General features: G+C 43.4%; 2 protein-coding genes and 1 long non-coding RNA gene across 3 annotated transcripts; 2 read left to right on the top strand and 1 right to left on the bottom strand.

Moving 5' to 3' along the window:
• Nucleotides 1-1397: 1397 nt before the first annotated feature.
• Nucleotides 1398-10188, bottom strand: Cst7 (cystatin F). The gene is made up of 4 exons (XM_052183852.1): nt 9981-10188; nt 5315-5487; nt 2523-2639; nt 1398-1897 (listed from the first exon to the last, which is right to left on the bottom strand). The coding sequence occupies exons 1-4, from the start codon at nt 10045-10047 to the stop codon at nt 1820-1822; spliced, it is 435 nt and encodes a 144-aa protein (XP_052039812.1). The 5' UTR covers nt 10048-10188; the 3' UTR covers nt 1398-1819.
• LOC127686038 (sperm motility kinase 4A-like) lies at nt 7893-38528 on the top strand. Its single transcript, XM_052183851.1, has 4 exons — nt 7893-8221; nt 35548-35650; nt 36286-36433; nt 36712-38528. Exons 3-4 carry the CDS (start codon nt 36421-36423, stop codon nt 38502-38504), a joined length of 1806 nt encoding a protein of 601 aa, XP_052039811.1. The 5' UTR covers nt 7893-8221; nt 35548-35650; nt 36286-36420; the 3' UTR covers nt 38505-38528.
• A 259-nt stretch (nt 38529-38787) lies between these two features.
• On the top strand, nt 38788-41866 carry LOC127684622 (uncharacterized). Its single transcript, XR_007977758.1, has 7 exons — nt 38788-39239; nt 39337-39402; nt 39940-40505; nt 40603-40668; nt 41097-41234; nt 41329-41551; nt 41737-41866. It is a non-coding gene; the product is annotated as an uncharacterized LOC127684622 (long non-coding RNA).
• Nucleotides 41867-52930: the final 11064 nt, after the last annotated feature.

Below are 52930 nucleotides of genomic sequence, written 5' to 3'. Positions count from 1 at the left end.
GAGGAATGTTCTGTAAGGCTGGACAGGAGGTAAATGGCCACCCTAAGGCTGGCTTTTGAGGCAGTGGCTGAAGCAGTTTGCAGGTCACAGACTTGGGCACAGCAGAATTCTTTTAAGATTCCTTAGAGGGTATATGGCGGCCTGGATAGCAGTGGTGAGAGCGATGTTTTATGGAGCGGTAATTGTAGCCAGCTTACTTGCTACCTGCAAGGGTTGCTAAACTGAACAGAAGCAGATATTTGAAGCATGTTGTCATGGACCTGGCCCAGTGTATCTGGCGAGGAATGTGTGGCAGTGGTATGACTGGAGGAAGCTCTAGAACATCAGAGTTGAGCTGTCAGGATCCTTGATGGCTAAGGGGAGGCAGGTAGACCAGATGACCTGGATGTGTTCTCATTGATATTTAACAAAACCAGGACATGGGACCCTTTATCTATCTATCTGTCCTGAGGGCTCTGGCTGTGCACCCTGCGACTTGTTTATGTGTGGTTAGATCAAGTGCCTTTCTCAAGAAATGGCTTTATTGGCTCCACAAATTGCCAAGTGAAGTCTGTCTTGTGTCATTGCTGCTATCACTGTCCCTGAATTAAAGTAGCCAGGGAGTCAAGACAAAAATAAAGGGGAATTTGAAGGACACCAAGGCAGAAGATCACTGTGCTGTTCCGTAGTTAGGGCAACCGCAGTTACACTGCCATGCATATCGGATGCAGATTTACTTTCCTACTTGTTGTCAAGTCTGTATTGCTTCCAGGTGCCTGACTGCATCTTTCTGCTTTGCAGTTACTTTGAGGAGAGCCTGGAGAAGTCCAGTGAGCAGCCCCTCTGTCCACCCTGGGCTTTCTCAGTACTCAGCTACAGTTCCCTCAGAGTGAAGGCTCTGAGACATGGCTGCCAGCCCATTCTGGGTTTACCCTCTGCTCAGCCCTGTGCATCTTCCAGCTTAAGCCCCACTGCTGTCGTTCCCAAGTTTCCTGTTCCCTGCAGCTCTTCATTCTTCCAGGGCCCCACACAGCCTGTCTGTCCCATCCCAGCCCCCTCATCCAGGCTCCATCTATGCTGTCTCCCAGTGACTGACTTGGAGGGGGTTGGCCCCATCATTTACCCTACCCTGTGCTGAGCTTGCTCCCCATGTGTTGAGTACTCCTAAAGTATTAGCCTTCATGATTGCGGAGAACTTGGGTGCAGGCACTCTTCCTTCAGAATGCTCCCGGAGTTCCTCTGTTCTCTGAGGGTGTTGCTCTCCTGTTGATGCCAAGGTCTGGGCCAGCTACTTAGATCATCAGCACACTTGGGCTTACAGCTTCTCACTGCATGAAGCCTCTTAGGTTTTATGGAAATAAACAAAATTCACCAGGACACCCACTTTCCTGGGTTCCTGTAAAGGATGACACACAGTATTGCTTTTAGATGATCAGCTTTTTATTTATGATAAACCATCCCCACTAATAATAGTCTGACGGCAGTAGAAAAGATGGATACAGAATCTGCTCATGCAATCAGGCCCGCACTACCACCTTGTTGACTATCTGCTTTGCTCTACCCGGGCTTCAGTAAGTCATCAAAGGAGTCTCTGTATGCCCACATCCTGAATCTAGTGTAGTACCAGAAGAAATAATGTTAGAAGAAAGTGTGAAGATGGTTAATCTGGTGAGGAGGGCACTATTCTCCCATCCCAGCCCCCTTGTGACACACTGGCATGTCAGTCTGCTCACTGGTAAGCAGGGCGATCTGAGAGGACCAGGCTGGGGTGGAAAGTAAGGAGTGGGGGGCATATGAGTGTCTATTTATCCCAGCTGTAGTCTTGCTGAAGAGGCAGAAGTCATTGGCAGGAGAGAACAAGCACCTCGAAACTGTGGAGCCAGGGGATGACCCAGACTTCAGAGTAGCAGTGTAGAGTCTGAAACAAACAGAGAAACGGCTCATCTTAGGACCCCAGCCGCTGCTGAGACCCTGCCTACCTGGGCAGCTAGCTGCCTTAGTACCCCTTGTGTATGCTGGGCAACTGGAAACTAACTGTGTGAATGCGTATGCATTTGTGTGTATTCTGTGCTGAGTCAGTCTCCCCTCACCCACCTCCAGTTTTTATTTTGAAAAATTTCAAACCTAAATGTTGGAATGATTCAAGAGTATATACTTCTTAGCTATAATTATGTTAAAGTTTACCAGATAGCTTTTGCTTTTTCTCTTTAGAGAGATCGTATGTAGTAAATACAGCACTTAGATTTTATAACATACCCTATATCTATAGGTGTTATATATGCTTTCTGAATCATTTGAAAAGTTTTTCTGCTGAACTCTACCTACTCCACATTCAGAGCATTGCTCTGCAGAGACTTCTGGAAAGTCACGTGGTGTAGGCCATGCGAGGACTGGGAGGATACTGCTTTTCGACCCTGTGTCCCTTGAGAGTGTGCCTGCTGCTGCTGTCATGTGTTCATGGTCGGGAGGGAAGATCTCGGGTTTGAAGTGTGGAAGTATGCTGCCAGTGGAGGGCATACACTCGGTAGGCAGGTTCTTCTTACCCGCTTCAAGGCAGGACTGGTTTGGAAGTCACAGTTGTCCAGCTGGCGGTGCATGGTCTTCCTGCATGTAGTCCGGCCGATTTCCACCTCCAGCATATATTTCAGGCCTTTCACCACCTGAAGAAACCAAAAGCCCAAGACCTCCATTACTTGGCATAGGATGCAAAGCAGTCATCGCCTCCCCAGCTGACGAGGCTTGTCTTAAAGCAGAGTACCGGGGTAAGGAGGGTACTGGGGAGGCAAGCGCAGGACTTGGCCAGGAGAGCTGCAGCCAGTGACCAGGCCCAGACTCCAGCCATCCTTCTTCCTTTCCTGTTGGTGGTGTCTTACGGCTCCTTTTAGGTTTTTGCCTCGAACTGTGCATTCTAGAGAAATACAGAGTGAGGTGGCCACAGTCACAGGTAAAGACCTACTCCTCCCACTTATCTGTCATCTCATTTTAGCCTACCCAACAACCCCCATTCCCCATTTTAACCCTCAGTGGTTGCTGGGAGTTGAACTCAAGACCTCTGGAAGAGCAGTCAGTGCTCTTAACTGTGGAGCCATCTCTCCATCTCCAGCCCCAGCATCCTTTCTTTCTTTTTTTTTTTTTTTTTTAATTTTTAGAAAATGTAAAACTTTTAATGCAAGATAATGAGAGTCAACAATCTTTTTTTTTTATTTGATATATGTTTTATTTACATTTCAAATGATTTCCCCTTTTCTGGCCCCCCACTCCCCGAAAGTCACATAGGCCCCCTTCCCTCCCCCTGTTCTCCCATCCACCCCTTCCCACTTCCCTGTTCTGGTTTTGCCCTATACTGCTACACTGAGTCTTTTCTCCTCAGGGGCCACTCCTCCGTTCTTCTTGAACCTCATTTGATGTGAGGATTATGTCTTGGGTATTCCAAGTTTCTAGGCTAATATCCACTTATTAGTGAGTGCATACCATGATTGAGCTTTTGAGACTAGGTTACTTCACTTAGTATGATGTTCTCCAGCTCCATCCATTTGTCTAAGAATTTCATGAATTCATTGTTTCTAATGGCTGAATAGTACTCCATTGTGTAAATATACCACATGTTTGCATCCATTCTTCTGTTTAGGGATACCTGAGTTCTTTCCAGCATCTGGCTTTTATAAATAGGGCTGCTATGAACATAGTGGAGCACATATCCTTATTACATGCTAGGGAATCCTCTGGGTATATGCCCAGGAGTGGTATAGCAGGATTCTCCAGAAGTGATGTGCCCAGTTTTCTGAGGAACCCGCCAGACTGATTTCCAGAGTGGTTGTACCAATTTGCAACCCCACCAGCAGTGGAGGAGTGTTCCTCTTTCTCTACATCCTTGCCAACACCTGCTGTCTCCTGATTTTTTTTTTTTTTTTTGTGTCTCCTGAATTTTTAATCTTAGCTATACTGACTGGTGTAAGGTGAAATCTCAGGGTTGTTTTGATTTGCATTTCCCTAATGACTAATGAAGTTGAGCATTTTTTAAGATGCTCTCAGCTATTTGAAGTTCTTCAGGTAAAAATTATTTGTTTAGCTCGGTACCTCATTTTTTAATAGGGTTATTTGGTTTTCTGGGGGTCTAACTTCTTGAGTTCTTTGTATATATTGGATATTAGCCCTCTATCAGATGTAGGGTTGGTGAAGATCTTTTCCCAATTTGTTGGTTGTCGATTTGTCCTTTTGATGGTGTCCTTTGCCTTACAGAAACTTTGTAATTTTATGAGGTCCCATTTGTCAATTCTTGATCTTAGAGCATAAGCTATTGGTGTTCTGTTCAGGAACTTTCCCCCTGTACCGATGTCCTCAAGGGTTTTCCCTAGTTTCTTTTCTATTAGATTCAGTGTGTCTGGCTTTATGTGGAGGTCCTTGATCCATTTGGAGTTGAACTTAGTACGAGGAGACAAGGATGGATCAATTCGTATTCTTCTGCGTGCTGACCTCCAGTTGAACCAGCACCATTTGTTGAAAATGCTATCTTTTTTTTCCATTGGATGTTTTCAGCTCCTTAGAACATTACACTCTTAAAGAGTATATATACTTGCCAAAAGAAGACTGTAGAAGTCACCATAGCCCCGTGGCCCAGAACAAACATGACTGCTGTAAAGCCACCATCCTCAGAGCAGGGCCTTTCACTAGCCTTTTCCCTTTAGGCTCCAGCACACAGTGTGTGTCTTCTGAAGCCAGCTTCACATCAGCAGAGCGCTGCCAGGGCCTCTGTGTACAGCAAATGAGAGGCTGCCAAGACTCTCCCTCCTGTCGTGTTAACACATGTTCTTGGAACACAAAGATTAGCAAGGCTGGCTGTACCCGTAGGGTTCCCTGGGCAGGAAAGTTCTGAATGGATATACTCAATTACCAAGAAGGCTGGCTTTGAATGGTGACACTTGGGCAGGCTGGGGGAAGAATGGACGTGTAGGTCTGAGAAGGGAGTAGGCCCAGTTCTAGGAGGAAAGTGAATGGAGGCCATGGAAATAGTGCAGTGGCTTTGTGGACTGTGGATGAGGGATAGTGACAGGAGATGATCTGGCCCCTGGCCCCTGGCAGGGCAGCCCTCACTGGTACTGTTCTGTACCCCCTGCCAGGCTGTCAGCCTCAGCACACCCCTCTAGGACCCTGCCATTTCTTACTGCTACTGATGGTCTCTGGCCTGAGGTTTGGTGGTTTTACTAAAAAAAGATTCGAGGCTATTAGGCTCAGCTCGGGGTCACACTGGTCGGCTCCAGTGCTGTAGGTAAAGGGTTATGTGGCCCAGCTTCCCAGAGCTGTCCTGAGGTGATAGCTATTGGTCCTAGCTCCTCACCTGTACCAGGGCCTTGCTGACACGGGACTCCTTGAACAAAAAGATGTCATTTGTGCAGTTGTTGAACTTCTCCACACTGTGCCTGGCGGCCTTAAGCACTCCTGGGTTATTGGTCTGTATTGTTTCGGGGAATCCTGGCTTCACACTGGAGTTCAAATCTTTGGAACAAAAATCTGAAAGAAACAAAAGAACCAGACAAAAACATTGATGTCAGGGGAATACTGAGTCAAAGGGTCAGGCCTCATCCCCTGGTGGTACCCAGTTCACAGCTGTGTGGTCCTAGCAAACTCCAGACAGGAAATGTGTCAGAATTTGCCCAGACTGGTCCTTGAGGCTGGCTATCTTCCCTTTGGTGTCCATTCTGCAGTCTCACACCTTGTCAGAGCAGCTTAAATCCAGCCTAAGTCAGGTACACCTTAAACCCAGCCCATGACTCCACCATCTCGTGTGGACTGGCTCCTGCGGTACTGGTGTACAGCTCCTCTCTCTCCTGTTGAGTGAATGTTACCCCTGGAGTTTTGGGTCCAGAGTCTGGTATGCTGTGGGTATGAGAGGGTAGTCAGCTGTTTTTTTTTTATTTATTTATTTTTTTTTTCCTGGACCTAGTTTCCTGTACCAAGGAGTCCATACTTAAAAAAAAAAAAAAAAAAAAAAATGAGGGAACAGTATGAGAGGTTTCTTACAGCTTGGAATTCTAGCTTTTCTTCTTGGGATTCTCTGCTCCCAGAGGCATCGGTGTGACTGGGCCTAAAGACCCATCTCACTGGAGACCCTGATCAGTCAGTCCTTTGCTCAACTTATTCATAGGATAGTTTCCAGTATCCCAGGGACCAGAGTGGTGAAGCGAGGAGGGCAGGGCTTGGCCAGGTGTATGTTTGGCCACTCGGCTTCAGGGTCCGGACTTTCATCATTAGGAAGACAGACGAATCAGTGGACTAACTAGTTGGTTCCCTGTGTCAGAAAGTGGCTGTGGTTCTTAATGCTCTGAATTTGTGTTGAGTTTATTTTTAACTGTTTCCCCCCTAATGGCCAGGGATGAGTTGCATATGAAAATAAAGGACAGATGAGATGGCTCAGGGGGTAAAGGCGCTTGTTGTTGAGCTTCATGACCTAAGTTTGATCCTGGTGGAAGGACAGAACCAACTCTCAGGTTGTTCTCTGACCTCCACAGTTGACAAAATGTGGCCATACAAAATATGTGTAATAAAAATTAAAATGCAATGAAAATAAAAAGCTCAAGGCTAGTGAGGGGATGGAGTCAGGCTTTTATTAAACATGGTCTTTAAAGCAGGCTGTCTGTCCATGTGGCTGCAAGAATCATGATACCCAAGGTGTGGTGGTCAGGCCTGCTGGACAGTGTTCAGCACGGGAACCTGTCACACCAGATTTGAGAAGTAAGGGTATCTCATGTGAACAGGGAGGTCCTTCCTGGATATCCGTGGTCTATCAGAGAACCTCGGGTGAGATACTAGAGAAGGCTGTTCTCATTGCTTATTTGAACCTGAGTGAGGAGAGCCAGGACAGCCCGACAAGCATCATCTGGAGTCCACTGTCTGCTGCCTGCTACAGTCTTTTGTGGTCTTTTGTGGACCCAGGGGAGAGAGGTATAATAGGGAAGCTGTGATCACTCACTGGAACACATGACTTTGAGGCATCCCACCTTCTCTTAGTAAAGGGAGGTCAGCAGTGCTTGACCAAGTAGGCTTCCTGGCAAGGGGCTTCCAAGCTAGAGACCAAGATTCAGTTACAGCTTATAGTTGTTTCCAGGCTTTCTGGGCATGGGCCCCTAAAGCTGTTTATCCCAAGTAAGTAGCATGCTGCCAGTGGTCTTGTCCAGCAGGGCTTTGGGGTCTGGTCTGGTCTGTAGATCTCTCATAGCTGAGTCCTGTAAGTTTCCTCTGGACTGTTCCAGTTTGCTCTCAAGCCCTTTAGGATGTTCTCATAGAAGCTGAAGGAAGTCTGAGGACTGGAATGGTGCTAAGGCAAATGCCAAGCTCTCTGCCCAGCTGCAGGTGAGCCACCCGAACCCTGTACCTCTTAGGGCCTCTCACCTATACCATCAAAGTCCATTGAGTCTCTGTCTTTCCCATAAGTTCTGTGAGTGATACTTAATGCTTTGAGGTCCTGAGTTGTGAGGGTGGGATGGGCTTCTTTGAGGCAGCATTGTCTCATCTGCTGGATGCTGCTATTTTTTTTCTAGGATTAACTCTGTCTTTACCGACTGGGACACACCCAGTGTTAGAATCTTAGCTGTTCTCATTGGCTGTGCTAGCTTGGGCAAACTACATAACCTTTTGGAGCCTCCATGTTCCATATGTAAATGAGGATGATGATGACATTGACCTCGCAGAGTAAGATTAGACAAGAGAGTTTGCACGAAGCAGTAGAGTCAGTATTATCCAGTACCATATAAGGTACAGTGTGACCGTGGCAAGGGTCTCCGAGGACTAACATGTTTACGGGAAATCTTAGCGCAAAGGCTAGGTCACTGGTCCATTCAGGCCCAGAGCCAACCTGCACCAGCTTTTAGAACTTTCTGTGAGAATCCATTATACCCAGGCCTAGTTATGCCCCTAACCCTTGCTATGGGGAGCCGGTGGCTACATGGCTGCAGGTTTCCTGCCTAAGCAAACAAGCGTCCTCTGCAAGTCCTACTGGAAAGGGGCAGAGGATGAGGCAGGGAACCTTTGTGGAAGAAGTGATGCATTGGGAAAGAAGGCTCCCCATTCTCACCAACAGTTAAGAGGCAGAGACAATGAATGTGGCAATTTCCTAAATTCTGAAGATCGGCGATACTGCTCTGGGCAGTTTAACTCCTAGGCTCAGAGATACCATATACTCAGACACATTTAGTATCCTTGTCACCTTGCCTTGCTTGGCACACAGGATTCCAGGATTCCACAGGAAGTAGGTAAAGGAGGGAATGAGGAAGAGGGAGGGAGGGAGGGAGGGAGGGAGGGAGGGAGGGAGAGAGAGAGAGAGAGAGAGAGAGAGAGAGAGAGAGAGAGAGAGAGAGAGAGAGAATGAATATGAATATGATGAATGAATATAAAGGATTAGAGGTCCAGGTTCCCAGCTGTTTGAGAGGAGTTTGAGAGTACCCCATTTTGTGGCCTTACTGGAAGCATCAGGGAGGGTGGTATCCCAGTGGGTAGAGATGGGGTTCATTAGCACAGCAGAGCAAAGGCCTGGCCACTGACGTGCAGGCAAGGATGGGCACTGCTGGGAGTACCCCAGGCCTCCAAGCACTTTGACACTTTCAGGTCAGGACCAGTTACTGGCATCTCAAAGGGCAGGCTGAAGAAGGTTCAATACTTTTCAGCTGGTTGTATTCCCAGGTTCCCATGTGAGGGTGGTGTTTATTTGGGTCTGGGAAGAGAGGTCTGAAGCGGGTGGCTCAGAGGAGCTGCTGAGGGCAGGAGGACCGGTGAGGACCCCTTTCAGCTCACAAACTAGGGGGAAGTTAACATGGTAGAGACAGGGAACTGGCAGTCCTCCAATGTCTCCCCCAGCAGCTGTCCTGTGGTGTTAACTCTAATGTGGTGGATGTGGTCAGTCAGTTGAATTAGGCCTCAGAGGAGGCAAACAACGAACCCTCCAGGACTGGTGAGACAGCCAGCACCAATGTCTTCCTCAGATCTCTCACATAGGCTAAGAGGGCTTTGGAGCACGGACACCCAGCTTCTGCCCAGGTTTCTCTCTGGACAACTGGGGCAAAGGAACGAAGGGAGGCCAGGGAGGGCCTCCTAGTGAGCACTAAGGCCACAGGGAGCAGGGCGTGGCAAGGCAAGGTCCGTGTCCTGACCTGTGCTTAGTGCTGTCTTCTCTTTTACCATCAGTTAACTATTTGCCAATGACCCCCTGAGCTGCCGGCTCTTCCTTTCCTCAGAGCGGAAGCTCCCTCCTCCCCATTATTGTCCTATCTCAATAGTGCCCATTTCTCAGCATCTACTGGGTCTTGGATTTGGAGGCTATGCCCTACTGTGCTCTACACTTACTTCTTGCCACCTGAATTGCTGTGAAGGGGGGATCCATGTCCTTGGAGGTCTCTTCCATATTCCCTTTCACTGCCTCCCAGTGCCCAGCCCCAGCCTGCTTTAAGGAGGAAGAATGACAAAAGCCTTATGCATAAGCACTGTCCTCATCTGCTGGGAGGTGGTCAGTTATCAGCATTTTTTGTCAGAGGCAGGGCCCTCAAACTTTATCTGTGTGCTGAATCTGCTCGCTGGGGCAGACATCTTCCAGCTCTCTATAGGGAAACACACATTCATGGCTGGCGGTTAGCAAGTTAGCTAGCCTGGCCGTATCTCAGCTTTCCAACACAGGCGGTCTCCACCCCTTGAGGGCCACTAACATGCCGATTTGCATAATATGTATCGGGGTCTCTGCAGTAAAAGCCAGTTAGAAAAGTTAAAGCTGTCAGACACAGACTGTGAGGCCCTTGAACAGAAGACAACAGAAGTTGCTCTCTATCCCTGTGGCTGCTGTGATGCTTGATCCCTGATGTCTATTCTGCTAGGAAGTAGCTGCTGCCAGGGGCTTTCTCAGGCTTCCAAGAGTGTCCTGGGAAAGGTGCAAGGCCAGCAGGCCAGGGTCCCCATACTTCTACTGCTACAAAGTGGTCAGAACAGTACTCTGGGCCGGGGCCAGAGGACCCTTCTCTTACCTGCGGGGTGTGCCCCATGGGTGTCAGAAGTTAGGCAGCAGAGGGCAAGCAGAATGGCCAGCCACATGCTGGGTGAACGAAGGGTGGCATGTAGTGGGGCCCAGGCTGGGTAGAAGCGCTCGGCAAGTCACGCCAGGACCAGGGCAGGGTGGGATAGCTTTGGTGGGGCGTGGTTTCTTGCTGAATCATTTTAACCAGAAGCGCTTCATCTTCAGGACTTGGGGCCACAAGAGCAACCACTTCCTTTAAAGAAGTTTCCAAGCTGTGATCATTTGCAGGGGGAGGAGAGGGGAGAGAAGCGAGACCCACGAGCAAAGCACCCTCTCTCCTACCCAGGGTGGGAGGAGGCAGTTCTCTACCATTCACCACACACAGGAGATGCTCATGTGAAGAAACCAAGGGACTTTCTAAAGCAGTCACTTGACTGTCCTCCTACATTTACAGCCTCTCTCCCCTCCTGCATTCTAGCATTCAGAATCGCCCCCTTCAAGAGACAAAAAACTATGCTGTCCGGGTATGAGGGGTTATCTTAAAGCTATTCCTATTTCCCCAAGTTCTTGGGAAGGAGCCTTGGCGTGTGGCTTCTGCACCTCAAACAGGAGCCCAGCACCATATGAACTGAGTTACTGATCATGGCCCACGCGGGACTCAAAGCCATCTAAGGAGAGGAAATTATGTGGACAGAGGTCTGATACTGCCTGTGCCTCTGCCTTCTGCCCAGTCCATGGTTTGGAGTGGGTACCTATACCCAGCTATCTGAATCTGAATCTAGGCTTTGCTGATTCTGCACCTCAGTTACCTCCAGGGCAATTGTGAAGCATTGGAGTTTCTTTCGTATAAAGGCTCAGAGCAGGAGCAGAGCAAGCTCTAATTAGCTTCAGTGTGGAGAGGTGTATTCATCTCTCAGAACTAGGCTAGACCTGGGTCTTGCTTGCCCCCGAGGAGACACATGGGCCTTCCAGGCTGCCTGACATTCAAATATCAGATCCTGGGTACTCAGGGTGGGATCTGATCCAGGTGAGTTCTGCTGGGTCCTACTAAATTCCAAACAGGGTAGATAGAGTCTGTGGTACATGGCCAAACTATGTAATCTGAGGCCCCAGTAGATTTTTGGGTGCTTCGAGATTTATTGTTTGAATAGTTTGATATTTAGGTCTATGCATGGCAGAGAGTAGTATCCAGTAAGTGGTGGCTGCTATGACAACCCCCATGGTCCTTCCCCGTGGTCTTGGGATCCTGATTTTTGGCTGCTAGGGTCTGGGACACAGAGTCTTTAGTATATATGGGATAGACTAGTGCCCACTTCAGTTTCAAACATCCATTGAGAGGTTGTGAGTCAGAACATAATCCCCGTGTTGCATTTTATATGGGAAGACTCCAGTGAAGCAGGGATATTGAGCCTCTAAATTCTGATGGGGTCTCTTTGTCAGTGAAAGGGGTGGTGTCCTCAGTGGGCTCACTCTAGATTCTGATCCTGAATTAAGGTCAGCTGTTGTAAAGTCCCCGAAGTACCTAAGGACTGTGCCTGTCCTTAGGTCAGCATTCAGACAGTCTCCCGGGTACTAAGGATGCATTATGGCCAGGGTAGGTCATCTACGTATTAGATCTACACATGCATGGGTTGCAGAGTGCAAGTGGCCCTGAAGGTACTGATCTTGTCTGCAGGCCAGATTGTGGCACAGGGTCTGAAGTAGCAAAAGTGTGAAGTACCCCATGGTACTGGGCTTTAAGTAGACTAGCCTGTAATTGTTCCTTTGGATACTGGGCCTTCCATTGGAGGCAGTGTGTACATGGACACCTGGGTATTGACTCTAAACTGGAAAGCATGCCGTCAAGCTCACATGTACCAGTCAGTCCTTTGGTGGGTGGTTGGCAGCTGGCCCTCAGGATACTGGGCCTAACAGACTTCAGTGTGCTAGTGGCACCTAAGATAAGGTACTTGAATTCAGCCAGGAGGCAGTTCTCATAGGTACTGTGGGCTAGCTTTGAGGGCGTATGTGGATAACCTGCTTGATTGGGTCTGCCCTAGATAAGCTCAATAATAGCATTGTTATTGGTCCTCACTGTTTCCATCATGAGAGCAGTCCTCAGGGTTCATGTCCTTCTGTGAAGTAAGTATAGAAGTCTCCTGGATTCTTATGCTACATTAGGGGGCATCCTGTTTATCTGGCCTTCCTGGGAACTGACACTTCCATGACCATTATGATATGATAAACTCCCTTTGGTAAATGGCTTGCCCTTGGCGGGGGGGGGGGGGCTATATTCAAGCAGTTCCTTGGAGACATAGCCTTTTCTGGGGTCCTCCTACAAGAAGCTCCCAGAGAACTGGATCTATACTGTGAGTACTGTAGGGGGTGTCCCTGAGTACTGGGAATGTCCTTGGGATGTCATTGTAGGCAGCTGCTTTGGTAATGTTCCTGTACTTGGGACAGCAAGAGGGATGCCACATGGGTATGGACCTGACCCTGTCCAGCAACCTGAGGACTGTCTCTATGGTGGGTTAGGAGGAGCCCAGTCCCCTGTGTGGTACACTCGGATCTATGGTAGGCACCTGGGTCATTCTCCATTTCACTGTGGCACTTCTTTGATGTGTCACTGGACTTTTCAGGCTATATTGCTTAGTGTCAGCTACTACATGTTGTTTCCCTTTTAGTTTTGATTTCTCACAGGGTCTGAAGTAGAGAGGAGTGGTGGTGGGGGTGATGGTTGTGTCTTTGGGTTTGACAGAGACTTTCTCTCTCCATCTAGGTGGACTTACTCAGGAGTCAGGGTGCTGGAAGCTCATGGTCATACAAAACTTTCAGTGGCCCTAGGTTCTTGTGTGAATTTGAAGAATGAAATTCGTGGGACAGAGAGGGTGAGTTAGAAAAGAGTTGTATTACTGGCTGCTTAGGAGAAAGAAGGCACTGCTACTGGATAACAGGAGCAGGTTCCAGGAATTAGTGTCATCAAGGGGGTACCATCAAGCACCTGCCAGTCTGGCAGCTTTTTATAGGACCCACAGCAGGAACTGGGGTGAGGCATGGGCGGTCTCACAGTTGGTGTTGGTTATGCAAAGAGGGGAGAAGATGACAGGAAACCAGGGCTTCCTTCTGGCATTTCTAGCCTCTGGCCAAGGACAGAATTGCACATGGGATCGTAGACCTTCTGGGAGCTGCTGCTCTTTAGTGTCCATGCCCTAAAACTGCCTGGCTAGTTTTACTTCACATTCTCATCATCCCAGACCAGCCTTCTGAAGAGGTAACCCCAGCTGTTCTTAGCAATGTGGATGATGGCTGATCTTACTGTTTCCTGCTTGAGTGGAGTTGTTGGGTGCAGCAGTTGGGGTATCCCACCGTGGGCCTTTCTAAGGGACCTTAGTGGTACATGACCAAGGAGCATCAAACTGAGAGAAGCACCTGCTGTTACCTGTGCCAACCTGAGAACCTCCTTGACTTGGTGTAGGGGTTGCCAACTGTTTGAAAGTCTATACCCGCAATTAGTGTGTATGTGCAAAGCAGAAGCAAGCAATATGAAGAATTAAATGAATGTCCTCCTCCCTAAAAAGAGATGAATTTCAGGCTAATGCAATGCTGGCTATTTCCTGCTAGATACTGTGCTTTCCATCCTCCAGTATAAATGCTGACCAGGCTTGAGTGCTGAAAAAAAAATCAGGAAGTTTTTAAAGTTATGGGTCAAATAAGACACAGATCTCTGTGATCAACAGAAGACGGTAGGACTTCTGGTTTCTCCTGTGTCTTTCCATAATCAGGGAACCCCTGATGGTTCTCCCTTCATTAGCCACCTTGAAGAAAGGAAGGGTCTTGTTTCAACTCCCCTTCCCAACCTGTTAATGTCACACTTATTGGGCAGTTGTATATATCATGTCCAATTACAGATGACTAATATTTTTAAATATGTTAGAGTCTTAGGTTAAGTAAAAACAAATCTTAGATCCAAAGAGTCCCCTGAGGTAGAACTGACCTGAATACCTCTTCCCTCAGAACTAGCCTTCATGGTACCAAGAGGTGCATGAAACTTCCAAAAAAGGGAAGGAACCAACAGTCCTTCCAAACACAACCACAACAATATGAACTATAGCAACAATCAGCATGGCATTGATAACTCTAAAGGTGCAGGAGTACCAGGCATGCTTTGGCAGTCATCAACAACTCTCTAATTGAACTTAAGCCTTCACTGCTCAACAGAGAGAAACCATGCCTGGTACTGGAAACTTAGCCAAGGGCACAAGGCTAGCCATGGATCTTGGAGTAGAAGTACCCATGTCTGCTATTTTATTCAACCAGGAGAATCCCTAACATTCTAAATATTTGTTCTTATGTGAATAGCTAAGTGTAGCCCTCATCCCTCCTCAAGGAATTTCTCTTTGCAAAAGATGGAGACCATTCTAGAAAATAGCAACCAATCAAAATGCAGGGATATGAAGCTCAGCCCCAAATGGATACACCTACAAAACAACTCCTGCGCCTGAGGCCCAGGAAACGTTGCAGAAGAGGGGGTGGAAAGATTGTAAGAGCAAGAGAATCATGTAGTTTGCTGTAAACTGTCTCCTGCAAATGTTAGAAGCAACAGCTATGAAAAAAATCACAGCATTGCTGCCTAAACATGAACTGAATGAGGATTCCAACAACAAGCATGCTGTTGTAGGTGGGCAAAAGCTCACAATGCCTCAACTCTTAACAAAGAACTGTTAGCAATTAAGGGATACTGAGAGCTGCAGAATGGTCTTCTTAGGGAAGAGCATACCAACTGGGTATCAAATACTGAATAACTAGCCTTGAAAACATACAGACAAGCAATGTTATACAGACTGAACAGGTTGTGTTTATATTTTTGGGAATATATATATATATATATATATATATATATATATATAATATGATTTTAAAATATTTATATTTATGGTATATATTATATGTATACATTATGAATTTGAAAGAGCTGGAGGTATATATGAGGGCTTAGAGGTAGGAAAGGGAAAGAGGTAGGAAGGAGAAAATCATACAACTATAATCTCAAGACATAAAAAAATAAAAAATAAATACATTGAGTGTAGATATGATGAAGTTTGTAAAAATGAATATTAGGTACCGTTTCTAAAACATTGCAGCATCACACAGGTTCCCTGACTAACTAGTAAATATCAGTTTCATGCATAATTATCATTCTTTTGTAATTGGTTATTTTATTTATTTACATTTCAGATACTATCACCCTTTCTGGTTTCCCCTCTGCAAACCCTCCTTCCTTCCCCCACTCCTTGCTTCTATGAGTGAGCTCCACACCCACGCACCCACTCCAGCCTCACTGCCCTAACATTCTCCTCCCCTCCCATTGGTGGTAGATAAGGCCATCCTCTACTGCATAGCCAGCTGTAGCCATGTGTACTTCGTGGTTGGTGGTTTAGTCCCCAGGAGCTTTGGGGGGGGGCAGTCTGGTTGGTTGATATTGTTGTTCTTCTGTGGGGTTGCAAACCCCTTCAGCTTCTTCAGTCTTTCCCCTAACTCCTCTATTGGGGTTCCTGTGCTCAGTCTGATGTCTGAGAGCATCTGCATCTGTATTGGTCAGACTCTGTCCTCTGAGGGGGCAGCCATACCAGGCTCCTATCAGCAAGCATTTCTTGGCATGCTGTCTGGGTTTGGTGTCTGCAGATGGGATGGGTGCCCAGGTGGGGCAGTCTCTGGATGGCCTTTCCTTCATTCTCTGCTCCACTCTTTGTTCCTGAATTTCCTGTGAGTTTGGGGGTGTCAACACTCCTGGGGAACAACATTTTTTCCTGGGCGGGATTGGGGTGCAGAGGGCTGTGGCACAGATCATGTTGAGACTTCAGAGCTTGCCTGATCCTCACAGGATTGACTCAGCGCCTGGGATCAGAGCACGGCACACCAAACCACTCTACCAGGCTCCATGATTATCACTCTTGTTGTCTCATTAGGGTCGTAAATTCAAGAGAAGGCTCTTGTTAAGGTTTATATGATGTGAAATGTCCAGCACAGGCTCATGTGTTTGAATACTTGTTTTCTACCAGGTAGCAACAGCATGGGAAAGTGTGGAAATCAGAGAAGGTTGGGCGCAGCTGTAAGAACAGGTAACCTGTTGGGGAAGGGTTAGAGCCAATGTATTCCGTCACCTAATAGATTCTTGTCTGGGCACCAGTTACTGCCACCTCCATGCCTTCCCTACCCCCTCAAAGCACGAGCCAAAATAAAGCCTTTGTCCCTCGAATTGCTATGTGTCATGTAAGTGTTCCCTGTGAAATGAAAATCAGCTAGTAGAGATCGCCCGTGGAGACACGAAATGAGAAAGAGCCCAGAGGGCTGTGCCGGCTGTGAGTGATCCACTGATGCTGTGATCTCACCAGGAGCCATGTGATTGTGAGGACTAGCAGACAGTTCTCCATGGAGTGCAGGGGCTCAGGCTAGTTTGTGTCATTGTGCAGAGAGATGTTTGGTGGCAATTTGAAGGACCTGAAAGTTGGTGATGGACTTACAGCAGTCGGTGATTGGTTTAGGTTTGAATGTTTGTGATTGATTGGACTTTAGCATTGATCATCTGCTACATTTTGTCATAAGTAATACTGCTTCCCCGCCCCCCTGCCAGTTTAACTGCACCTAGAGTCTTCTCAGTTTTTGGGCTATGTGACTTTATGCATTTAGAGATTTTTGAATTCAGGTTTATCATCTTGTTATGGTATATTACCAAGTTAATTATCATCTGTTTTTTTCTGACTTTGCGTTTTATTTTTATCACTTTAAATTTGTGCCTTCTTTCTTATTTTAAATTTTCTTTGGTATGAATTAGTTGTACAAAGTGAGGAATTTCACTGACATTTACATACATGTACTTTTATCATGTAAACGTGGTCTACTCTGGTACCCCACCACTTGTTTGATCTTCCAATCCTCTCCTAAGCCTCCCTTAACTTAAACCCACCTCTGTATCACAAAGATTCCTAATATATGAGATAACATGATAATTTGTCTTTGTTACACTGTATTGATCAAATACAGTAATCTCAATTTACATCCATTTCTCAAAAATGATAATTTTTTATTTTTTATAACTACTATGTGCATTTTGCCCTTGCTTCTGTGTATATGTTAATTTGTGCATGTTACATTCCATGAATTCCTGGATAAATTCGTATTGAATTTCAAGTTAAGTATTAAGTGCTCTCTTGTGTGTTTGGGTAACTGTGAGAATGTGTATTACATATGCATGTGGATATGAGGGTATGCACAGGACCAAGTGAGTGTGCATGGAGGCCAAGGTCCACTGTCTTTCTCTAGCACCCTTCACGTTATCATTTAAGACAGGGTTTTTTACTAGGAGATCACTGATACGGTGATGGGTGGTGACTTCTGGGCCTCTTTCTGTCTCTGCCTCCACGCCTCAGTGCTAGTTACAGCAATGCTGCACCACATATGGCTATTTATGCAGGTGCTGGGGATCTGAACTCAGAGCTTTGCCCTTCCTTGGAAGGCAATTTGGTGACTGCTACTGCTCTACTGCAGTGGAGCTGGTGAAAGAAATAGATGCAATTTTAGCCTTTTTTTTCTTTTTTTCTTTTTTTTTTAATTTCATTTGATATATTTTTTATTTACATTTCAAATGATTTCCCCCTTTCTGGTCCCCCACTCCCCGAAAGTCACATAAGCCCCCTTCCCTTCCCCTATTCTTCCACCCACCCCTTCCCACTTCCCTGTTCTGGTTTTGCCTTATACTGCTACACTGAGTCTTTCCAGAACCAGGGGCCACTCCTCCATCCTTGTACCTCATTTGATGTGTGGATTATGTCTCTGGTATTCCAGTTTTCCAGGCTAATATCCACTTATTTAGTGAGTGCATACCATGATTGATCTTTTGAGACTGGGTTACCTCACTTAGTATGATGTTCTCCAGCTCCATCCATTTGTCTTTTTTTTCTTTTTCTTTTTTTTTATTTGATATATTTTTTATTTACATTTCAAATGATTTCCCCTTTTCTATCCCCCCACTCCCTGAAAGTCCCGTAAGCCCCCTTCTCTCCCCCTGTCCTCCCACCCACCCCTTCCCACTTCCCCTTTCTAGTTTTGCCAAATACTGCTTCACTGAGTCTTTCCAGAACAAGGGGCCACTCTTCCTTTCTTCTTGTACCTCATTTGATGTGTGGATTATGTTTTGGGTATTCCAGTTTTCTAGGTTAATATCCACTTATTAGTGAGTGCATACCATGATTCACCTTTTGAGTCAGGGTTACCTCACTTAGTATGATGTTCTCTAGCTCCATCCATTTGCCTAAGAATTTCATGAATTCATTGTTTCTAATGGCTGAATAGTACTCCATTGTGTAGATATACCACATTTTTTGCATCCACTCTTCTGTTGAGGGATACCTGGGTTCTTTCCAGCATCTGGCAATTATAAATAGGGCTGCTATGAACATAGTAGAGCATGTATCGTTATTACATGGTGGGGAATCCTCTGGGTATATGCCCAGGAGTGGTATAGCAGGATCTTCTGGAAGTGAGGTGCCCAGTTTTCGGAGGAACTGCCAGACTGATTTCCAGAGTGGTTGTACCAATTTGCAACCCCACCAGCAGTGGAGGAGTGTTCCTCTTTCTCCACACCCTCTCCAACACCTGCTGTCTCCTGAATTTTTAATCTTAGCCATTCTGACTGGTGTAAGGTGAAATCTCAGGGTTGTTTTGATTTGCATTTCTCTAATGACTAATGAAGTTGAGCATTTTTTAAGATGCTTCTCTGCCATCCGAAGTTCTTCAGGTGAGAATTCCTTGTTTAACTCTGTTTCCCATTTTTTAATAGGGTTGTTTGGTTTTCTGGAGTCTTAACTTCTTGAGTTCTTTATATATATATTGGATATTAGCCCTCTATCTGATGTAGGATTGGTGAAGTTCTTTTCCCAATTTGTTGGTTGCTGATTTGAACTCTTGATGGTGTCCTTTGCCTTACAGAAACTTTGTAATTTTATGAGGTCCCATTTGTCAATTCTTGCTCTTAGAGCATATGCTATTGGTGTTCTGTTCAGAAACTTTCTCCCTGTACCGATGTCCTCAAGGGTCTTCCCCAGTTTCTTTTCTAATAGCTTCAGAGTGTCTGGCTTTATGTGGAGGTCCTTGATCCATTTGGATTTGCGCTTAGTACAAGGAGACAAGGATGGATCAATTCACATTCTTCTGCATGCTGACCTCCAGTTGAACCAGCACCATTTGTTGAAAAGGCTATCTTTTTTCCATTGGATGTTTTCAGCCTCTTTGTCGAGGATCAAGTGGCCATAGGTGTGTGGGTTCATTTCTGGATCTTCAATCCTGTTCCATTGATCCTCCTGCCTGTCACTGTACCAATACCATGCAGTTTTTAACACTATTGCTCTGTAGTATTGCTTGAGGTCAGGGATACTGATTCCCCCAGACTTTCTTTTGTTGCTGAGAATAGTTTTAGTTATCCTGGGTTTTTTATTATTCCAGATGAATTTGATAATTGCTCTTTCTAACTCTGTGAAGAATTAAGTTGAGATTTTGATAGGTATTGCATTGAGTCTGTATATTGCTTTTGGCAAAATGGCCATTTTAACTATATTGATTCTACCGATCCATGAGCATGGGAGGTTTTCCCATTTTTTGAGGTCTTCTTCCATTTCCTTCTTCAGAGTCTTGAAGTTCTTGTCATACAGATCTTTCACATGTTTGGTAAGAGTCACCCCAAGATACTTTATACTGTTTGTGGCTATTGTGAAGGGGGTCATTTCCCTAATTTCTTTCTCAGCCTGCTTATCTTTTGAGTATAGGAAGGCCACTGATTTGCTTGAGTTGATTTTATAACCTGCCACTTTGTTGAAGTTGTTTATCAGCTGTAGGAGCTCTCTAGTGGAGTTTTTTGGGTCACTTAGGTAGACTATCATGTCATCTGCAAATAATGATAGTTTGACTTCTTCCTTTCCAATTTGTATCCCTTTGACCTCCTTATGTTGTCAAATTGCCCGCGCTAGTACCTTAAGTACAATATTGAAAAGATAAGGAGAAAGGGGGCAGCCCTGTCTAGTCCCTGATATTAGTGGGATTGCTTCAAGTTTCTCTCCATTTAGTTTGATGCTGGCTACCGGTTTGCTGTATATTGCTTTTACTATGTTTAGGTATGGGCCTTGAATTCCTGTTCTTTCCAAGACTTTAAGCATGAAAGGATGCTGAATTTTGTCAAATGCTTTTTCAGCATCCAATGAAATGACCATGTGGTTTTTTTCTTTGAGTTTGTTTATGTAGTGGATTGCATTGATGGATTTCCGTATATTGAACCAACCCTGCATTTCTGGGATAAAGCCTACTTGATCATGGTGGATGATCGTTTTGATGTGTTCTTGGATTCGGTTGGCAAGAATTTTATTGAGTATTTTTGCATCGATGTTCATAAGGGAAATTGGTCTGAAGTTCTCTTTCTTTGTTGGATCTTTGTGTGGTTTTGGTATCAGCGTAATTGTGGCTTCGTAGAAGGAATTGGGTAGTGTTTCTTCTGTTTCTATTTTGTGGAATAGTTAGAAGAGTATTGGTGTTAGGTCTTCTTTGAAGGTCTGATAGAATTTTGCACTGAAACCATCTGGTCCTGTGCTTTTTTTGGTTGGAAGACTTTCTATGACTCCTTCTATTTCTTTAGGCATTATGGGACTGTTTAGATGATCTATTTCATCCTGATTTAATTTTGGTATTTGGTATCTGTCAAGGAAATTGTCCATTTCCTCCAGATTCTCCAGTTGTGTTGAGTACAGTCTCTTGTAGTAGGATCTGATGATTTCTTGGATTTCCTCAGTTTCCGTTGTTGTATCTCCCTTTTTATTTCTAAGTTTGTTAATTTGGATACTTTCTCTGTGCCCTTTGGTCAGTCTGGCTAAGGGTTTATCTATCTTGTTGATTTTCTCAAAGAACCAGCTCCTGGTTTTGTTGATTCTTTGTATGGTTCTCTTTGTTTCTACTTGATTGATTTCTGCCCTGAGTTTGATGATTTCCTGCCTTCTGCTCCTCCTGGGTGAAATAGCTTCTTTTTGTTCCAGGGCTTTCAGGTGTGTCATTAAGCTGGTAATGTATGCTCTCTCCATTTTCTTTTTGGAGGCACTCAGGGCTATGAGTTTTCCTCTTAGCACTGCTTTCATTGTGTCCCATAGATTTGGGTATGTTGTGTCTTCATTTTCATTGTGTTCTAAAAAGTCTTTAATTTCTTTCTTTATTTCTTCCTTGACCAAGGTATCATTGAGTAGAATATTGTTTAGTTTCCATGTGTATGTGGGTTTTCTGTTGTTTCTGTTGCTATTGAAGACCACTTTTGCTCCATAGTGATCTGATAGGAGGCATGGGATTAGTTCGATCTTCTTATATTTGTTGAGGTCTGTCTTGTGACCAATTATATGGTCGATTTTGGAGAAGGTACCATGAGGTGCTGAGAAAAAGGTATATTCTTTTGCTTTAGGATAGAATGTTCTATATATATCTGTTAAATCTAATTGGTCCAAAGCTTCAATTAGTTTCATTGTGTCCCTGTTTAGTTTCTGTTTTCCTGATCGGTCCATTGAGGAAAGTGCAGTCTTGAAGTCGCCCACAATTATTGTGTTATGTGCAATGTGTGCTTGGAGCTTTAATAAAGTTTCTTTTACGAAACAGGGTGCCCTTGCATTTGGAGCATAGATGTTCAGGGTTGAGAGTTCTTCTTGTTGTATTTTTCCTTTGACCAGCAAGAAGTGTCCCTCAGAGTCTCTTTTGATGACTTTGGGTTGAACGTCAATTTTATCTGATATTAAAATGGCTACTCCAGCTTGTTTCCTGAGACCATTTGCTTGTAAAATTGTCTTCCAGCCTTTTACTCTAAGGTAGTGTTTGTCTTTGACCCTGAGGTGTGTTTCCTGTAAGCAGCAAAATGTAGGGTCCTGTTTACGTATCCAGTCAGTTAGTCTATGTCTTTTTATTGGGGCATTAAGTCCATTGATGTTAAGAGATATTAAGGAATAGTGATTGTTACTTCCTGTCATTTTTGACGTTATTTTTAAAATTTGATTGCTTAACTTCTTTTGGGTTTGATGAAAGGTTACTATCTTGCTTTTTCCAGGGTGAAGTTTCCCTCCTTGTATTGGTGTTGTCCTCCTATTATCCTTTGTAGGGCTGGATTTGTGGATAGATATTGGGTAAACTTGGTTTTGTCATGGAATATCTTAGTTTCTCCATCTGTGGTGATTGAAAGTTTTGCTGGATATAGTAGTTTTGGCTGGCATGTGTGTTCTCTTAGAGTCTGCATGAGATCTGCCCAGGACCTTCTAGCCTTCATAATCTCAGGTGAAAAGTCTGCTGTGATTCTGATAGGTCTTCCTTTATATGTTACTTGGCCTTTTTCTCTTACTGCCTTTAATATTCTTTCTTTGTTTAGTACATTTGGTGTTTTGATTATTATGTGACGGGAAGTATTTCTGTTCTGGTCCAGTCTGTTTGGAGTTCTGTAGGCTTCTTGTATATTCATGGGCATCTCTCTCTTTAGGTTAGGGAAGTTTTCTTCCATAATTTTATTGAAGATATTTGCTGGCCCTTTAAGTTGTAAATCTTCACTCTCATCTATGCCTATAATCCTTAGGTTTGGTCTTCTCATTGTGTCCTGGATTTCCTGGATATTTTGGGTTACAAGCTTTTTGCATTTTGCATTTTCTTTAACTGTTGAGTCCATGGTTTCTATGGTATCTTCAGCATCTGCGATTCTTTCGTCTATCTCTTGTATTCTGTTGTTGATATTTGCATCTCTGTCCCCTGATTTCTTCCCAAGGCTTTCTATCTCCAAAGTTGTCTCCCTTTGAGTTTTCTTAGTTGTTTCTACTTCTGATTTTAGTTCCTGGATGGTTTTGCTTAGCTCCTTCACTTGCTTGTTTGTGCTTTCCTGTAATTCTTTAAGAGATTTTTGTGTTTCCTCTTTCATGACCTCAGCCTGTTGACCAAAGTTCTCCTGTATTTCTTTAAGTGTTTTTTGTGTTTCCTCCTTGTTGGCTTTTGTATTCTCCTGGATTTCTTTCAATGATTTTTGTGTTTGCCTTGCATGGGCTTCTAACTTTTGATCCATTTTCTCCTGAATTAATTTAAGTATGTCCTTCATGTGTTCCTGTACCAGCATCATGACCAGTGATTTTAAATCCAGATCTTGTTTTACTGGTGTGATGGGGTATCCAGGACATGCTCGTAAAGAATTGATTTCAGATGTTGCCATATTGCCTTGATTTCTGTTAGTGACGTTCCTGCGTTTGCCTTTTGCCATCTAGTTCTCACTGGTGTTAGTTGGTCTTGTCAATGCTGGACTCACCAGTGCAAGCTGTCCCTTCCTATGTGGCCTCTGGTGCACAGCTTACCTCCTTCACTGCCTGGAGACAGGGTGCTATTGCCCAGGCTGTTCAGATCCCGAAGCAGACACCCGAAGGCTCCCGCTGGGGCCTGCTGGATTAACCGGAGCACACAGACTTCTCCCTGCTGGCCACCTGGAAGCCCCTCTTGCCTCTTGCAGGACCCCTGGAGATGTGGTGTTGCAGCCCAGGCTGATCTGGATCCGGAAGCGGAGAGATCTGAGTGCTCCCGCCAGAGGCCTCAGGACTGGAACCCAAGCTCCGCGCCACAGGAGCTCCCAGACTGCCTCTGGGTGCATACTGGGTCTCCAGCACTTCTTGGAGTCTGAGTGCTGTGGCCCAGGCTGTTCAGATCCCAAAGCAGGCACCTGAAGGCTCCTGCTGGGGCCCGCTGAATTTACTGGAGCACACCGACTTCTTGCTGCTGGCCGCCCGGAAGCCCCTCTTGCCTCCTGCAGGACCTGGAGATGTGGTGTTGCCGCCCAGGCTGATCTGGATCCTGAAGCGGAGAGATCTGAGTGCTCCTGCCAGAGGCCTCAGGACTGGAACCCAAGCTCCCTGCCTCCAGAGCAAGCCGTGCTGTGAGCTCCCAGACTGCCTCCGGGTGCACACCGGGTCTCCTGCACTTCCTGGAGACCAAGTGCTGTGGCCTAGGCCGTTCAGATCCCAAAGCAGGTGCCTGAAGGCTCCTGCTGGGGCCCGCTGAATTTACTGGAGCACACCGACTTCTTGCTGCTGGCCACCCGGAAGCCCCTCTTGCCTCCTGCAGGACCTGGAGATGTGGTGTTGCCGCCCAGGCTGATCTGGATCCTGAAGCAGAGAGATCTGAGTGCTCCTGCCAGAGGCCTCAGGACTGGAACCCAAGCTCCCAGACTCCTGAGCAAGCCGTGCTGTGAGCTCCCAGACTGCCTCCGGGTGCACACCGGGTCTTCCTAGAGACCGAGTGCTGTGGCCCAGGCCGTTCAGATCCCAAAGCAGGAACCTGAAGGTTCCTGCTGGGGCCCACTGGATTCACCGGAGCACACCGACTTCCTCCATTTGTCTTAAGAATTTCATGAATTCATTGTTTCTAATGGCTGAATAGTACTCCATTGTGTATATATAATAGCACATACAATAAGCAAAGCAAACTGTGAGGTCACCAGCCTGAATGACTGCCAGAGATAAATGAAGGAGGCAAGAAATGTTTTTCAGGATTCTTCCATATGAGATGATTAGAAAAGGTACAATTTTTTGAGCTGAGCATATTAGTGCTTACCCACAACTTGACTGCCACCTTCGCTCTTTACAGTGTGTGTAATCTGGACCAGTTAGCTGACTTCTAAGGACCACTTCTGCCTCCAGTGCTTGTCAAGATTATGTGAGAAACTTTGTGTGAAATCTCACTGCATCATTTGTTACAAATAGTAATCACTCTCCACAAAACCCCAGAGTAGCAGGTCATCTACTTCAAAGGCAATAGCATGTGTATCAATGTATTCTGCAAATGTTACTGAAATGGGATACACTGCTTTGGCTACAGGAAACCACAATATTTTTTCTAAAGTGCACATTTTAAAAGATTTATTTTATGTTATATGTGTGCTCTTGGCTATATGTATATGTACATGTATACTTGTACATGCAGGTGCCTTTGGAGGTCAGAAGAGGGTGTTACTCCCCTGGGACTGTCAGTACAGTCAGTGTGAATTGTCTATGGTGGGTGCAAGAAACTAAGCCAATGTCCTCTGCAAGAGCAGTATGTACGCTTAACTGCTGGGCCAACTCTCCAGCCCTTGTTTATCATTTGTTTGTGTATGTGTGTACACACATGCTTATCGATGTATACTAATGTATGTACAACCAGACCAATGGACACATATGGAAGTTGAAGAATACTTTGTGAGAGTCTATTCTTTTCTTCTATCATGGCTTCAGGGATTGAACTGGATTTGGACTCAGGTCCAAAGTTGTGTTGTTTGTTTCATATTGAGAAGTGTTTGTGGGACAAGGTTTTATTTTTACCATGCCAGGTATAAGAAATCTCATTTTCCGACTAAATAATATGTTCTGTAGAGAATATAGAAGACATCATATACAGACACATGCATTCACATTTAATAAAAAGTGAACTAAGTCTAGAAGAGTGGCTCACATGGTGGGTGGACAATCAAACTCCCATGCCAGCTTTCATGATGACTGTCAAGTTCCCTTCAGCACTTGCCTCAGTTTCCTTATATATATATATGAGGGAGAGAATGGCACTGAGTGTGATACTGTGGTTTATAATTACAAAACTTGTTTGGCCTTTGTTACTTTTCTTTCTAAAGTTTTGACAATTGGAGTCCATGAAATAGATTGGTAACATACAGATTAATAGGGGAAAATAAGATTTATCACTTAAGAAAGGGAAAAATAGAGAAGCATTTTGGGTGCTTAATACAAGCTTGGGAGTCTCCTCTTCAGTCAGGCTCTTCAAGATAAGCTCATTATTTGCTCGTTTGCTTTTCTGTCTTCTCTTCTTTTTTCTTTTAAAGTCAGGCTCTCAGTAAGTAGCCAAGGTTGGCCTCAAGCATCCCGTCTTTGAGCTTTCAATATATGAGTTTACAGGTATACACCGCCATGCCTGGATGAATTGGACTTTTGTCCTGGGCCACAGGATACTTAGATTCAGGTGCTGGCTGGTGTTTAGATCAGGCTGACCACAGCTGGAGACACTGTGATTTCTAACCCCCATCACACAGAAAATTGGATGTACTAACCCCATTCTAACAAACCAGCTTAATTTATCTAATATCCAAAATGAATTGCTGTTTTAGAGTTTCAGAGAGCTGCCATTTTCTTTGAGCTTCAAAACGATTCAGAGCTGCTTAAATCAGTGTCTCCTTGAATAAAACCCTAATTTCAACGCCTTTGTTTTTGTTCTGGCTGATATGCCTACATTCAGAGTCACATGACTCAAAAGAGTGACTTGTGGTTGCAAATATACACAAAGAAAGCTGATGCTGCTGGAGAGAAGAAATAAGAAGGCAAGATGGCTATTCTTCGTTGTCGACTATATCTAGAATTAACTTAAACCCAGGGGGTGGTATATCTGTGAGGAATTTTTTTAATGTAATTTTTTTATTGGATATATTCTTTATTTACATTTCAGATGTTATCCCCTTTCCCAGTTTCTCCCCCTCCTGGAAAGCCAACCTCCCTCCTCCTGCTTCTATGAGGGTATTCCTCCACCCACCCCACTCCCACCTCCCCATCCTCAATGCCCCTACAATGGGGCATCTATGGAGCCTTCATAGGACCAAGGATCCCTCCTCCCACTGATACATGGCAAGGGCATGTACTGTTACATATGCAGCTGGAGCCGTGTATACCCCTTGCATCAACCAAGAGGAATTTTTTTTTTTTAAATGAGATCATTTGAAGTGGGACGATCTACTTTTAGTCCAGATCTTTTGAGGTAGGAAGATCCACTTTTAAAGTGGGCCACGCCTTTTGCTGGCAGCTTATTTAAAGGATATGGCAGAAGGAAGCTTGTTCTCTCTTTGTCTGTTTGCTTTCGCTGGCAAGTTTGTTCCTACATGACATTAGAGCTGGCTTCTTCGGGATCCTGGAATAAATTGAAGAAGAGCTGAGACATCCAGCCTTGTGGACTGAATGACTACTAGATTCTTGGATGGTCTGTTAAATAGCCACTGTTGAAATAGCAGGACCACAGCCTGTAAGCCATTCTAATAAATCCCATATATATTTGTTTTTAAAATTCTGTGCCACCAGAGAACTCTGAGTAATATAGAAGGTAAGAGGAAGATACTACAGTGAAGATTTCATTATTCAGATAAGCTCCCCAAGGTCAAAGTCATCAGAAACCATCTGAGTTATCTCTGCCTGGACAGGTGTCACATGTTCATCCTTCATTCCTGGGAAAGAAACTTTCTCATAGGGATGAGAGTTATCAGAGAACCACATTCACATTCAATTGCAGATTCAAGTCCTGTACCAAAGGAGATTGGGTTCCCACTTTCACACTGTCTTCCTACAGAAAATCAAGATCGAGTGAGCTTTTGTCCTTCTGCTCCATGGGACATTTCTATCCTCTTTGTCTTCCCAATTGAAGTCATTGGTTCAACAAGTCAGACTTCAGTGGTTTCATTAGTATAGTTTCCGGTCTCCTCTCAATGGGGAGGCAGCCTTTGCTCAAGTCTCCCCAGGAGTAGTGTCACACAACACACATCTAGTGGCCTTTTGTCTTCATTGAATAGACAGAGCTTGGGAGATTTGGTCATACATACATGGCCTTCTGTTTCTCTGTAAGAGTTGTGTGGCCTGCTGTAATTCATTTGAAAGCTGCAGTGTGGCCATTTTCAGGACAGCCCTGACATCTGGTGGCTGATGCTGAGGTAGAAGACAGCTCTTGCTCCATAAAGAGTTAAACAATGTATTTGAACCCAATGTGACTGACTATACCAGGCAATGTGGGTTCAGGTTACCCAAAGTGACCAAGATTCCTTCATCGGTATATAACATTCATGGTCATGGGGGAAAAGTCAATGGATTATTTAATTTGTTAGTTTAACAGATACATCGGGGTAAATGAGTTATATCAGAGTAGGTAAACTGTGCTTTATGTTTCACTTGCTTTCTTACATCAAGCAGAGCCTAGTGTTTGTGGGAGCTAATGGCTTCCCCATACACTGAAAAAAATTGACTTTATAGACACAAAGGTGCGTGTGAAGATGACCAAAGACACTTTTTATCTTTCACTGTAACATTCCACTTTTCAAGAAGTATCACATTTTAGTCAGTGAATCACTGTTAAGAATCTTTAAAACAAATGTGACATTTCCAGAGAAATTAGGTTGAAGACCCATTTTAAAAATTCATCCCGAACTGGAAACCCTACTCAGTGCAGCAGAATTGGGCTCTACTCACCCAGCAGAGCAGAGACACATCTTCCTTCCCACCCACAACTTGGCCTAGGGGTAGAACTGGCCCTCCACACCCCTTCCCACACCCAGAGACAATTTGACTCCCAGGTAGTCTGTCACAAACAGGTTTACAGGTGAGATATCTCCCACCCCAATACTTGACCTAACTAGAACCTGCATAGGGGCCCAGTGTAGGCAGACTCTTTCCTCCTCCTGGTCTACAACTGTGCCCAGGAGCAGATAATGCTCTAGTACCTCCATGCCGACACCCAGAGACAGCTAGACTCCTAGGAGGTATGTCATAACAATGTTTGCAGAGATAGCCTGACTCAGGGTGGCCCATCAGAATGAGACAGGATCCAGTCAGAAACAGCAAGGCCAGTTAACACCTGAGATAACCAAATGGCAAGAGGCTAGTACAAGAACATAAGCAACTGAAACCAAAATTGGACTTGGCACCATCAGACCCAGTTCTCCCACTACAACAAGCTCTGGATACACTAACACACCTGAAAAACAAGATTCTGACCTAAAAATCCCATCTCCTGAAAATGATAGAGGATCTTAAGGAGGACATAAATAACTATCTTAAAGAAATACAGGAGAACACAGACAAGTAGAAACCCTTAAGAGGAAACACATAACCCCCTTGAAGAAATACAGGAAAACACAAACAGGTGACAGAATTGAATAAAACCTCCCAGGATCTAAATATGCAAATAGAAGCAATAAAGAAATCACAATGGGAGGCAACCCTAGGAAAGGGATCAGGAGTTAAAGATGCAAGCATCAACAACAATGTAAGAGATAGAAGAGAAAATCTCAGGTGTAGAATATGCTATAGAAGATATTGACAAAACAGTCAAAGAAAATACAAAGTGCAAAAAACTCCTAACCCAAAACATCCAGGAAGATCAGGACATAATGAAAAGACCAAACCTAAGAATAGTAGGAATAGAAGAGAGAGATGTCCAATGCAAAGGGCCAGGAAACATCTTCAACAAAATCCTAGAAGAAACCTTCCCCAACCTAAAGAAAGAGATGGTCATAAATGGACAGCAAGCCTAGAGAACACTAAATGGATTGAACCAGAAAAGAAATTCATCCTGTCACATACTAATCAAAACACTAAATATACAGAACCAAGATTGAATATTAAAAGTAGTAAGGGAAAAAGGCCAAGTAACATATAAAGGCAGACCTATCACAATTACACCAGACTTCTCAACAGAGACTAATAGCCAGAAGACCTTGGACAGATGTCATGCAGACCCTAAAAGAATACAAATGCCAGCCCAGGCTACTATACCTAGAAAAACTCTCCAATCACTCTAGATGGAGCAACCAAGATATTCCATAACAAAACCATATCTAAATATCTTTCCACTAATACAGTCTTACAGAAGATAATAGAAGGAAAACTCCAACACAAGGAAGGGAACCACACCCAAGAAAAAACCAAAACATTAATCATTTCACAACAAATGCAAAAGAGGAGAACCACACTAACATAGTACCACCACTAATAAAAAAAAATAAACAGGAAACAACAATAATTGGTCTTTAATATCTCTCAACATCAGTGGATCTAATTCCCCCAATAAAAGACATAGTCTAATAGACTAGATATGTAAACAGGACTCAGCATTTTGCTGCAAACAGGAAACACACCTCAGTGACAATGACAGACATGTCCTCAGACTGAAAGGCTGGAAAAAAAATTCCAAGCAAATGGTCCCAAGAAACAAGCTAGAGTAGCCATTCTAATATCCAATAAAATAGACTTTAAATCACCAGTTTAAAAAGAGATGGGCAAGGATACTTCATACTTGTCAAAGGGAAAAAAAATTCAAGTTGCATCCTCAATTCTGAACATCTATGCTCCAAGTGCAAGGGCACCCACATTCATAAAAGAGATGTTACTAAAGTTCAAAGCACACATTGAAACTCACACAATAATAGTGGGAGACTTCAACACCCCACTCTCAGCAATGGACAGATCATGGAAACAGAAACTAAGCACTGTGAAATTAGCAGAAGTTATGAACATATGAAGAAATGGATTTAACAGATCTCTATAGAACATTTCACCGTAAGAGAAAAGAATATACCTGCTTCTCAGCACTTCATGGTACCTTCTCCAAAATTGACCATATAATCAGACAAAAAACAAGCCTCAACTGATATAAGATTGAAATAATCACATGCCTTCTATCAGATCCCCATGGACTAAGGCTGACATTTAATAACAAAAACAATAGAAGGCCTACATATTCATGGAAATTGAATAACTCTCTACTCAATGATAACTTTGTTAGGGAAGAAATAAGGAAGAAATTAAAGACTTTTTAGAATTTAATGAAAATGAAGGCACAACATCCTCAAACTTAGGGGACACAATGAAAGCAGTGCTAAGAGCAAAACTCAGCTCTGAGTGCCTCCAAAAAGAAGCTGCAGAGAGCATACATTAGCAGCTTAACAGCACACCTGTAAGCTCTAGAACAAAAGCAAATACACCCAAGAGGAGTGGACGGCAGGAAATAATCAAACTCAGGACTGAAATCAACCAAGTAGAAATAGAAAGAACTATACAGAGAATCAACAATTGAGAATTCTTTGTTTAGCTCTGTACCCCATTTTTATTAGATATTTTCTTTATTTACATTTCAAATGTTATTCCCTTTTCTCATTTCCCCTCAAAATCCCACTATCCCATCTCTCCTCCCCCCTTCCCCTCCCCCCCCTGCTAAACTACCCACCCACTCCTGCTTCCCTGTCCTAGCATTCCTCTACAGTGGAGTATGGAACCCTCTCAGGACCAAGGGCCTCTCCTCCCTTTGATGTCCAACTAGGTCATCCTCTGCTACTTATGCAGCTGGAGCCATGGGTCCCTCATGTGTACTCTTCCGTTGTTGGTTTAGTCCCTGGGAGCTCGGGGGTGGGGTGGGGTGGGGTAGGGTGGGGTGGGGTAGGGTGGTGGTGGCTACTGGTTGGTTTATATTGTTGTTACTCCTATGGGGCTGCAAATCCCTTCAGCAACTTGGGTCCTTTCTCTAGCTCCTCCATTGGGTACCCTGTGCTCAGTTCAAAGGTTGGCTGAGAGCATCCTCCTCTGTATTTGTCATGTACTGGCAGAGCCTCTCAGGAGATGGCTATATCAGACTCCTGTCAGTAAGGGCTTGTTGGCATCCACAATAGTGTCTGGGTTTGGTAACTGTCCATGAGATGGATCCCCAGGTGGGCAGTCTCTGGATAGTCTTTCCTTCAGTCACTGATCCCCACTTTGTATCTCCTACTGTGGGTATTTTGTTTCCCCTTCTAAGAAGAATCAGAGTATTCATACTTTGGTCTTCTTAAGCTTCATTTTGTACTCCATTTTTTAATAGAGTTATTTGGTTCTTTGGAGTCTAACTTCTTGAGTTCTTTGTATATATTGGATATTAGCTCTCTATTGGATGTAGGATTGGTAAAGATCTTTTCCAAATCTGTTGGTTGCCATTTTGTCGTATTGACAGTGTCCTTTGCCTTACAGAAGCTTTGTAATTTTATGAGGTCCCATTTGTCAATTCTTGATTTTAGAGCATAAACTATTAGCATTCTGTTCAGGAAAATTTCCCCTGTGCCCATGGGCATGAGGCTTTTCCCCACTTTCTTTTCTATTAGTTTCAGTGTATCTGGTTTTATGTGGAAGTCCTTGATTCACTTGGACGTGAGCTTTGTACAAGGAGATAAGAATGGGTCAATTTGCATTCTTCTACATGTTAAATGCCTGTTGAACCAGCACCATTTGTTGAAAATGTTGTTTTTTTCCACTGGGTGGTTTTAGCTTCTTTGTCAAAAATCAAGTGACCATAAGTGTATGGGTTCATTTCTGGGTCTTCAATTCTATTCCATTGGTCTACCTGTTTGTCACTGTACCAATACCATGCAGTTTTTATCAAGATTGCTCTGTAATACAGTGTAACAGATATGTAGCTTGGTCTTCATGTGGGTCCCAAACAACTAGAGTAGGAGCTATCCCCAAGAGCTGTTGCCTGTATGTGGGTTATGTTCTTCTAGTTGTGTTGCATTTCTTGGCCTCAATAGGAGAGGATGCACATAGCTTCCTAGAGTCTTGACGTATCATGGTAGGGGAATGAGAGGTGCCTCCCTCAACCCCGCTGACTCAGAGAAGGGGAGGGAGATGGAAAAGGGTGATGTGAGTGGCCAGGAGTGGAACAGTGAGTAATACATAAAATGAGTAAGTAAAAAGAAATATTAAATAAAAAAATTAAAAAACTTTTTTGCTTGTTGGTAGAATTTTCTTACAACACGCAGTCATTGATTTTGTTTATTTGATCTTTTATGTATCAGGACCATTATTACGGCTCTGTAATACATCTTAAGTTATGGAATGGTATTCCCTCTAACATTTTTCTTGTTGTTTCTAGTTATATTGGCACTTTGGGGCCTTTTTTGGTTCCATATAAATGTTAGGTTCATTTTATTCTGTTTCTATAGATAATGAGATGAGGATTTTGATTGACCTTGAATCAGATGTAAAAGTTTTGGTATAATATCCATTCATTTGGTATAATAATCATTTTGCCTGTATTACAATGTCTTTATCTCTTTGTTCAGAGTTTAAAGCTTCATTGTAGATTACCTTCATTTCTTTGTTGTTCATTCACATGTATTTTATTTTCTGTGGGTCTGCGGTGACATGGAGTATGCCCATATCTCTCATCATTTTATGTTCATTATTGGTGTATAGAAAAGTTATTGATTCATGCATATTGATCTCTATGCTGCCACATTGCTGAATTTGTCCTTTCTGGAAGTTTTCTTTTCAAATTCTTGGGAACTCTAATGTCTAGCAGCATGTCCACTGTAAATGGGGAAAGGTGGATACCTTCTTTCCTGATTGTATGCCTTTAAATTCCTTCTCTTGCTTATTGCCTCAGCTGTACTTTGAAAACAGTAAAGATAGCAAGTGCTGTTGACAATGTTTGGGAGTACTGGACATCCCTGTCCCATTACTGAATTCAGAGGGATTGATTCTTTTCTCCATTTCAGACGATGTTGGCTGTGATTTTTGATATATATCTTTTTATTTAGCTGAAGTATGGTCCCTTTGGCTCTCCATTCTACTAAGATGTTTATCATGAGTACATAATGGATTTATTAAAACTTTATTATGCTTCTGCTTACATGATATGATTTGAATAATTAAGTTCACTAATGTGGCATATTACATTAGAGACTTGCTTATATTTAACCATCCTTACATTCAGGTTGTTCAAGGCAGCATGGTGGACCACCTTTGTGCTAAATGTCTATATTTTGTTTGCAAGTATTTTATGGAGAATTTTTTATTATTGTTTGTTTGTTTGTGTCTTTTTCTTTTCTTTTCTTTCCATTCCTTTCCTTCTCTTTCATCCTTTCCTTCTTTCATTTTATTTTTTTCTTCTCTCCTCCTCTTCCTACTCCCCCTCATCTTCCTTCTCCTCTCCCTTGTTTTTCTGGAGTGTTTGATTTTATCTCACACGTGACTAGTTAGGTTTTTGGCTTCTTTGTATAATTATGGTGATATAATTATGCATATTTTTCTAAATTTCAAGATTAATGGAGTACATGCTTTTAAAGGATTCTCTAAAAAAATCTAAAATTTTTGGTTTCTACCATAACATTTTTCTGTTCATTTTTGATTCTGTTGATTTTCAGCCCTCTCTTATACAATAATTGGACCAAGGCTCAGGCATTCTTATATATCTTCTGAAAGAACCAACTCCTAAGTTTGTTGATCCTTTGTAATGTATGCTTTGTTTTCCTTTTATTGATTTTTGCTCTTATTGTCATAATTTCAAACAACTATGCTTGGATTTTTTGTTTCAAATTGTTGTTTCATCATTAAATTAAAAAAATTGTTTTAGTGATTTTTTTTTTTTAATATTAGCACTTACAGGCATCAATTGCCCTCATAGGACTACTTTCAGAGTGTCTCACTGGGTATTTTATGGTGGAGTTTTATTTTGTCACACTTAAAAAAACTATTTGATTCCTTCATTGACCCAATAATTATTCACTTTTTTCCAGGAGTTTGTACATTTCAGATTGTGTTGTCAGTTTTAAGCTTTATTACACTGTGTTAAGATTGTAGATCCTGAGTAGTGTGCAGTTGTTACCATTCCCTGCCCCCATTCCATGAGGTTACAACTTGAGATACACCTGAGAAGCTGCCAAGGCTACTGCACCTCCTTTTCTGCCTCAGCCTGTGACCACTGTGAGGTACCTCAGCAGGAACCACCATGGCAGTGGCATTTACTCCAGACTCTGCCTGCCATCAACATGAAGTGCCACCTCAGGGGCTGCCATGGGGACAGAATGTCCTTTTCACCCTTCCTGAAGAGCTCCATGTGCCCTAGAACCTAAGCCAAAGCAACCTGCGGCCTGAAAGGACTTCCCAGACTAAGCAATGGACCATGTGTGAAAAAAAACAGTGTGAAAGAAATACATAAACAAAAACACCCAAAAAAGCAAAACAAAACTGAGTAATCACCAAGCTAAAAACCTACCAGTTCCTGAGTAGAAAAACCTCCAATTTCTGAAATCCAGAAGACCAGGTCATGAAATTCCAGCAATCTTAACCTTGGAAATATCTACCCTTAAAAATCTGTGCCTACTAAGAAATCCAATATAAGACTTGACTGCTTGTTCTTAGAACAGGGAGCCCTGAATATTTACTTGCCCACAAATCTATGTGAAGTTTGCTGTACTTTTACACATCTGGTTGAAAATACACACTTAAGTTCATGCACATAAACACATTTATTCAAACTCAAGAGAAATGAGGGAGGAGGGAAGGAGAGGGAACAGTAGAGGGAGAGTAGAGGGAGGGAGGGAGGGACAGGGGGCAGAGGAGGGAGGGAGAGAGAGGGAGGGAGAGAGAGAGAGAGAGAGAGAGAGAGAGAGAGAGAGAGAGAGAGAGAGAGATTGATTTTCATGTCTCCACCCCATTTAAAACATTCCTTTTGACATGAGACAAAACCCCAGTGGGGTAACCTCAAAATTCCCAGCAAATCCCTCATACCATGAGTCTAAATAATGTTCTCCTTCCCTTAAGGTACCTCTTGTCAAGTGCTTGTTCTCAGTGAAATTAACAGTAACAGAGCCCCTTGGTACTAAGGAATGAGAAAAATCACTGTGGGTTGTGGGCCAGCTCTGAATGGTCACTAATGCTCTGATGTTACAGAGAGCCATTGTGAGGAATGTCCAAGAGCTGACCATATAATGCACTGTCTGGGCTGATTTGTGTCCTTCTGTGCAGTGAGCTGTTTGGTGGTGAACTGCAGGACTTGGTGGTTGACACAGATTTGGACTTTGGTGATTGTTTGGATTTTGACATTGAACATCAGCTACACTTCCACAGAGTGAGTTCTTTCCTGCTGTTTCCTTTCCATAAACTCAGAGGTCTGGATTTCTGTTTATGTGACGTTGTTCATTTGGGGGCTTTGTTTACAGCTTTGCCTTCTTGTCCTTTGTTTGTTTGTTTGTTTAATTATTTTAAGTTTGCTTTCTGGATTAACATCCAGGTATTTTCCTTCCTTCCTTTCTCCTTCCTTCCTTCCTTTCTCTTTCCTTCTTTAGTTTGTTTTGTTTTCTTGGTCTTTGGTGATTGGGATTCTTTGTATGACCTTGTCTAATCTGGAACTTTGTGTGTAGACCAGGGTAGCCTCAAACTCCAAGATTTGCCTTCCTCTGGAATGCTGTGATGAAATGTGGGAAGAAACCTGAGTGGTTTCTTGGCCACCATCCATATTTTCCTGACTTGTCTTTTGACTTTGTCACTTTCCGTTACTCTCTATCTCAGCCTGCCTCTCATCCTCCAGTCCTCTCATAGTTTCCCTTTCCTTTAATCCAGCTGAAAACCACCAGTGTCCTGCATATAAGGAAAAACTTGTGGTATTTGTCTCTGTTGGGCTACGCTATTCTGTATAACAAAATGGCCTTTAAGTACATTCATTTCCTGAAAAAAAAACTGACAAATTTTCATTCTTATTCATAGGTGCTGTGTGTCTGTTGCCCCCATCCCGTGTAGATACTCTGTTTGTCTAGTGGGGCAAGTTGCATCCCACACATTACTGGGTAAAGCTATCTTGATGTTCAAGTGTGGCCCTTAGCTCAGGGCTTTCACTTCATAATGGATGCCTCAGGTAAGCTTGTCAATGTTCTGTCCTTTGAAATGGGGATCCTTGTTCTCCTGGCTAAAATGTTGTCCTCCATCACCCTTGCTCTCTTTCTGCTCTGAGCCTTCTTCCTTCTTTCCATCCTCTGTGTTTGTCTTTGCTTTGTTCTGGTTTCCCTCTGTCCTTGAGGCAGAGGGAGACTTGTCTGTGGAGATATCTGTGACTTTTAATCTCAGAATCTCTAGCAGTAAACTTTCTCAGAAGGAATGCTAATTTGTTTTCCCTGCCATTTTTACTTGCTGTAGCTCCTGGTGACTCTGACCAAGAGAAGGGAAGTGTGATGATGTCGAGGGAGCTGGAGTCCAGTGGCCATGAAGGGAACCCCCTGGCACATCATTACTATATCCTGGGTACCCTAGATCAAGGGTCATTTGCACAAATCAAAGTGGCTGTCCACCTTATGACCCAGACCATGGTAGCCATCAAGATATTGAAAAGGGGCACAAGTATAGACTTTCTAGTAAAGTCCGAGATTGATATTATGAAATGTTTACATCACAGTAACATAATACAGCTTTTCCAGGTTATAGAAGCAAGGTATAAAACCTATCTGGTGATGGAATACGCATCCCGGGGATCTCTGAGGAAACACATCAGCAAGTGTGGGCGTCTGGATGAGGAAGAGGCACGCAGCATATTTAGGGAACTGTCTTTGGCCGTCCACTATATCCACAGTCAGAATATTGCCCACCGAGACATCAAGGCTGAGAACATCCTATTGGATAGGGAGGGGCATGTGAAACTCATTGACTTTGGCTTAAGCAAAAGACTGGCTGCTGGGGAAAAATGTAAAGGCTTTTGTGGCACAGTACAGTATTGTGCTCCTGAAGTCTTGGATCAAAAGGAGTATAATGTCCTTGCAACCGACATATGGAGCATGGGAATCGTATTATATTATTTAGTTGTGGGCCACCTTCCCTTCACAGAGACAGTGCTCTCTGAGTTAAAGTATGAAATCCTATACAGGAGCTGCTGGATTCCATATCGTTTGTCCCCAGAAATTCAAGACCTATTGAAAAGATTAATGGCAAAAGACCCCACAATGAGGCCATCCATAAATGAAATATTGACACACCCATGGCTGTGCCATGGTCAAGACAAATTGAGATCCTCAGAGGAAATTCCTAGAGACCCAGACCCAAACATTGTTTTTGCTATGTTTCAGATGGGGTATAACATTAAAGAACTGAGAGATGCTCTGAGGGAACAGAAGTACAGTCCAGCCATGGCTACGTACTTGATTATAAAAAGGAAATCTATCTGGCAGCCCCAGTTTTATTACGACGGAGGCCAGGGTAGTTCACAGGACCCTACAAAAGTTCCCAACATCCTTTCTCCATCAAGGAGAGTAACCAGTGCCCCTAGCCTTTCCACCATCACTTCACACACACTCTCTGGGCTGCCTGGAGATGGGAGGAAAGGCTGTAAGAGGAGGCATAGTGTGCCTCCCAGCCTTTCTTCCCATGACTGTAGCCTCATAGACAACACCTCCCCACTGCAGTGGCTTATGCCTCACGTTGGAAAGGGGATATTCAGTGAGAAGGAGGGCAGTAGCAATTCCATAACTTCATCAATAAAAAGAAAGTTAACAATAGCAACAACGATGACAACAACAACAATAAAAATAACAACCACATCGTCAGGTACTACATACTCGCTGTTCAGATCCTCACAGTCCTCAGCTTTTGATAACAGGCAAGATGTGGTCAGTGAGAGCTCAGAGTCTACAGACACAAGTAGCAGCACATCGTCTTGGGGGTCCACAATCAGGAGCCCCTTCCCCAGTGCGAAATTCCAGGAAGAGAACATGGGCACTGAATCCTTCCAAGACAGTAGCTCATCCTCCTGTGAAACACTCCATCAGGAGCAGCTCCGAAGGAGGTCCCAGCTTGTGCCCAGAATGCCACTGAGAATGCGGGTCTGGAAGGGCCTGAAGAGGAGGGTTTCCAAAGCCTTTAGGAGCTTGTGTTGCTGCCTCCCAGTGGCAAATAACAAAGTCATGGCAGACAATGAAGAGTGCTTCAGAGACACAGGCTGAAACAAGTAGGTGGGGTGTGATTGGAAAGGATACACTCTCTAGTTCCTCCTTCCCTTAACATATACCAGCATGCACGTTGAGGGTGGTGGTGACATTGGATCTATCATGCCAGAGAAAGAATTCCATCCTGTCCTTCCTCCTATGAGGAATCTTCTAAAACTTGCCCTACATGTAGATAGCAGAGGATAGTGGCCCAATGTTAGGCAAGGATGCTGGAGAGGTTTGGAGAAGTTTGGAGGGATGAATGGAGCACTTGGGAAGCATCAACCTGAGGTCCCATGTCTGCACAGGGCCAGCACAGCCAAGCAGAAGTCCTGCAGATTTCTAAGATTTCTGGTGTCTGTTTCCAGTGCTGTCGGAGGCCCTGTGGTCCCTGGAGGATGATCCCAGAGAGTGGAGAGGAAACTCCTGAGGATGCAGACAGGAGCAGGGAGGAGAGAGCCAGAAGTGAATACAGAGGAGGCAGAGATGACTCAGCCCCACAGCTCTGCTGCAGGCCTCCATAGCATCCTGAATACTGCAGAGTTACAGTGAGGGAGATCCTGCGGCTCTTACAAAGCTACCAGCTGTATTCTCTGATTGGGCATATTACATTTAAAATTAAGTAATTTGATGGATATTCTTTATATTTAGTTTGAAACATGCACACACACACTCTCACACACACAAACACACTCATGCACAGTGGATAATGATGAAGTTTCATTGCAGTGGAAAGAATCCACAGCACACAAGGTAATTTCATATGTTCAGTGAGTCCTCTTAGAAACATTCTCCAGTGTTGTCTCTGTTCCCTTCTGACCCATCACCTCCCTATTCTACTGCTTTCTAGGGGTTCTGCGAAGCCAGGATGGACCCTGCTCACCACTGTGGCCCAGGGTACACAGCCATGTGCAAGGTGAGGCTTATCTAAGGATTGCAATTTGAGGAGATCCAAGGGGAGGTCTGAAGTTCTTGCCACTAGAGTCAAGAGAAGTTGTGGTTAAGAAGTATTGCAGGGGGCAGGGAAATGTTGGTGGTAAAAAAGATGAGTACCCCTGATGTGATACTATGGGGTATTCTCTGGGTGGCCATTGTTCCTTGTCCCATTCCCACCAAGCAGAAATACCCAGGGATCCTCAAAAATGTTCAAGTGCCGTCAGAGGCCCTGTGGTCCCTGGAGGATGATAGCAGAGTGGAGAGGAGCTTGCTGAGGATGCAGACAGGAGCAGGCAGGAGAGAGCCAGGTAGGAATTTCGCATGGCTGTGTGCTAGTGGGAAGCTCTATCCATATCGTAGGCTTAATCTAGAGGCAAAATGTTGATTTCCCTGACATCTGAAGGAATGTTCTGGGAAGACGGTCTGAGTGGTGTTCCTTCTGCCCACCCATGTAAGGAAGCTCTCCACTGGGCATCAGTTGCACAGTTACTGTGGCCCATTTCATTGATTTTCACAGGACTCAGAAGCCTTGGAAAAAGCAGTGAATTGCTGGTGATTACCAAGGAAAGAGAAGAAACACCAGACTTTAGAGAACCTTCCTGCACAGCTCAGTGGCCTGTCTCCAGGTGTATTTCTGAGCTGAGGAGACAGGGGTCCTGGAGGCAGAGGAAGGAACCCAGAGGAACTGACCTGTCCCATGTGTCCAAGAGATACATGTGTGACCAGGTTAGAGGCAGCCACGGAACTGAGAAGCAGCGAAAGCACATCTGGAATCCAGAAGTGAATACAGAGAGGCAGAGACAGCTCAGCCCCACAGCTCTGCTGCAGGCCTCCATAGCATCCTGGCCACTGCACAGTCACAATGGGAGATCCTGAGGCCCTTGCCCAGCTACCAGCTGTAGTCTCTGATTGTACACATTACATTCAAACTTAAGTCATTTGATGGGTATTCTTTACATCTGGTTCAAAACATACCCTAACACACTAACACACTAACACCCTAACACACTAACACACAAACACACCCATGCACAGTGGATAATAATGAAATTTCCTTGAAGTGGAGTCAGTCAAGGTAACAAGGTAATTTCATATTTTGAATGACTCCTCCTGGAAACAGTCTTCAGTGTTATCTCCATTCCCTTCTGACCCATCACCTCCCTATTCTACTGCTTTCTAGGGGTTCTGCGAAGCCAGCATGGACCTTGTTCACCACTGTGGCCCAGGGTACACAGCCATGTGCAAGGTGAGGCTTATCTAAGGACTGCAATTTGAGGAGATCCAAGGGGAGGTCTGAAGTTCTTGCCACTAGAGTCAAGAGAAGTTGCGGTTAAGAAGTATTGCAGGGGGCAGGGAAATGTTGGTGCTAAAAGAGATGAGTACCCCTGATGTGATACTATGGGGTATTCTCTGGGTGGACAATTGTTACTTGTCCCATTTCCACCAAGTAGAAATACCCAGGGATCCTCAAATGTGTCAAGAGGAACTAGATTTCTCTATTTCATCACACCACTGTCTATTGCAAACTATTTGGTGTATCTTAATCATATTTAGCATAGAGTTGTCTCGTGACATGATCATGTCCTTGCTGTTTCTGCCATCCCTGCTGTTTCTCCTGCCCCTGCCCCTGCCGCTGCCCCTGCCCCTGCTCCTGCTTCATTCTGTCTTTTTCAGGCTGTGTAGGGCCATGAACTTCAGGAGCGAATCAGTGAGAATTCCAAAGTATCATGCTTGGGAAACTGCAGAAAACAGTAACATCACTCAACAGAGAACAAAGCCTAACATGCAGGGGACTGTGTAATAGGCACTCAGGTGATGCTTCCTGGATCAGGCCATTGGCAAGACGTGGTCATTTACAGATTCACAACTGACCTTGTCTAATTCTTCAAAAACTCCTTGTTTTCAGATCTCCTTCATGGAAGAGGTCTCTGTTGATTGATACAGAAGTAGGGCAAAGGCAGACCCACAAGTGGGTGGGCTTAGAAGAACAAGAAAGATGTGTTCTGACCCAGGAGCACTGAGCATCTTATCCTGACCAGGATTTGAAGAGAACACTGTGTGAGGCAGCTTGAAGAACTTCTTCCCTAGGAACAGTTCCTTTCTGTTCTGGCAGGAGTCAAGTGACCAGGGTAAGGTGCTTCTCAAGTCCCCTCAATCAATCACCTCCATTATACACAGGGCAAGGAAATATAGCTGGGGGCTAATTGTGTTGGTACCACCCACAGGAGTAACATCAACTTATGCCTGCAGAACTGATCAGTTTCTAAGGACCCTGAGTTTGAAAGCTGTGTGGTTTTTTTTTTTTTTAAATTAGGCATTGTGTGTCTTGGTAAAGATCAGCTACCTAGGATGTGGACAGAGAGCTGGGTGCCATGCTGTGCCTGTAAAAGAAGTGTTACTAAGAAGATCTACACAACAACCTGGAATAAACCCCCCTTTCTGTGAAGGAAGTATGATTATGTTCTTTTCAGAATAAATGTTATTGTCTGCTTCAGCTGTTCAGTGCCACCACTATTTTTTGATACATCACCTCATCATACTAGTAGGCTTGGTGAACAGAACCTGGGCAATTTGTGATAATTCACCACATTCATTGCCCGTAGTATATCTGTGACTACTTCTTGCTACACACTGGCTCATTTCCATGCTTAGACCCACATCGTCCCATCATTTTAGCACCTCATGTTAGATTCCTGTATCCGACATTTCCCTCCTTTCATGGGTTGTTTTGCTCAGCATATTACCCTCTCGTTTTACGAGGGGTAAATGTCCGGATCTCTTGGCCCTTTTTTTCTCTGAAGCATGTTGTTAAGGTAAAACACAGGATGTCCGGTAGTTAATCACACATTATTCTGGATTCTGGGTACTGTGGTGACAGGGTTGTATCTCTTGCATTTTTAGTTGTAATGTATAAAATTCCTCTTCCTTGACATATGTCTTAAGCAAGCATTTCATGGGTTAATAACCTTATCATAAACCTAGGTGTTGACACCTTCCCAAACATTTAGTGTGACTAGAATTTTTCTGTACTTGTTTTCACATGACTGTTGACTTCAGTCCCTTAAAGAGTTGATGGCTTGAAATGTTCTCAGGAGCCATCTTCGATATGGAGGAACTTTATTCAGTGTTGTCTCACATGCAGCCTGTCTCTCTCCCTCTGGAACAAGAGGCAGGCTGCCTGTTATGCACATCCTCCAGAGTGATCTCAACAAGCATGACACTTTTATTCAGAGGCCCTTCTGTATAGTCCAGTTAAGGGTGTGCAGCCTGGGGGGTGGTTGGATGGAATGTTCATTCATTTACAAAACGACAGTGCTAAAATGGTGTTGGGTGAATGTGGTATGTTCATCTAGGGAGTATGTCCATCAGTGAACAAATTGTTGGTCCTAGACATAGGTCTAGGCAGAAAATTTAAAAGCTGAAAGCAGAGAGATGTGGGCCAATGCCGTAGGGGAATATGTATTGCAACAATAAGCTGAAACTATATCTGAACAGACAAATAGTCCGTGTAGGGTCGTAGGAGGGACTGCAGACAGAAGTGAGTGTCCTGTTCTCTCCCATCAGATCTTTAATATGCTCTAGAGCACCAGTGTTCCTTCTACACATGACAATGGCTCAGGGGTACTGAACCTTCCCTCCAGGTAAGAAGTTTGAACTCCCTGGATACTACTATTATCTTATGACCTCATTGATTCATTGGTGTCATTTTTAATAGAAGCCTGTCATTTGGTCATCATGTAGTTGGCACCTAAGATACTAGACCTGTCTTTGGGAGGGGCAGTGTGTGGTTCTGCTAGGTACTATGCTTAATATTGCCATGAATGTGATAATGCCCCTTAGATACTGATCTGTGTTGTGCACAGCCTAAGGCCCATCCCCAAGTAAGTATATCTTTTTTGAGTTCAGTTAGGGGATAGGCCATGTTGTTCCAACATAGAGGTACAATATGGTAGTTCCTGGCTATTGCTCCCTTCTGGAACATGCTATTTCTTTGGCTCCCCTGGGTGTTGTCTTCATATGGTGTCACTCTGCAGTCCCATTCCTGGCCACTACTTTTGCCATGAGGAACAGTGTATTGATATTTGGGCATAAGCCCTGGGTTGTAATACAAAATGGGCTGGTTCCTATGGGCACTGGACACTTAAGAGGTCATTGCGTGGCCCCTTGGCTACTGATATTGTAAAGTGGCCATTAATTTATCCTGGAGGCTGTTTGCCTGTCCTGGTGCAATATATGGCCTCTGGCCCCTGAGATTTGGTCCTGCAGTGTGTGTAGCCAGTGAAATACCCATTAGGAACTTGACCTGCCCTGAGATCCAATATGCATTCAACCTTTAGGATATCAAGCATTTCTTGTTCTTTTTGAGAGAGAGAGAGAGAGAGAGAGAGAGACAGAGACAGAGAGACAGAGAGAGACAGAGACAGAGAGAGACACAGAGAGAGACAGAGGTATGTTTGTGTTTCATTTACTCAGAACTTGGATGCTGGGTCTGTCCTTTGGTTTGCCTATTGTGGCTTGCCCTAGTACTAGCATTCAGTAAATCTGGGTTTTGAGATAGTGTCAAGGCCAGCAAGATATTGGGGCACTAAGATCTGGGCCTTGCTTCCAGTCAGCAGGTCACTAGTCCATAGTCACTGGACTTGCCTGTGGAGCTGTATGCAAAGTGATGTCCCCTTAGGTACGGGAGACTTGTTGTGTGTGTGTGTGTGTCTATGTACATGTCTCTGTGTGTTTATGTTTGTAGGGTGTGTGCATATGTGTGTACCTTCCATTGGCCACACCGTCTAAAAGTGACACTCTATGTGAAACTATCAGGGCCATTTTCATTCCAACTACTACATTCTACTCTGTAGTCTTATAGACATATCATAATGCAAAAATCATTAAGTCTTTCTTTGAATGTCCACATAGTCTCTCCTAGCACCAGCTCTGTCTGAATGTGTAAATTTCAATCTCTTAACTGTAATCCTCTGTGAAATCACAAATAAGAAAGAAGCAAATCAAATACTCCTCAAAACAATAGCAGGTTGTATACATTACCCTTCCCAAGGGATATAAGGAGAACATAGTGCAGAAATGAGGTGCAAAGGAAGACTGAAAACAAGCTGGACACACTCCAAACTCTGCATTTTCATCTCTGATGCCAAAACGCTCTTCAGACCTCCAAGTCCTTTCAGCTTTGTTCACTACAACATACTTCTTTTCCTTGGGCTGATTCCACACAGTCAGTAGGTTTCTTCAGGAGATATTCCAAGGCTATGGCATCTCCAACATCTTTGGGACTCTGTGGCAATCCATGCTTCACCTACATAGATTCATGCAATGGCCTTCCTAGGCCTCTATGCAGGGACACCACTAATGTATGTCTGACCTCAGAGACTTTCCTTCCACATGGAGGTAGATTCCACAACTTATTTATTGTAATCTGGTCACTGAATACCCTAACCACAATGCCAAAGCTGCCATGTCCTCTTACTAGTTGGGCTGGAACATAGCCTTCTTATGAACTTATATTGCTTTATTTCTCAAATACATTTTTACCAACTTTCTGTTTTCAATGATTTTCTTCAGTGCTTAAGGTTGGATGTCCTGGAAATTGCTCTGAAATCCAGGGTGGTCATGATCTCTGGGGTCTGCTTGTCTCTGCTTTCCCAGTGCTAGTATTAAGGGATGTGCTAGGCCCCAAGCTGTACTTAAATATCTTTATATGACTTGAAAGTTTGCCTGGGTGTTATCTTTTTTTAATTAGGTATATTCTTTATTTACTTTCCAAATGTCCCTTTTCCTGGTTCCACTCATCCCTGAAAATTCTATAAACCATCTCCCCTTCCCCAGTCAACCCTCCCCTGGTTCCCTGTCCTGGTATTCCTCTACACTATAGCATCAAGTCTTTGGTGTCTTACCAAGACCATCCTCTGCTGCTGTTGTGTCTGGAGCCATGGGTACCTCCATATGTACTCACTGGTTGATGGTTTTTTTTCCCCTATGAGCTCTGTGAGTAATGGTAGACTCTTATTGTTCCTCCTGTGGTGCTGCAAACTCCTTCAGCTCCTTGAGTCCTTTCTCTAGCTCCCCCATTGGGGACCCTGTGCTCAGTTCAATGCCTGGTTGAGAGTAGCCCTCTCTCAGTAGTGTATTTGTCATGCACTAGACTGAAAGCCTCTCAGGTGATAGCTATATCCGACTCCTGTCAGCACACACTTGTGGGCATCTACAATAGTGTCTGGGTTTTGTAACTGTATATAGGAAGGATCCCTGGGTGGAGTAGTCTCTGGATGATCTTTACCTCAGATGATACTCAACCTTTTGTCTTTGTACCTCCTTCTGTGGTTATTTTTTTCCCCTTTCTACAAAGGACCCAAGGATCCATACTTTGTTCTTCCTCCTTCTTGGGCATCATTTGATATGTGAATTGTGTCTTGGGTATTCCAAGCTTTTAGGCTAATATCCAATTATCAGTGAGTGCATACATGAGTGTTCTTTTGTGATTGGGTTACCTCACTCAGGATGATATTCTCCAGTTCAATCCATTAGTCTAAGAATTTCATGAATTCATTGTTTTTAATGGCTGAATAGTACTCCATTGTGTATATATAACACATTTTCTGTATCCATTCCTCTGTTGAGGGACATCTGGGTTCTCTCCAGCTTTTGACTATTATAAATAGGGCTGCTATGAACATAGTGGAGCATGTGTCTTTATTACTTGCTTAGAATCCTCTGGGTATTTGCCCAGAAGTGGTATAGCAGGGTCCTCTGGTAGTATCATGCCCAGTTTTCTGAGGAACTGCCAGACTGATTTCCAGAGTGGTAGTATCAGCTTGCAACCCCACCAGCAGTGGAAGAGTATTCCTCTCTCTCCACATCCTCACCAGCACTGTTTTCTCCTGAGTTTTTGATCTTAGCCATTCTGACTGGTGTGAGGTGAAATCTCAGGGTTGTTTTGATTTGCATTTCCATGATGACTAAGGATGTTGAACATTTCTTTAGGTGCTTCTCAGCCATTTGATATTCCTCAGGTAAAAATTCTTTGTTTAGCTATGTCCCACATTTTTAATAGGTTTATTTGGTTCTCTGGATTTTTGCTTCTTGAATTCATTGTATATATTGGATATTAGCCCTCTGTCAGATGTAGGGTTGGTAAAGATCTTTTCCCAATTATTTGGTTGCTGTTTTGTCTTATGACAGTATCCTTTTCCTTACAGAAACTTGTATCGTGACTTGATGTCAACCATTCCTTGTATTCCTTCTAGCATCAGGTATTTAATTTTTTTCAGTGTCCATAAACACAGAATTTAGTTGCATTAAAATCCCTAGTGCTCCCTTTCTCAAACTGTACATTTTGTATATTTCCTAGCTCAGTATGTTCTTTTTCATTATAGAATTGCATAAGACATGCCAACAAGAACCACATGACACAATCGATGTTAGGCTCCTTTAGCTGTCCTCTGCCAAAGCTTTTAATGTATAAGTCTTCAATTTAGCCTCAGTTTAATTTTTTTACACAATGACAGATAGCATCATTGGCCTTTGTCAAAATATGACACGATTTTTTTCTAGGCCCCACACTAATATTCTCCTCTGAATCCTTTGGAGCTGGGACCTCACAGTTTAAATAACCCCAAGAATCACTGTCTTCTATCTTCCTACTGTTATGACCCATTAAGCCCTCTTGAATCATTCATTTGGTCTTCTAGCTCAAGCCCAAAAGTGTTCCCTATTCCTCCAAATGAAAGCACAATCTGTCTTACCATAGAAATATCCCAGTTTGTGGTACCAATTTCCATCTCAGTTATTAGTTTAAACATAGCAATTATTTATATATAAAATGTTGAATTGAGGCTTGGTCATGTTTCAGAGGTGCAGTCCATTATTATTTTGACAGGAATCATGGTAGCATACAGGCAGAGAAGGTTCGGGTGAGTTAACTTAGAATTCTACATCTTGATTGGAAGGTAGCAGAAAGAGAGAGGGACCCTGGGCCTGGGTTGAACATTTGAATCTTCCAGGCCCACCCCCATTCACACACATCCTCCAAAATGACCATATGTGCTCCAGCAAAACCACAATAGTTAGTACTACATAGTACCACTCCCTATGAGCCTTAGGGGGCCATTTTCATTCAAACCACCACAGTCGTATTTTAGAAAAGAGTAATGTTTCTTCCTCCTCTTCCTCTTCTTCTTCCTCCTCCTCGTCCTTACATCTTCCTGGTACCAGGCAATGATTAGGAATGACTTCCTGCAGTTTTATATAATCCCGCCTTTTTCACGTGTTACCTTTAGCCTTTGCACGTACTTCCTACACATGGCTGCATGGTGACCTCCATTGCAACAGGAAAGGTGGTCTTTTATCCTTTTCATTCATTCTTGTTAGCATCTCCTAGTGTTTCCAGCTAGTGTGTCATGATTTTCTCATAATATTCTAATAATATTGTTCATGAGCTTCTTTCAAGTGTTTTACAGTATTTTATTCACAAAACTAAAACCTCAAAAAAGAAATTTGTTATTTCTGGTAACACCACCGAAGCATGGCCCAACCTCAGCTTTGGTTTCTGCATTCTTGGTTTATATAAAATCCTAGTGCCATCATTTTTTATCCATCTCTGTCAGGTAAATGTTTCTACATGTGAACATATCCCCAACCTTTCACTTGTCATTTTTGTACACACACTCATTATTATTACTAAAAATTCATACCTTTTACATTTTTATGTTTCTTTGTGTGTGTATGTGTGTGTGTGTGTGTGTGTGCATGTTTATACAAGGTTTACACACAATGAGTGTTTTCAGGAGTATAGAGAGTCCTGAAGAACACATCTGATCTTTCAAAGTGGTGTGACAGGTGGTTGTGAGTCACCATGTGTTGCTGAGACCCAACCAGGACTTTCTCAATAGCAGGAAGCTCTGCACCATCTTTCTATCACCATTTTCTTACTGGAGATGGTAGAGCTACAACTTATATTTTTGCTTGCATATGTTAATAAAAAGTGAGAGAGTGTTACTTTTGAGGAATCTATGTGTGTATATACTGAAATTTAACTATTCACAATCCCTGTTTTGCCTTCTGCTTACTGTTTCCAAATCTATAGAAGGTCCCTTTTATTTCTTCAAAATAGATCAGTATCAATTTTCCAATGTATATTGTTTAACACAACAGTTTATATTTTAATTCTCATGCTACATAAACTTGTGGTGTTGTTCATATTTGGGGGAGCAAAATAAAAAGTTTCAAACACCTGAAACAATGAAAACATTAAGAATTCATGCAACTCAATGGACCTTTATGTAGAGCTATGTATTTGTGAATGCTTCCCCCAAATTATAAGGATTATTGGTTGTATAAAGATTCTCTTCTATATACGGACATTTAATTCTGAATGAAAAGAATAATATGAAACAACAGAGATAGTACCAACCATAATATCATGACAATTTATACCAAACTTGCTGTCCTTTGAAGGAAAGAAAACAATTATGTTACTACTTGCAGAGAAAACAGGAAGTCGTCTTTTTACTCTCATCAATTCCATGTGAATAAGCTTTTCTTGGCACTAAATTCTAAATGGATATTGTGACCTGAGTCCATATTCATGAAATTCTTAGGCAAATGGATGGAACTAGAAAGTGTCATCCTGAGCAAAAGAACAAAAGAATGCACATGGTATGCACTCACTAATAAGGGATGCTAGTCTAAAAGCTCAAAATAAACAATTTACAATTTACCCAGGACAGGAAGCTCAAGAAGAAAGTGGTCTTAAGTGAGGGTGCTATGGTTCCTCTGAGAAAGGGAACATAACCTTGAATTTGTTAGCTTATAAGAAATGCAAGGACAAAGAAGGTGCAGACACTGAGAGAAGAGGTTGTAAGGCTGGAAACTTGTACCCAGCCTGGCAATACAGAAAGACAGTATAACCTTTTAGATTTAGAGTTAGAATCCTACTTTTTGAAAGCTCCCTTAGTATAAAGATACATTAATCTGAAAGTATGTATTCTTTCCTAATATACTAGAACTTTTCCTGGACCTCAGAGCCAGAGTTTGTGATACACCATAGGTCACTTAAGACATATTCTACTGTGAAGTCAAGCTGTCTGCTTAATCTATCTTTAACAGAACAAAATGACAAACAGCTTTGTTTGCCTCATATCTCCCATGTAAACCCTTCTGACAACCTAAGCTTTAAAATGATCTACTCTTCAATGCTCCTGACCTATTAACAATGCCTATGTCAAGGTAATAAATGCTGGGAATGGAAAATACAGGCTGAAATCACATATACTAAATGGTGATTGAGCATCCATAAATGGGAAAAACGTCTTGTAGATGTTGCTGGATAACATTTGTTTGTAACCTGAGGAAATTGGGGTCAGGTAGAGTCAGTGGCTCAATCCCCTGTAAATCTGTTAAAGATTTCTGTGAAGTGTCCCTCATTCCAACCCCATATGGTATTTTCCATGTTGTTCAGTAAAAGAGACAGGGAAATTCTTGGTTGTGGGCACAGGCACACAGCGCCTGAAATGTAAGTATGGACATGTGAAGAAATTACCAATACAGCATTCAGGCAGGCACTAATTCAGACTCACACAACACAAATGGACAACTCAAGACACAGGGACAGAGAAGTAGCAAATGATACTCTGGGCTTGCCCTTGCGCAATTTCTGCTCTTCAATTTATTTTCCTTAATGCAACACTGACACATTCGGGGTACTCTGGGGCATTTTTAATGCATTCAGACCCACAGGTTTGGAAGAACTTAATGACTGGGGTATCATTTTCATCCTGCTACCAGCATTGGACATCTGCCTACTGCAATGATGTCACTGCTGTGAGGTTGTCCTCAGAGGACTATGTGGTGGTGCGTGTACTTAGCCATTTTAACTCCAAAACTGGAGGCTTGTTTTCTTTCCTCTATGAAACTTTAATTTAAGCTGGATGTTTTGTGATTATATGCATTATATTTGTATCAGTGTGGGGTATGGTGGATATGTGCTCATAAATGCAGATGGATCAGTAGAACACTTCTGAACTCCTGGATCCCAGAAAATTCTTAGCTACCCATGTGCTTACTGGGAATTGAAATGTAAAGTGCTGAGCCATCTATGCGGCCCCCAGCCCCAGACTCAGGATTTGTTAGGCAAGTGAAAAATATAGTGCCATTTACTTTTGCTTGATGCAGAACAAAACATTTAATACTGTCAATCTTGTGCTATGAAACTAATACTTTGGATTTCTTCTTTCATTTTACAGTTGGTGAAACTGAGGCCCAGAAAAAGGATACAATTTTCTCAAGGCATCATGTCTATTTCAGCAGCACACTGGCCAGACAAGAGTTTTGAATTTGTGTTTTATCACTAAGGTATGATCTTCAGAATAGTTGCTCAAATGAATGTGGGTAGGGCAGAGAGGCAGGCAGAGCATCTCCTGGAGACCTATTGTGTTCTAAAAACCTGTCACTGTCAGGAGTGGTCTGTCACTGCAATGCTTCTCAGCAGAGGACTCTTTCCTGCTCCTGTCCTTCATGCAGATGTGTGTGGAAAGACTTGGGGAGCCGGTGACCTGGTCATTGCTCCACACACTGAACACAACGGCATAGAGAGGCCATGAGTGCAGGGAGAGAGACAGTTCTTAGCAAGGCAATGGAGATTCTTCTGGGACATGTAGGCATGGAAAGCCTGCCACCATCCCATGGCTCTGGCATTCTGTCTCTCTTCCAGGTTTGGGGAAGTGATTTGTCTGTCCTTGTCACCTACAGGCTCTCACGATTTTCTGTAATGGGGAGATTTTGCAAAACTGTAAAAGCAGTCATTGATCTATATCAGAAGAATATATAAAGGGTTTGGATGGCATTTGGGGAGGTTTCTGAAGAAAAGTAATTATGACTCTGTGCTCTCACACTGGAGTCTGTTTTGTGGGTGGTTGAAACACTTGCTGATCATTAGCAGTAAGAAAAATAATAGAATGATTCAGTCAATGATGTCCATTTTTACCAGAAGCACAGTTCTGTAATGAGAACCAACTCCAAAGAACTACACACAGCTTGCTGCTGGAGCAATCTCACCTTATCACATTTATGACTCATTTATATTTACACCTCTTATTGACACATTGCAGCAGCATAACTGAGGGTCTTGAATCTCCCAGGTAATCTGGCTGGAAGGGTCATCACTGTGTCTGAGACGAAGAGAAGGGGATGAGGGTACAGATCACTACAGCATACATACACAGACACTTTTGGCTGTGCTAACATAGACCATAGGTAGGAGATGGAAGAGTAAATACCTGTCTGTAACACCTTCTGCTAGGACTAAAGGGCAGTGCACACAGGGAGTTGATGTGGTTTAAGGAAAGTGGATGTGCTGTCTAGTTTCATGTCAACTTGACACAAGCTAGAGTCATCAGAATGAAGGGAGTCACAGCTGAGAAAATGTCTCCATAGGAGCAGGCTATGTGGAGCAAGCCAGGAGCAACATCCATCCAAGACTTCTGCATCAGCTTCAGCCTGCAGGTTCCTGCCCTGCTTGAACATCTTTCCTGACTTCCTTTGATGATATGTAGTGCTCTGGAAGTGTAAGCATTTTACGCGCGTGTGCACACACACATACACACATACATAAATATACACATATGCTCCACATATATGTGTACATATATCCTAATATATATACATAAACATGTGTATGTATATGTACCTCAGAATAGTTGTATTTAGCTAGGAAAGAAAATATTATTCTCAGAGGCCAAATTAGAACTGGACACTGCTGGCTGAGATGCTCCTGAGGCTCTTTTTTCCAGGAGGATGCGCTGCAGTCTTCTGAAGCATCTAAACTGGGATCTCACCCAGGGCTTTCTAGGTGCAAAATAAACCCAAAGAGATTGGGTATAGATTCTGAGTGCTATCCAGGCAGTCCTGTAACAGTCATGATTGATGAAGACCTGCTAAATGCTTATAAACCCTGGAGCAGATACTGATTTCAGTCCTTCTACAAGTTTAGTTCCTGAAATCAGGCATATGGACGTTCTAGTGTGAAATTTCCTCTTCAGGAAAAGTCCTCTTCAGAAAAAAAAGTATGGGAGGCACACTACATTTTCTTCTGTCTTTCCAGACTGATCAGGTAGCTAATCAAAATGAAGATGTGAAGTGAGAGGATCTGGTTCCCCCCTTCAATTCAGAGGAAAGTTGGGAGGTGGTGCAGGGGTTATTATGCTACCTTGCCCTCTATTTTAATGACTTTTGCATTGCCATGTGGACTTATTATGTAGAATAAAATATGTTGTCTTGCATAGTTGAATTTTTTAAAGCATCTTTGAATCACCTTTTTCTATTTCCCAACAAAAACATTTTGAATGCTAGATTGACATCTGGTTCCCTTAGGATTTTGACTGAGGGAATCTTTGATGAATGGACATCAAAGCACATTCAAGGGTGTCCAAAACACCCATCCGTGTGGACACATCATGGGATCCACTGCTATTAGTATTTGATTAAATATATGTGTCAACTTTTGG

Source organism: Apodemus sylvaticus, chromosome 5 (assembly GCF_947179515.1).
Source record: "Apodemus sylvaticus chromosome 5, mApoSyl1.1, whole genome shotgun sequence".
Taxonomy (NCBI): Eukaryota; Metazoa; Chordata; class Mammalia; order Rodentia; family Muridae; genus Apodemus; species Apodemus sylvaticus.
The sequence above is the reverse complement of the archived record's forward strand: the minus strand, read 5'-3'. Positions and strand labels throughout refer to the sequence as shown.

Excerpts from the sequence above, each read along its gene's own strand:
- Cst7 (XM_052183852.1), bottom strand. The coding sequence starts at position 10,047 with ATGTGGCTGGCCATTCTGCTTGCCCTCTGCTGCCTAACTTCTGACACC. Across the intron at positions 2,640-5,314 it reads TCAGCAAGGCCCTGGTACAG|GTGGTGAAAGGCCTGAAATA; the intron begins GTGAGGAGCTAG and ends TGGTTTCTTCAG. Across the intron at positions 1,898-2,522 it reads CCAGTCCTGCCTTGAAGCGG|ACTCTACACTGCTACTCTGA; the intron begins GTAAGAAGAACC and ends TGTTTGTTTCAG.